General features: G+C 38.9%; 2 protein-coding genes across 2 annotated transcripts; both read right to left on the bottom strand.

The window, feature by feature from the left end:
* Window positions 1-13,337: 13,337 nt before the first annotated feature.
* LOC135463539 (uncharacterized) lies at window positions 13,338-25,822 on the bottom strand. Its single transcript, XM_064740798.1, has 6 exons — window positions 25,517-25,822; window positions 23,396-23,506; window positions 23,139-23,249; window positions 18,035-18,142; window positions 15,735-15,860; window positions 13,338-13,642 (listed from the first exon to the last, which is right to left on the bottom strand). Exons 2-6 carry the CDS (start codon window positions 23,436-23,438, stop codon window positions 13,401-13,403), a joined length of 630 nt encoding a protein of 209 aa, XP_064596868.1. The 5' UTR covers window positions 23,439-23,506; window positions 25,517-25,822; the 3' UTR covers window positions 13,338-13,400.
* On the bottom strand, window positions 23,792-60,478 carry LOC135463388 (extracellular matrix protein A-like). The gene is made up of 38 exons (XM_064740646.1): window positions 60,325-60,478; window positions 59,148-59,258; window positions 58,680-58,790; window positions 57,826-57,936; window positions 57,115-57,225; window positions 55,939-56,049; window positions 55,471-55,581; window positions 54,617-54,727; window positions 53,906-54,016; window positions 52,730-52,840; window positions 52,262-52,372; window positions 51,408-51,518; window positions 50,697-50,807; window positions 49,521-49,631; window positions 48,199-48,309; window positions 47,487-47,597; window positions 46,311-46,421; window positions 45,843-45,953; window positions 44,991-45,101; window positions 44,216-44,326; window positions 43,048-43,158; window positions 41,726-41,836; window positions 41,015-41,125; window positions 39,839-39,949; window positions 38,517-38,627; window positions 37,806-37,916; window positions 36,630-36,740; window positions 35,308-35,418; window positions 34,597-34,707; window positions 33,421-33,531; window positions 32,099-32,209; window positions 31,388-31,498; window positions 30,212-30,322; window positions 28,890-29,000; window positions 27,163-27,273; window positions 26,030-26,097; window positions 25,517-25,627; window positions 23,792-23,875 (listed from the first exon to the last, which is right to left on the bottom strand). The coding sequence occupies exons 1-38, from the start codon at window positions 60,476-60,478 to the stop codon at window positions 23,792-23,794; spliced, it is 4,191 nt and encodes a 1,396-aa protein (XP_064596716.1).
* Between the last annotated feature and the right edge of the window lie 3,662 nt (window positions 60,479-64,140).

The raw sequence follows: 64,140 nt of genomic DNA on the forward strand, positions 1-64,140 counted from the left end.
TGCACTATCCCGTTCATGCTGAACGCCAAGCGACTTCCTCTTCTTAAGTCTTAGGTGTGACTCGATCTCGATCGAGGATTGATCCTGGATCTACCGGTCCCGAAGCGGACGCTCTACCAACTGTGCTATCCGGGCCGGTGAAGGTAGAAACAGTCAAAATGTATCTTGTGGCCTCTCGGAAATGTTAGGCTAATATTTTTGGTCATATTTACTATAACATGGACGTCTGAAAAAAGTTGCATGAAAAGTAATTTAGAGTGGAGGAATGACGGCGAAAGTTGAGAATCTGAAAGAAGTGTCATTTTGGCATATGGAAAAGGGTGAGGCAGGTGAGTAGTAAATTCATGGCAACAAAGATTGTCTAACATTTTTTCACAAGTCACACCACACGACACGATAGGACTGTTTTTATCCTTCACGAAAAAAGAGTTCCGACTTGAAATTCCTCTATTGCTCAGTCAGCAAGTTCAATCTCTCCGTTGATTCAAGTTCCCCAAAACGCAGATGTCTTTTATATGTATGATGCTGGCTTTAGGTCCTCGAGACTGGAAACGATAGGACTGTGTGGCCCAGGAACCCGGATGATGCGTTTATGTTGCGCAACCATTTTGTGAGAAGCTGAACTTTGTGAAATATGGATGAATATTTACAATGAACCTTTGGGATGATCGACAGCTCGGGATTGTATCAGTCTGTTGCTCTAGAACTTTAAGCATCGTAAAGGAGTAACTGGACCGACCGAAGCATCCTGCATAGGTGAATAGTACCCAGCCGTGAGAAAAATTACGTAAAAACCGAGGAAAGCCATTCTGGGCTAATTATCATGGGAATCCGCAGGATTAACTAAGTGTTGGTTCTCAGCATCATACAGGGGAATCACCGAGATTAACACGATCCAAATGTTCTCCGGGGAATTGGTGAAAATATAAAGTATTCAGTTGGTATTACATGGCGTTCTTTGGTAGACGCCGTTGGCTTTTCACTCATATGCTACATATGTGCTGGGCTCACTCGGTAGACGAAATACGCACGAAACTTCTCAGTTCCTTTCCGAAGGCCAAGGGTAAGTTATAAGGACTCCTGCTTCCGCAAACCATAAAACTTATTTCCTTCATATACATATAACTGAAAAAACTTAAGCATAATTAAAGACGTACAGCATAGAGAATAAAAGCAGAGCACCGGCGACAATGTGACAGCTAGCAAACAGTCAAACGTAAGGGTGAAATACGGCCTCTTGTCAATTTACCTCAGTCAGGGTTTTATTCTAACTGCTGATGTAAATGGATAAAAATTCCTCATAGCTCCATAGGTTAAGCAGAATTAGGTAAAAAAGGTAGTGATGTTAATTGCAATATATTAGACGTCACTGGTCTAGAATTACTCAAAATCCTGTGTTGTCGTCACATTTAATACATAATGACATTAAAACAATGCAAACTGACCAGGCCTCAGGGATGCTTATAGTTCACCAGCAGAATCCTGGTCTATGTGGGAATGCAACATAATTACATGGAGACGTACAGCATGGGGATTAAATCCAGAGCAGCGACGACAGTGTTTAAGTACTGCGTTTAGTGCCGATCAAATGAATAGATCCATACAATTAATTCTTTATATAGTTAGATCATACAGTTACAAGGCCTATCAGCTCACTAATGTTCATGCTTAGGCACCAACTGAATATATGTTGTTCGTTGTACAAAATAGTCAGCAGATGCAAAGAGTAACCTGACGTGTGTATATAGCAAATTGTTCACCACACGGTCATACTGGTCAAAAACGAGCGATTTCCGACACAACTGATGTTAGAGCACATGCAGGTGATGGGAACATTGACGTCCGCTTGCCATCAAGGTCCCGAGAACTGGGATCGATTCCAGAAGGTCCTTTCTGGCTAAGGCCAAAATTTAAAAACTGATGATTAGGCTTTGGTACAGAAAGTTGGAATTTATTGGACATATTTGCTTTAAGACAACACTGCCGAGGGAGACAAAATTCTCTAAAGTTTTCGGGTCGCATTTAAAATTTTGACTCAAGTTAGAAATATCTTTGTGGAATCGCCCGCTGATACCTACGTAGCAATAACTGATATATTATAAGGGTAGTGCATGCTGAAGGATGGCATATCAGGAATTGTCAGCTCGAGAGAAGTCATGTATCACTTGTCGAGAACAGACTGGATGCGCACAAAGAGCGGTAACTGCAGTAGAATAAACGCACGTGATCGTTGGATATTAGCACGATATCGTTGCCTACCGCCCCGTGAACGTGGGATATTACTTTGTGAGAGTGACGTTGCTTTGATGGAGCTCGCTATCGGTATACATCGAGTTTTGTGGAGTATCATCTAACCGTATACTGACCACTGGATGGAGTTTTAATTCTCTCTTCGGGTCCTAGCAGAATAAGGAGCTGAACGGAAGTTAACTTCTCATAAACTGAGTGAATTTACGGGTTTTCTTTATATTTCATATCAAAATGTAAATGTCTTCATGGGATGTACACAAGAACACAGCCAAACTGTACTGTATTTATGTCAGTGTAACAAAGCAGTCTCAGTCACTGACAATTTTCTCTATATTCGATCTGTATCATGTTCAAAATGAAACATACCGAAGTGTTCCAATTATCATGACAAAAAGCAACAATAAACATATATCCATCAGGTGTTCACCATTCGTCAAACAGAAGGGTCTATCCAACTGCCTCTTCGTGAATTCGACTCCTCCAAAATCTTCACATAATTCTGAAATTTCGCAACAGCTGCCATGGTAGAATCCACTGAAAGAACAACAAAAAAATGTGGATTTATTTATTTATTTGGTTTGGTGTTTAACTGACGCTCCACTCAAGGATATTTCACTTATACCATGTATGGTTTACCGACGACCATTCACAGGTTTCTGAAGACCTTCAAACATATGACCGGAGACGAAGTCAGCATGAGCTTGTCTTGAACTCATAAGGTACTGCATCGGTGGAATTACGGCATAGCGACTTGAGAGAGTGGATAGTCAGCCATTTTTGATTGTCCACTCATTGTCAGATATAAGTGAATAGTAATATGGAAGTCTATCTACATGTCGTCGTCATATGACTGAAAAATTGTTGAGTACGACTTTCAACTCCAAGCCCTCACTCACTCTATCTATATGTATGCGTAGATAACGTTTAAAATAGGAGCACAAGTTTTATGCCACCTGCAATATGTCCCTTGGAATTAGAATTAAGGTGCATTGGGTTTACTTGCAATTCATTAGACTTTACTGGCTGATCGAACGATAGAGTGGTTGACTCACTGGTGAACGGATTGGTAGATTAATCAACAGACCGTGGTCTGCTTAACACATCGACACTGTGCTGGGCAGCTTGGTAGATCAATTTATTAATAGACTGGTTCGCAGGTCGTTTTACTAGTAGAATAATCGACAATATGGTACTAGTTGATAGGGTATTTAAGAGGTTGACTGGTTGACAGCCTTATTAACCGGTGAGTTAGTTGATAGGCTGATTTAGTGGTTGGCTGGTTGACTGGCTTATTAACTGGTGAGTTAGTTGATAGGCTGATTGAGAGGTTGGCTGGTTGATAGACTTATTAACCGAGATGTGTTAGTTAATAGGCTGATAAGGAGGTTGGCTGGATGACAGGCTTATTAACCGTTGAGTTAGTTGATAGGCTGATTTAGAGGTTGACTGGTTGACAGGCTTATTAACCGGTCAGTTAGTTGATAGGTTGATTTAGAGGTTGGCTGGATGACAGCCTTATTAACCGGTCAGTTAGTTGATAGGCTGATTAAGAGGATGGCCGGTTGACAGGCTTATTAACTGGTGAGCTAGTTGATAGGCTGATTAAGGGGATGGCTGGTTGACAGGCTTATTAACCGGTCAGTTAGTTGATAGGCTGATTAAGAGGATGGCTGGTTGACAGGCTTATTAACTGGTGAGTTAGTTGATAGGCTGATTAAGACGATGTCTGGTTGATAGGCTTATTAACTGGTGAGTTAGTTGATAAGCTGTTTAAGAGGATGGTCGGTTGACAGGCTTATTAACCGGTCAGTTAGTTTATAGGCTGATAAGGAGGTTGGCTGGTTGACAGCCTTATTAACCGGTCAGTTAGTTGATAGACTGTTTAAGAGGATGTCTGGTTGACACGCTTATTAACCGGTGAGTTAGTTGATAGGCTAATTAAGAGGATGGCTGGTTGACAGGCTTATTAACCGGCGAGTTAGTTGATAGGCTGATTAAAAGGATGGCTGGTTGATAGGCTTATTAACCGGTGAGTTAGTTGATAGGCTGATTAGGAGGTTGGTTAGATGACAGGCTTATTAACCGGTGAGTTAGTTGATAAGCTGTTTAAGAGGATGGCCGGTTGACAGGCTTATTAACTGGTGAGTTAGTTGATAGGGTGTTTAAGAGGATGGCTGGTTGATAGGCTTATTAACCGGTCAGTTAGTTGAGAGGCTGTTTAAGAGGATGGCCGATTGACAGGTTTATTAACCGGTGAGTTAGTTGACAGGCTGTTTAAGAGGATGGCCGGGTGACAGGCTTATTAACCAACACTCTGGTGAAGGAGCTTAATTTGATTTCTGTTTAAATCCATACTCAAGTCTTTTTCTCACTAATACAATGACGGTAAGTTTTATTGCCGAGGAAACAGTATTACCGGGGATAAAGCGCCCGCATTTATATCCCCATATATACTGTCCAAGACCGGGAGTGAACCCGCAATCTGGTACATCCCAGAGAATAAAACACATGCGTCTTATCGAGGCTAACGTGAGAAAACGTGAATGTCCGTGAGAAAAAAAACACGGACATTTGACAAGTCACTGACAGACTTCCTATGTATGACGTAGAGGCTTGCACGTCATATTTGTCAAATGTAAAAAAGACAACAGTATGGAGAGTAAAACCAGCCCAGCGACGACAGTCTCTTGTGGATCAGTTACGGCTTCATTCTAACTGCTAAAGTAGTAGCAAAATGCACATCCTCTAGCACATAGCTTAAGCAGAATTAAGTAAAAAGTGCAGTAATGGTACTGCAAAGGTAAGAGTCAATGATCTAGAGTCACCCAATGGTGTTTTGTTATCAAGTTTAATACACTAAGGTGCGCACTTCTCTAACAGCCCAGGTGAGTGTTATTGATCACAGGCATATATCAGTGATGCCAGGCATCAGTTTACGCCTTAGTGGCCCCAAGCAGATTTGTCTTACGTAGAGACGTTTACATTTATGCGAAAGTGTCAACCGTCTAAAATGGGTGGACGGAAGATTGAATTTTATTGCCCAAATTACATAAAGACATACCGCTTCACCGTAGTTTCGAAATTTATCTCTGACCTCTAGTCGGGTCTTTTTATAAGGGGAAGGGTGGTAAGAAAATACATAAAACGTGGTTGCCTAGCAGTTCCGTGTGTTTTCATCGTTTATTATGTTGCTTTGTTCTCGAGATTGATATCTGCGCTCCAAATCAGGTTTTAATGTTTCTTATTACGATGACGGAGACTAGTCACGTGGTAGTTGCACAGCTCCCTCATAGGCTAATCATGGCCACAAAAACTATTTTACATGTTAAAATGTGAACGAAAATAAGAAGAAATATTCTATTTGAGGATACTACTGTCCCTCGGCAAAAATTATTTATTGACTAAGCACCAATCAGTAACAATGACGTTTGCTCTGTGAATGAGAGAAGGGTCACCTACATACGTGTATACCTTATTTGCACGATATTGTTTGAACAGAACTAGTACGACGTTAAACCCCAAGCACTCACTCACTCATTCGCACAGAACTGGTTTCTCAGAACAAACTGGGCACATTTAACGAGTTTCCCGTCGCCGCCCTGCCTTGGAACAAATCCGACATGGCTTAGTATGCAAAGCATTTTCTTCGAGGGTGACAGATGCTCGAGAAAATGGAACGCTTCTAAAGGCAAGCGAGGAGATGGTGACCAAAAGCCACGCGTGGCGTCACAAAGGAGACGATCGGTAACCGATTGCCTAAAGTTCGATAGGCTCATTTTGATTTCCTGGTTTCTTGTTATAAAGTGTAAGCATTTATAATACACCTCGAGAATGTGAAGCCCCAATGCAGCTACTGAACTTGAAGGAAACTTTCCATTTCTAGAGCATCTGCCACCAACGAAGAACCTTTCTTAGGGCCGCGTAATATGTCAGCATATGATTAGATCTATCAACACAGGCTATCCCATCGTTGTATTTATTTATTTATTTGATTTGTGTTTTACGCCGTACTCAAGAATATTTCACTTACACGACGGCGGCCAGAATTATGGTGGGTGGAAACCGGACTGAGCCTGGGGGAAACCCTCGACCATCCGCAGGTTGCTGCCAGACCTTCCCACCTACGGCCGGAGAGGAGGCCAGCATGAGCTGGACTTGAACTCATAGCGACCGCATTGGTGAGAGACTCCTGGGCCATTGCGCTGCGCTAGCGCGCTAACCAACTGAGCCACGGAGCACCCGTCCCCCCCCCCCCCATGCCACTTATCATGCCACTTAGTCAAATGAGAATTTTTGCGAAGTAGGCGTTGTTTATTTATTTCTGCCGCTGCATAGCGGTTAGTTTCTGTCACCAACATCTCCACTTAATCTTGGGTCAGAAGTAATAAGAGGAATTCTCCAGAGGAACCATTTGGTATTGCATGCTTACGCCCGGGTGTTTCGGTGAACGAAAAACTGTGTGGATCGTGCGCACTATCAGTGCATTCGTGAATAGAAATTGTTCTATTTCTGTTGACCTCGATCGCTGCTGTGTTTGCTCCACGGCCGCCACCTTGTGTTTCTACTTCGCCACCACGTGTTAAAACCCCATTCTAACTTCACTTCCAGCAACCATAGGTCAAACAATGGTGGTCCTGCGGGGTTGATTTTCTGATGTGTTGTGGAAAAAAGTTGCATGTGGTGTTATGGCATTGTAGGGGAAAGGTTGCGAATACACATTTTTGAGGTTGAAGTTGACAAATTTACTACATAAATAGTAAGAAAAATTAATGTGCTCGTGTAGGCTCAGTACAAAGGACCAGTTTACATTACAGACAAGCAGGCGAGAGGCGCACAAAGGGAGGTAACCGCAGTAGAGAAAAAGCACTGGATCGTTGGATATTAGCACGAGATTGTTGGCTATGGCTTCGTGAACATAGGATAAAAGACTTTGTGAGACTGACGTTGTTTTGCTTGAACGTGTGATCATTGTAATCATGTTTGCAGAATACCACGTGATCCTGTATTGATCAATAGAATTGAACAGTCACTCTATGGGGTATAATAATACAACAGGTCTGTCAGCAACCTGCGGATGGTCGTGAGTTTCCCCCGGGCTCTGCCCGGTTTCCACCCACCATAATGCTGGCCGCCGTCGTATAAGTGAAACATTCTTGAGTACGGCGTAAAACAGCAATCAAATAAATAAAGGAATAAATAATAATACAATACAACTACCGACCTTTTCTCACATGGAAGCATGGTAGCAAAGGCCAAGATTTGACATCAAAGTTGTGTAAGTTTTATCCATATAAAACGACACGAAGGACATGAATGATGTAGTATGTTCACAGTTTATTCACAAACGAACCGTGGTGCAATAAAAAGACAACATGGCTCTTACTTGGCGACATGACACTGTGGCTTGGAAGGCAGGCAAAAAAAAACACACAGGCAACAGCACGTCAATGCCGACACATTGTTGCAGAACCTTCCCACCACAGTCTGGATCTCGTAGTAGTGAGGTCAGCTTACAGATGGTCGTATGTTTCACCCAAACTCTTCCAGCGTAAAACACCACCCAAATAAATGAATAGTAGTGAGGTGATATATTGTTCCTCTGATTGCCGACATCCGGTTTCTAGTCGGTGTATTTTATATGTTCTCACTGTAAAATTCACTGTGTGAACAATCATTCAAAACGCAAGTGCAACCCCTTGAAATAAATCCTGCTGAATTCAGTAATCAGTGTAATCCCGGGATCCACGACAATAGGTGTTATACAAGTTTTGGTTTACAGGATAAGACTCTCCAGATAAGATATACCATCTGGAGAGTCTGTGGTTTCCTTTAAATCAAAGGGCTGGGTAAAGATGTTTCACAGCAATTGCTATATATAGATTGTCTAAAATCAATATACCGATTGGTGAATGAGAAAGATGGGGCCTGGTGAAGAGTACTCCTTAGTACCTTCTGTATATAATCGTATTCATTTGACAGCACGTTGAGAAAGGACAACTCTGGTCGCACAAAGGCTCCTGGGTCATTGCACCGAGCTGACAGGCTTACCATCAAATCAATTATAGCAAATCTCATTGGAACATTTATGCTTTGGTCATACATGGTATCACCGAGGTTCACAGAGATATTATTTCTGAAAACAAATTTCAGCAAATAAGGGAGATTTGAGTGCAAACTCTTTTATCAACGAAGGTAGTAAAAGTCACACTGTCCCTGGTGAACTGTCAAAAAGTGGTTTTGGTTACATTTACTATTACATGTGCTTCTCAAAAATCTTTTCAAAAAGTTATTTAGAGTAAAGCGAAGGAAAGATGTGGTATTTGTGTCTCCGGCGAAACGGCTGATCGGTAAATACCATCTGTAAGTTGCCATACATTTCTGACAAGTCACATGATACAGTAGAACATTTTTAAACTCTTAAAGAAGAGTTCAATTTTAAAACTCTCCATTTCAATGCGCAATGGAACATCACAGACACAGTAAAAATAGTAACACATGTAACAAAGAAAGTCTTGGTGCTTTTGACCTTACAGTAACGGTGACGTATCTTAACGACTACCGATATACAATTAACGACAAAATTCTAACAATGATGTTATTAAGAGGAATCGTTTTCATAGCAATTCCATGTGGATACGTCTTTGTATGGTACATGTATCTGTTGTCGAGCGTCTTGCTTTTCGTGAGAAGATTTGAGTCCTAACTGATCCATAAGCAGTTGACACCTGAATTCTTTGGTAAATATAATTAAAAACGTACATAATTCTGAGTAAAACTGGAGTGGCAACGACAGTGTGACAGCTTGTGTTTGGTCACACCTGACCGGTGAAAAACGGCTTGTTGTCAATTTAGTGTTTTACAATAACTGTTTATGTAAATGGTTATACATTAACAAGTAACACGCCCCCAAGAACTATGGCTTGACCAGTTGAAGGACACTTTACGGGAATCGCTAGATTTATTCATGACAAAAGCAAGTCGAACGGGATAATATTTGTGTATATATCATGTATCTTTCATTGGTATCTTACAAAGGGTTCATGACCTATTACGTGGCCTCCCTAACCGTCGGACTATTACTGATAAATTTTTCAAAATCGATGGAGGCTCTCTATCGGAGTGTCCTTTTATGTTCCTTCACTTCAACGTAACTAAGGGGTCTCCGTTGATCATTTGATTAGCGCGCTAGCGCAGTGTAATGACCCAGGAGCCTCTCACCAATTGCGGTCGCTCTTCTTTCTCTCCGGCCTTATTAGGAAGGCTTGTCAGCAACCTGCGAATGGTCGTGGGTTACCTCCGGGTTCTGCCTGGTTTTCAATAAATAAATCAATGTGAATATAAATACTTTTACTTGAGGTGTAATCCAGCGATAGGCAAACTCAACCAGCAGTTTTCAACTGAATTTTATTACTGCCAATTGCTGTTTCTTTTAGCCAGTCGCCTATATTCAGCTGTCTATAAAATCAGCCATACCCGAGCTCGCTACCAAAATTGCTCTTGAACACGTAACACCACAAAATCTACACACTGATATATTGTACCTCTATATTATTGCAAGGAAAATGCAGTTAAAACACTTTGTTCTAAGCCATAATGTTGAGCTTCATCAGAACTCAGTGCCTGGAGTAACGCCATAATTAAGGACTGGACAAAGGACGCGAAGAGTAATTTCTTTTACAATAACTGCACCAAGATGCTCTGAGAACAAACTGCCTACACTACTGTCTCAGTGAATAGACTAAATGTCTAAATCTCTAAAACCATATTGACATGAAATCATGATGAGATTATTGAGGTTATACTATTATATATTATATTATATATAATGTCAAATATGGCAGTCAGAAACAGGGTTTAGATTAAAGTCGATAGCCTTTAAATAACTAGTGTCGCCCTTCGTTGACTTTTTCTAATATCCAGCATGCCACTGCTTTTTAAAAATAATTATGACGTCATCCGAGTTTTCGCCGTCGAAACCGAGCTTAGACAGTTTAACATAATAAATTAGAAAATCTGACGACAGGCAAAGTGTGAAAGTATATACACTTTGCTATTACCACAAACACTCAGCAGAATAACTTAGGATGTGTCAATTGTTTCTCACATATAAGATATACCGTTAACTGTTTAAGACCACGTGTCTGTGCTAATCCATTAGATATTTCGCACTCCAGTCACTAAACTCATCCTTCTCAAAAGATAAGACAATTTCCATTATGCAATTTCTATGCTAGGCACCCACCTGCTTGTCAAACAGTCAGCTGACACTCCAAGCTAAATAGCTGGTTTGAACACTCATAAGCTGGTCTGCCTGCGCACTATCACAAAGTGGACTACGTGTATCGCGATTTGAAAGTTCTTTTTTTTTGGTAGGTCACAGCTATCTAGGCTGTGGGAATCTATGCGCCGAAACAGACATTCGTATACCAGCCGTCAGCCAGCAGGGCCAATTCCCAATACGACGTTGAACATAAACTACCATAGAGGTAAGAAAGTATGTACAGCACGAAAATAGGACGGGATCATGGAAAGAGAAGATGTCAACAATTTTCAATGACGCAGGAATGAGGCACGGCATGTTCTAGGCGACTGAGGGAAATCAACATACAAATTGTGGACCATGCTAGAATATAAGTTGTATCACCGCGCCGATCTAAATCAACATGATGAATATACAGCCTCTAGCCCCGAGTTAAGCGGTATTAAACACAATTATGAAGCAGAGCACAAGATATTCCCGACGTTCTGTCCATATTTACTTACAAGAGAATTATACTCATTGTAAAAGTTAAGAAACCTGGAGTGAAGGCGATTGATGGAATAACCTTGACACACTACACTTCGCAGTAATAATTTCTGACGTTGATTGAAATCGTCATACACCAAGCAGAGTGTAACAAATGCTACAAGGCGAGATATGTACACGCCATATGCAGGACACTTTCGTATATACACTGTCCAAGTAAGGATAATTTACAATGTCAAAATTGAAAATATCCCTTTTACCGTACAGTCTGTGAGAGAGGAAACCGTTTTGGATTTTGGACAAATATAGGTCCAGGTAAAATGTACCGTCTGGGGAGTCTGTAGTTTCCCTTAAACCCAGCGAAGGTGGGTAAATATCTTTCATATTCTATATATGGATTGTTTAAAGCTATCAATATAATATCAATATACCGTTTAGTGAATGAGAAAATCGGACCTGGTGCGCATTACTCCTTAATAGTTTTTGCATATAGTCGTATTCATACGATTACAGGTATAAGTTAGCCAAAAGGGGGCACAAATGGTACCCGCTGGAATTCTTATACACTGTTGGTATATGGTTTCACCGAAATTCATATAGATGTCATTAATGAGAAACTCAAGGAACTCGATGAACAACGAAACAACATATGAATCTTAACCCTTGTATGTAGTAGAACTGAAGAAGGCTCTGTTTCCTTCGATGTTAATGTAGCGGTGACCAGTTTTATCAAATACAATTAGTGATGATATTCTATCCATAAAATCTGTGTGAGGAATTGAAGTCCAGAGAGTGGAGAAATTCCAGGTGGAGATGTCCTTATACTGTTATATATGAGCGTCTAGTTCATCGGAGAGACGTTTTGAGTTTTTAAGGATCCACATACAGTTAACGCCAGGAATTTTTCAAATGCACAACAGTACTTTTACCAAAATGTACTCCTTGTAGTGCCTTCGTTAAGAGAGTAGATACAAGTTTGGTGGCATTCTCCTTCTCGATCCCCTAATATCCCGAGCTTTGTATGGTGATTTATGCATTTTTGGAATCCAGTAAAGTTGTGTTATATCGGTAGGATGGGAAGGTACGGATACACTCGTCTGTTTGAGAAAGGACTTAGGACTTATGCACGGACTACGAATTTGAACTTTGATATGGAATTCATGCCTGGGATATTCATTGTCTGCCCGGCATCACTGAAAACTGATGACCGCTTCTCTCGTGTGCTACCGGCTTTATTTCTTATTTGTATAATTTCTTACATACCTTTGTCTTCGGGAGTTAATGTTAAACGTTGTTGTGGAAAGGGATCTTGCGATTATCGACTTTACGGACTTCGAATGGTATAGGAATGTCGGACTTGACGCTTATATTTTAAATAGTTTCTGCAGAATATTGTTCGCTCTAAAATACCTCGTTCTAGAATAATAGCACGGAATCATAGACAGAGAAACGGTCAACTGTTTTCAATGATGTAGGAATGACGCACGGTATGTTCTAGGCGATTGAATGAAACAATGTTCAAATTGTGGACCATGCTAGAATATAAGTTGTATCACCGCGGCCAGCTACATCAACGCGATGAATGTATATACAGCCCACTATCCCCGAGTTAATCGGAATTAAACACAATTATGAAGAGGTGCACAAGGGACTCTCGGCGCTGTGTCATATTTACCTACAAGGGAATTATACTCACTGTAAAACTCAAGAAACTTGGAGTGAATGCGTTTGATAGAATAACCTTGACACACTAGTTTTTGCATTAATAACTTATGACGTTGTTGTAGTTTATATTAAGCTCTCCTACAAGAGCCTGGTAGTAATAATTCTTGCAGACAAATATTATATTATTAGGAGCTTTGTTCGCACGAATATTAACGTATTTTCTCTAAAGGTCATCCATTACCAATCGGACGGTAGGATCCTTCAGACCTTGTTTGGCTGTCGTATGAGCATTAGTACTAATATAGGTAATTGCATACAAAACCTTTTTCTTCACTAGCTCAAGCTAAGTGTTAAGGACTGAATGTCGTACCCTCTCCCGTTTACACCATTTCCCCCCCAAAGATTTCAAGCGCCGAAAGAAAACTGACTCACCAGTTAAAGAATCTCTTCGCTAACTCGCCAGTTAACCCATCTGTCAAGCTAGAAGTAACCAGTAAACCAACCTGTCAAGCAGCTCACCGGTTATTCAACCACTAAACCAGCTAGCGATAAAGATAAGTTAACAGCCCTTCAATAAAAAGAGAAGTTCTAAATTTTGAGAAATAATTTTACTGTTTTCACTCTACATATAAGTATTTGAATTATTTCCATGATTATGAGGTGCTCTCATGTACCAGTCGGTTTATTAATCTTGTAAGTGTCGTCGCCCGGAATGGTGTCGATGGCTGTACACTGTCTGCTAAGGACAAACCACTGGGTCTTTAGAAGCCTCGGTAGCGGTGTTGTGGCTACACATAGCCTTGTACCTGGTCAGCGTTATTCCTCCCGCTGGGCAGTTCAGAGACGACGGATCCTTCCACTGACACATATTGTTGAAGTTCTGCGCCGTTACAAAACCCGGGTAGGAGCAAACAACTGGGAAGAGATCAGGTGCCTGGTTTTGGACAAAGCTACAGAAATCCCCACAAGCCGTGGTCCCACCTGTTAAACACGAAGAAAATTACAAAGGGTCAAACACTTGGTTACACTACATAAGTCCATTAATTTATTCCTTTGATTGTTGCTTGGCCCATACTGATGGGTTTTTTTTACATAAACGATGACGGTCAGTTTTTTTGGACGAAAACTGGAGTATCCGATATATAACAAAATGCGATCTTTGGCAAGTTATGAACTAAATTTCTAACATTTGACGGTGGTCATCAAAGGACGTTAGAGTGCACTAACGCCCATAAGAGCGTTCTCGATGATTTGTGGTGTTGGCAGTGAACCATAAACAGTGGTAACGTGGGGAATCTACCAATTCGCTAGTAAATGCCGATATTCAAACCAACACATCGAGTGTGCTGTGTGTGGAACGATTCATCTTTAACCTCTGGACGAATGCTGTACCACCCCACAGCGAAACCGCCCTGTATATCGTCATGCAACAGACTGGTCTCAATGTTGCAGTACTGGAACCTTATATCAAAAACGTGATTCCCAAGCCAGAACTACATTTGGCTGGCCATGGTCTGCCTGGGTTGGTATTGTAGTCTATTTCTTCTGGAGAGTCGCCTATTTTCAGCTGTCTGTAAAATCAGTCATATTCGCTATCAAAATTGCCTTTAGTCAGTGACCCATTACAGCATAAGCTCCGGATATTGATATGTTTGAAGTTTACATTATTGCAAGGAAAATGAAGTCCATTAGCCGTGTTTCGACGGCAAGAACCCAATGCCTCGAGTGACATCATAATTAAAAACCAGTGGCATGCTGGATATTGAGCGGAGTTCAACATGTTTTGACGGAGGGGGACAGCTGTCTCCTAAACTGCCATCGATTTTACAGTAATCCTTGATTCTGCCTCTTCCACATTTGAAATTGTTTACACTTTTTAGTACAATATAACCTTAATGAATGCGTTTAGTTTTATCTGCTGTAGTATATGATTTCATGGCAGTATGGTTTTAAATGTTGTTAGGAAATTTTGTTATAAAAACAATGAAGTCTAATTGCTAAGAGTGTAGTGTTGGCTGTGTTACTGCGTACAGTTTGTTCGAACCGCATGTTTGTGCACCTATTGTAAAACAAATAACTCCCCACGCTCATTCTCCAGCATGCCACTGGTTTTTGAATAACAATCACGTCATCCGAGGCAATGAGTTCTTGGTGTCGAACCTATGCTAATAATTAACATTATGAATTAGAAAGAGTATTCTTAATATTCTTTGCAAGAATTTGAACTTCCAACATATCCATGTGTACAGCTTGTTTTGTTACGTATCACTGACTAAAGGCAATTTTAGTAGTGAGTATGACTGATTTTACAGACTGGTGAATACAGCCGACTCTCTAAAAGAAATAAACTAAGACTTTTAGACTTTATGTCTAGAATTGCAAGGGGTTAACATGTAATACCCAAATTATGGCTGGAACATCGTTTATAGTGAACAAATCAGAGTCAAAATATTTCAGTTGTTGTTGTTCTTGAATATTTGGCATAAGTCTTAATGGGCTTCATAATTATGGGTCATGGGCTTGGTATTAAGATTTAACGTCCGGTACCGTTATATTCATCTAACAGTAACCCTACAAGGCTACAATATAGTGACTAAAACCACGATTACGAGGTAGCTCGAAAATCTTCACGTGTAACAGGTCAAATATGGCCTCTTGTCAGTTTACCTCTGCTAACGTTTCTTCCCAACAATTTATATAAATGCTTAAGACGTAGAAGCCCACAAGCCCCATAGCACCACAGTGTAACCAAAGTTACTGTACTATACTGGTGACTTGATTGGTGTACTCAATCAACTCACAGCGATCGCATTGGTTTCAAAGTTTTTAGATCGTTTTTAGATGGTTAGGCGCTTACAAAACGGACGTACGTCTAATACGGCGCCGCAGTCCCTTTATTCACTTTTGAACTGTGATCCTTGTGGCAAGATTTCAAAGAGACAGGTTAAGCCAACGTCAGTGAATCGCCACATTCACATCTTTCAGGGTTTCCACAGCACAGAACAACTGCAGCAAGGTCATTTTGAAAGAAAATGAAAACAAAGATCACAAATTAGCTGGGAGAATGACTTACCATTTTTCTTCTCGTAGCGAATGGGTGACCACTCCGACATGCTCACACTGACATCACACTGCTCACAGACGTTGTTAGGATTATTCTCCCCATCAGCGTGGCACCCGCCATCAATAGAGCACTGGACTAAAAAAAATAAAATGAGAAATATTGTTTATTAAAATACTGTTTTTATGAACACAAATATTTATGATGTGTGCTCCGAAACCAGCAATTTGTTCTCTAACAGTACATGGATTTTTAATCCTACATTGGAAGTCAATTGCATATGGGCGGATAGAAAATCGACCTTTGGCAAGTTTAATACTGACGAACCTTCCAAGATGTAACCTACTTATTTTAGTTCTGTACAAATGGTGTTCAGTGAACGTAGGATGACGCAAACACTCGTACATTTATTTTATTAAAGTTTTACGCCGTGCTCTAGAATAGTTCACTTATTGACCGGCGGCCAGCATTATAGTGGAGTGAGTGAGTGCTTGGGGTTTAACGTCGTACTCAACAATTTTTCAGTCATATGACGACGAAGGAATCATTAGGGTGCATGCACGTGTAATGTGCCTCCTTGTTGCAGGACGGATTTCCACCGCTCTTTTATTTAGTGCTGCATCACTGAGACGACTTACCGAAGGCAAGTAAGCGGTCCCGCCCGAGCCATTATACTGATATGGGTCAACCAGTCGTTGCACTATCCCCTTCATGCTGAACGCCAAGCGAGGAAGTTACAACTTCCTCTTTTAAAGTCTTAGGTGTGACTCGACCAAGGATTGATCCTGGATCTACCGGTCCCGAAGCGGACATTATAGTGGACAGAACGCGGTGGGAAAACACGACGATACGTAGTTAAGACAGTAGAGGACGCCAACTCACTGGATTTGGTGAGAGGTTCCAGAGTCTGTGTGGGATGCTAACACACGGAGTCCGTGTGGGGTGCTAACATAAAGAGTCTGTGTGGGGTGCTAACATACAGAGTCTGTGTGATGTGCTAACATACGGAGTCTGTGTGGGATGCTAACACACCACGTCCGCCACGGAGGCTTTAACACTCAATTACTGGGTTAAACTGCTTCATACCGAGCTGTAAGGAATCTTCAAATGTTGTATACATTACCAGGTGTTCATAGGCGTCCCCAAGAGCTTTCTAGAGGGCTGTTGTGCACTACACTTCGATACTTGCTACCTCATTCATAGAGAGGAGACACAGAACTACACCAGACCATGTCATTTCTTTATGTAAGTAACATCTAACTTGTTGATACAGACTCGAGTATGAACTCAAATTACAAAACTGAATACACAACTCTGGGTGGTAAATATAGACAGATCGGTCAGGACATCTAGCGATCTGCGTCATGCATGTAGGTCTATCTAACTGCTCTTAATCCGGGGTTATAGAGACTGTATAGGCATTCATCTTATAAGCAATAGCAATATATTTAATACATATATTTGTATCTGACCTGGAAATTGTTCACAGGCTATGAGTATGAAATCGGAACTCGATATGTGAGGAATATCGACAGACAGCGTTGCATAATCGAATTTTTACTAGCTCTACTAACTATTTATGTACTATGTCTTACTCTTTTAAGAACTGAGGTTTTGTGTTGTTTCGGAAACAGGTTTTACCATAATCGCCGTGAAAATCGTCTTCATGGTTCCCGAGGGGTATACATATGTAGGACTTGGCACTTAGAGTCAAACTCAAATAGGTTTTATCTTAAATGAGGTCGTTCAGGCTAATAGGTCGACAAAGTAGGAGTGTATTGGGTAAAGCACCATCCTGCATCAGGGATGTCAAATATCCTGACTTGAAGCTGATTTCCCGCACACATCAACTCACTTAAATGACTTATATGAAACCCGTACAATTGTTTCCAGGTCCCAGTCAAGAAATATAGTGGATGTCAATGTGGAATTATTTGAACAACTGCGATAAAAATGAAAATCATCACAATCAATACGTCGAAACACAATCGCATGTCAGTCGCCAAAGGAGGTTTCGGAGCAAATAATGGCAAGGCTAATTTTCCAAAAATGGTAATTATGCTAACCTGTCGCTCTCGAAAGGAAAATACTCTGCACTGTGCAAAAATAAAAGAATTCATTGGGAAAGTCATATTTGTAGAGAATTCGATAGTATCCTCAGTTTGACCGCATAAATTGAGAATTTATAAATACATTTGTGTTTCTCAAAAAGAGATCTATAACAGTCTGTATTTGTCCAAATCGCTCGGAAGTGAAAGGCACAACTCAGAAGTATCTCCTATACGAATTCTCAAAATAGTCATGAAACTTACAGAGAGAGAAACTAGTCGTACTGCTTTCACTGGCACATGTCTGGCAGGGGTCATTTGGATCTTCATCTCCTTCATTGTAGCAAATGTCATTGACAAAGCATTTGTTGGCTGAAGACAAACGGAAACGAGCAAAATAAGTAAGCAAACAATATTTGCGTTCAACCTAGCATAAGGATTGGCTACTTACACACTGAAAATCAGTTCGGTTTTCTTTATCAGTAATTATGACATATCATACACAAATGTTAAAAACAAAAACAAAACTACGGGAAATGGATTCATTGAAAGCGATTGAGCACTGTTCGCTAATAATTGGAAGTATGCCAATTTGACATTGTACAAGCTGTAGCTCCTCAGTAATGGGTTGACTTATGACAATGACAATTAATATGAACATGCCATTAAAATTTAATCTCTGCAAGGCTTGATTGAAAGCCGTCACAACAAATTACGATTTTGCTTAGCATACTGAATTACTAGCTGAAAGTGTTGAAGACTATGGGTTTGCACATTTCATCGGCAGCAAAGTATATGTGATACAAAAACTGGGAGGATTCACACTGATAAGAAATTGTTTAAGTGTTTACAAAAACTATGTATTCACATAATGTCAAAGGCAGCGTGACTGAGAACAGAAGCTATATGCATTCACATAATGTCAAAGGTAGCGTGATTAAGAACGGAAACTATATGTATTCACATAATGTAAGAAGTGGCGTGAATGAGAACAGAAACTATTTGTATTCACACGTCAGAAGTAGCTTGATTGAGAACAGAAGCTATATGCATTCACATAATATCAGAAGTAGCTTGACTGAGAACAGAAACTATATGTATTCACATGTTAGAAGTACCGTCATTGAGAACAGAAACTATTTGTATTCACATGTCAGAAGTAGCTTGATTGAGAACAGAAGCTATATGTATTCACATAATGTCAGAAATAGCGTGATTGAGAACAGAAACTATATGTATTCACATAATGTCAGAAGTAGCGTGACTGAGAACAGAAACTATATGTATTTACATAATGTCAGCAATAGCGAAATTGAGAACAGAACCATATGTATTCCCATAATGTCAGAAGTACCGTGACTGAGAAATGAAACTATATGTATTCACATAATATCAGAAGTACCGTCATTGAGAACAGAAACTATATGTATCCACATGTCAGAAGTAGCGTGAATGAGAACACGAACTATATGTATTCACATAATGTCAGAAGTAGCTTGATTGAGAACAGAAGCTATATGTATTCACATAATATCAGAAGTAGCGTGACTGAGAACAGAAACTATTTGTATTCACATGCCAGAAGTAGCTTGATTGAGAACAGAAGCTATATGCATTCACATAATGTCAGAAGTACCGTCATTGAGAACAGAAACTATTTGTATTCACATACTGTCAAAAGTAGCGTGACTGAGAACAGAAGCTATATGTATTCACATAATGGCAGAAGTAGCGTGACTGAGAACAGAAGCTATATGTATTGACATGTCAGATGTAGCGTGACTAAGCACAGAAACTATTTGTATTCACATGTCAGAAGTAACGTGAATAAGAACTGAAACCATATGTATTTACATAATGTGAGAAGTAGCTTGATTACGAACAGAAACTATTTGTATTCACATAATGTCAGAAGTACCGTCATTGAGAAGAGAAACTATACATATTCACATAATGTCAAAAGTAGCGTGACTGAGAACAGAAACTACACTGAACAAAAATATAAACGCACGAACAAATATTTTCTGTTATTTTTATGTCACAAAATATAGTACATTCCCCAAAACAATGGGACATATTTCTGAACAATTCAGCTTTAATTTGCGAGCATTGCAATCAATTCTCAAACAATAGCCCTGCAGTAATGGCAGGAAGAGGACAATGGGGGTCAATGGGCCAAGTTCACAGACGCCAGTAACGCGTGTGACCACCGTTAGCCTCGCGTAGAGCTGTACACCAGCGACGCATGGACATCACCAACTTGTCAGTTGTGGGCTGGGGGATGTTGTCCCAGTCCTCCTGGAGTGCCACTCGCATTTGGCGAATGTTCTGGGGAACTGGAACCCGGTGGCGGACACGCCTATCCAGAATATCCAAAACAGAGGTGTTCAATGGGTGACATGTCTGGTGAATACGGCGGCCAGTTGAGGACAGGAATATCCTCCTCCTCAAGGAAGTCTCTGCATATCCTGGCAATGTGTGGGCTGGCGCTGTCGTGTTGGAAAGTCAAATGATGGAGCACCACAAAGGGCGCAACAATAGGTCTAAGGATTTCATGTCGGTAACGTTGTGTATTAAGGTTGCCGTCGATGAAATGCAGACGTGTGCGCTGTCCATGACAAATGCATGCCCACACCATGACACTTCCGCCACCATAAGCCACCCGTCGCAGGACATTAGCGTCAGCATACCGCTCACCAGCAAGGCGCCAAACCCGAACTCTGGCATCAGCATGGTGCAGCTGGAAGCGAGATTCGTCACTAAAGAGCACAGTCCTCCAACGAGCAAGTGTCCAGCGCACATAAATATTGGCCCAGTCCAGTCGTGTCCGACGTCGGGCTACCGTTAGGTCGATGCCCTGGTGTGGTCGACATGACCGGAGATGAGCCTCCCGCAGCCGGTTCCTGACTATCTGGGCTGAAATCCGCCTGTTGTGAAGACCGACAGTCTCATCAGCAGTTCTGGTTGCTGGGCGGGTCCGATCACGCAGGTGTTGGACCCGCATGTGCTGGTCTTGTGCGGGCGTGGTCACACGTGGCCGGCGGGCATGTGCGCGGTTGACTGTGGTACCAGTCTCTCTGAAGCAAGTCCTCAGGCGGCTGATAGTGGAATGATGCACATTCAGTTGGGCTGCCACAGCAGTAACAGATAACCCAGCATTAAGCATGCCAATGGCACGCTCCCTCATGATTTGTGACATCTGTGGCATGTCGGCATGTGGCACAAATCCACACTTTGGGGTGGCCTTTTACTGAGCAAGCTGTAAGGAATGTCTGCGTGTTGCTCACGCACACTGACCATCGCACTGTCACGCCCCATTGGTCACATGGGTTGACTTTTTCAGCATATGAGTATACCCACTCAGAATGGTCAATTGCAATGGGACCACTTGTGTTGTGCAACACGAAGGACCCATTAAACAAATATATCACTGGTTTGACCGTGATTAAGAACAGAAACTATATGTATTCACATGTCAGAAGTAGCGTGAATGAGAACAGAAACTATATGTATTCACATAATATCAGAAGTACCGTCATTGAGAACAGAAACTATTTGTTTTCACATGCCAGAAGTAGCTTGATTGAGAACAGAAGCTATATGTATTCACATAATGTCAGAAGTACCGTCATTGAGAACAGAAACGATTTGTATTCACATAATGTCAAAAGTAGCGTGACTGAGAACAGGAGTTATATGTATTTACATAATGTCAGAAGTACCGTGACTGAGAACCGAAGCTATATGTATTCACATAATGTCAGCAATAGCGTGATTGAGAACGGAAACTATTTATATTCACATAGTGTCAGAAGTAGCGTGACTGAGAACAGAAGCTATATGCATTCACATAATGTCAGAAGTACCGTCATTGAGAACAGAAACTATTTGTATCCACATGCCAGCAGAAGCTTGATTGAGAACAGAAGCTATACGTATTCACATAATGTCAGAAGTACCGTGATTGAGAACAGAAACTATTTGTATTCACATAAAGTCAGAAGTAGCGTGACTGAGAACAGAAACTATTTGCATTCACATGTCAGAAGTAGCGTGAATGAGAACAGAAACTATATGTATTCACATAATGTCAGAAGTACCGTGATTGAGAACAGAAACTATTTGTATTCACATAAAGTCAGAAGTAACATGAATGAGAACAGAAACTATATGTATCCACATAATGTCAGAAGTACCGTGACTGAGAACAGAAACTATTTGTATTCACATGTCAGAAGTAGCGTGATTAAGAACAAAAACTATATGTATTCACATAATGTCAGAAGTATCGTGACTGAGAACAGAAACTATTTGTATTCACATGCCAGAAGTAGCTTGATTGAGAACAGAAGCTATATGTATTCACATAATGTCAGAAGTAGCGTGACTGAGAACAGAAACTATTTGTATTCACATACCAGAATTAGCTTGATTGAGAACAGAAACTATATGTATTCACAAAAAGTCAGAAGTAGCGTGACTGAGAACAGAAACTATTTGTATTCACATGTCAGAAGTAGCGTGATTAAGAACAAAAACTATATGTATTCACATAATGTCAGAAGTAGCGTGACTGAGAACAGAAACTATTTGTATTCACATGCCAGAAGTAGCTTGATTGAGAACAGAAGCTATATGTATTCACATGAAGTCAGAAGTAGCGTGACTGAGAACAGAAACTATTTGTATTAACATGTCAGATGTAGCGTGACTGAGAACAGAAACTATATGTATCCACATGTCAGAAGTAGCGTGAATGAGAACAGAAACTATATGTATTGATATAATGTGAGAAGTAGCTGGATTAAGAACAGAAATTATACGTATTCACATAATGTCAGAAGTAGCGTGATTGAGAACAGAAACTATATGTATTCACATAATGTCAGCAGTAGTGTGACTGTCAGAAAAACAGGCAGTGCGAGTGCTTACATTGGACTGACCTATACTGTTCTGCTACAATGCAGTATAGACGGTGGGGGAGGGGGATTACAACAATTTAAAATAAAATTATGTCTTCAATTTATCCTGAAATACAGTCCACCAGAAATAAACACCGACATTTCAAAATATCTGCGAAAAGTGGGAGAACAATACAGGGCTCACCGTCCCATGACATATACGTGACAAGGCAGTGTTTTGAGAAAATTGCAGTTGACATTACCGCATTTCTATATAATTCTACTTAAGCTATGGTGCTAAACGGCGTGTAATTTGCTAGTTACATTTTAATCCTAACTGAGGTAAGTTAGGCCGTATTTTACCGCTTACGTGTGACCATTGCCAGCCATCACACTGTCGTCGATTCTCTGGTTTTACTGTCTCCACTGTACGTCTTTAACTCTATAGACGTTCACTATTCACTTACCTATGAGACTAAACTCAGTTTTCTCATGCACACTGTTGCAAACTCTGCAGGAGAAATCGGGATCAATCTGCCCATCATTGTAACACGTTCCGTTGATAAAACATTTGCCATCTGAGGGATAAAAAAGTGGATTCAAACACAGACAAAAAATATCAACAAATGAAACACAAATTGTGAAACACACACGCACGCACACCAACACAGACACATATATATGGTGTGCTCCTGTATTACTTAAATTTCCACGTAAAACTTACCCAGGGGAGTAAGCTCTGTTGTCGAAATATTCTGTTGACACATTTTACAGTCAATGCCGGGTATTCCTTCTCCTTCACCGTAGCAAACACCGTTTACATTGCAGACGTTCTCTGAAAAAAATGTCCCAGCTTATTAGTCATAAGTACAAGTATACGTCATCTTTGCCAATTATAGCAAAAGTTATAGTATACGGCCAAACAGGTCCGAATTATCAGTCAAGCGAAAAGTACGATGCCACTTCTGGGAAAAGGAGATGCCAGAGTTATGTTCACTGTTATTTTAGTGGAAGTGCTCTTTTTTACTTAAATAGTGATTTATTGGTGGGATGGTACATTGATAAATATACTGTCATGCCAGTGGAAATGGAAGATATCATAGTTAGATGTTCTGTCATGCTAGTGGAAAAAGAGGATATCCTTGTTAGATGTACTGTCATTCTGGTGGAAATAGAGGATATCATAGTTAGATGTACTGTCATGCTAGTGGAAATGGAAGATATCATTGTTATATGTACTGTCATGCCAGCGAAAATAGGGGATAACGTTGCTAGCTGTACTGTCATGCCAATTGAAAGAGAGCATATCATCATTAGATGTAGTGTCATGCTAATGGCAACAGAGGATACCATTGTTAGATGTACTGTCATGCTAATGACAACAGAGGATACCATTGTTAGATGTACTGTCATGCTAATGGCAACAAAGGATACCATTGTTAGATGTACTGTCATGCTTAGGGCAACAGAGGATACCACTGTTAGATGTACTGTCATGCTAATGGCAACAAAGGATACCATTGTTAGATGTACTGTCATGCTTAGGGCAATAGAGTATATCATTGTTACATGTAGCCTACTGTCATGCAGTGTGCTGTGTTAGCACGCGAACTCGGCCACAGAGGCCACAGTTCTCGATTTATGGATTAAACAACTTAATACCAAGGTGTAAGGGAATCTACAAATGCTCTACCCATTACCAGGTGTGCACAGGCGTCTCCAGGAACTTTCTAGAGAGCTGTTGTGCACTACAGTGCTATACCTGCTACCTCATTCACATGGAGAGGGCAAACCGAACTACACCATGCCATGTAATTTCTTCATCCAAGCAGCATCTAACTTGTTGACACAGACTCGAGTATGCAATCAAACGCAGCTTACCAAACCGAATACACAACTCTGGGTGGCAAATGTGGACAGATCGTTCATGGCGTCCAGCGATCTGCGGTATGGATGTAGTTCTAGCTACCTGGGGTTATAGAGGCTGTATAAGCATTCCTCTTATAAACAATAACAATCATTAAGATACCTGTGTATGTGTCTTATCCGGAAATTGCTCACAGACTTTGAGTATGAAATTTGAATTCGATATGTGTGGAGCCTTCGTTGCATAATCGCAAGTTTATAGCTGGTTCTGTCTTACATGTTACATGTAATTTACCTATTTATATACTATAGCTGACATACTCCTTGGAGAAATGAGGTTTTAGGTTGTTTCGAAAACAGGTTTTGAGATTATTGCCTCATAACTCGTCTTACTGGTTTCCGAGAGGTGTACGAATGTTGGAATTGACGCTGAGGGTCAAACTCATTGGTAAATATTGGCTGAGAATACCAGATGATTTGGAAAACCAAATACACAACTCACCTCTTCACTGCCAAAAAAATCTTTGGCATGAGCATTTTAAGGACTTCAGGTTAATACCTTCAGCCAACAAGGTACAATGATAGCTTCACTGTTATCTTTTTAGCCATAATAAAATGGTAGGTTATCATGAGAACAATGATCATAAATACCGGTAAATGTAAAAATTCAGTTTTCCAGACTTACTGTGATAACCTAAGCCCACGGATGAAATCGGTCATCGGGACAATGACTTCTCATACATGTACGCATACCAACCTGGCGCTTTCTGCTAATACATCCCTGCACATACATCACTAATACTATATGTGACTACAAATGACGTAAATTCGTTTTAACTTTAATTCCTAACCTCTTATCATGATGTCCAAGACTTAATAAACCGCATTCTGTTCTCTCGAGCATCAATATCATAGCCCAAAAAAGGCAGGTTCTGACTTCAACACTTTTAACAGTGAAGTATATTAACCAAGAACTCACCTTTGAGGGTAAACTCTGTAGTGCTGCTCGAACTTTCACACTCTTTGCAAGTATCTTCAGGATCATCATCCCCATCATTATAGCACACGTTGTTAATAAAACAATTGGTCGCTAAGTAGTAGAAACATAGTCATAAAAGTTAACAAGCACAACAATGGCCCAAGTTAATCAAATCATCGATCTTCAGCACTTGCTGTCAGCAAAAAGTGCACAATAAACAATGCCAAGCTATGTGTGGCAGAGTTAAAATTCGGTTTCATTGCCAAATCCACTAAACTGTGTGTATTACTGCAAATTTGAATCTAAATATTGTTGTATGGAAAACACTGCCCAATTGAAATTTCAGATTTGGACAAAATTAATATTGTAAAACAAACGTGTGTGTGATTATTTAAGAATCGGGGGTCGTCTTCTAACAGATGTTGTTATAGGGATAATGCTTCATTCTCAAACGTTTATCAAACGCTCACCTTGAAGAGTAAACTCAGTCGTGCTTTGTGCACTGGTGCATACTTGGCAGGTGAAATCGGGAAGTGCAGCGCCTTCGTCATAACAAGTGTCGTTGATAAAACATTTGTTGGCTGAGGTAAAAACAACAGCAGAAATGAAAAATGCACAAACATAATTCTTTAAAGTTAAAGCTCTCGAAATTTTGCAATCATAGTAACAGCGCAAATGGCAGACATTTTTACCAATACCCAGACATGGACTGAAAATGTTGGTTATGCAAATATATATCTAAAAAGAAAATGAATAAAACTTAAGCTACATTTACCTCACATACTTCATTCAACACCTATATTGAAAGGCACCAGCCTTTAACCCTCATTCAAAGGCGTGAAGTTTAAAACACCACAAATCACTGCATGGCCACATCTCTTTTTGCAGTCATAGTTTAGTGGTTTGTTTAACTGGTTCACATGTGTACTGATACACAAACTAATCAACACTTACGTTGTAAAGTAAGTTCCGTGGTTGACGAAGTCTGTTCACACACCTTACAGTCAATACCGGCTTCCGATTCTCCTTCAGCATAGCACACGCCATTTACATTGCAGACGTTCGCTACAAAAATACTGACACTTAATCACCAGTGTTTATTACCTTCATCCTCAAAGCCAAGTTATATCACGTCGGGATACCATCAAGCACATTAAAAATATGGATTTAGCAATCTCTCGACCGGGAACAGCAGACGATTTACAAAATCAACAAAAGGGACTCTACACTAGCACAATTTTACATGAGTGCCAACTGTCATCTTTTGAAGATTTCCAAGAAAAGTTTCGGACAAACTGTGCAAGACTAATATAAAACTCGTCTTCTTCAATTCTTGTGAGTATAGAACAAAAAGAGCTACCAGAAAGCAAGAGTTGATTTAATGTGTAGCGCAGATTGTCGAAAACCTATGGGGGTAGATCTACTCTGGTCCACTTGTACATTACATCCTCCGCTGTGGGTGTATAAAACAGAGGCCCATGAATATCAGCTTTTGAATATCTTCTTTTCAAATACTGCTTCCAAATACAGCAGCTAGATACGCCGAATTTTACACATTTAAATCCCTTGTCAAAAACAGATGGCCTCTACCTCTACGTTATAACAGAAGAATTGTTAGGCTCTTAAACGAAGAAAACTCCATTTACCTCTTGACGAAAAGGCAGCTGTGTCGGTCGCACTGTTACATGCCTGACAAGAGTCATTATCATCTACCTGTCCCTCGTCATAACATGTGTCTTCGATGAAGCATTTACTGTCTGAGGATATAAGGAAGAGAAAGAATGTAATGACAAGGGGCATCGTGAAAAACACGTTACACACATTTGGTTTCCATAAAAAGTAAACAGTGCGGGCGAAAAGCTCATCATTATTCTTGTCCATCGACTTTATTCTTACCTTTGAAACACTTTCTTTTGAGATAAGAGTTATAAAACAAGGTTGTTTAAATCCGCCAAAAGATATAGGTATTAAAATACAATCCAACTCTTTCTTGTCTATGATCTTTGGCACTGGAACTTTGATGACTTCATCTTAATACCTTAACCCACACTGCATACCGATAGTTTTACTGTTTAACTTCGGTAACTGTTAAACTTCAGTTTTCCAGACTCATTGTGAGAACCTAAGCCCACAGATGAAATCGGTCATCAGGAAATTGACTTCTCATATATGTACACATACTAACCTTGCCTTACCAGCTATTACATATCTACACCTTGTTATGTATGACTATTTAACGTCTTCATGTACTGTTAGTCTGCGGACCTTTGTGTTATATGTTATAAGCATAACAGGCCCTGTTATATATGTACAGTGCGGACCTGGCCGAAAGCATCTTGTTCAATGCTCTGTTTATTTAACTGGATGTTCATTGGCTGTTAATTCTGTGTCTAAGAATAGTTGAATCCACCTGGCACGTATATAAGCCGTGTTTTCTGTGCAGAGTGGAGGTATTTTTGCTGCATCCACTGGGAGCCAGGAGAGTGTGAGACGCTCTCGTATCGAGTCCATTATGTTTATATGAGCTGGTGATGCCAGTTTCATTTGGGAGGACAGATTTTTATGCCGGCACCGTTTGTGTACCACAGTAGTACTGATGTCTGATTTATGTGAATTTCTGCGGAAGTCACGTTTATTGGTGTTCGGATCTTTATTATGATTATACAGTGTGGACTGTGTAATTTGTTTAACACGCTGACCTCACCTGACCGACAAGGTCGTCAAGGACTCTTAACTGAAGTTTTCAGTTTTGCAAAGGACGTTCGTTCTGCCACAAGGTGACATTACTCTACGTCTCTGAACGGCTCGTTTGTGAGCTTCTGCGGGAGCTGTGACTGATCTGAAGTGGATTATACCTCCATGCCTGTATTTACCCTGTGTTGTGCTCTGCGGGTGTGACGTCATTCAAAGGCTTGACTGTTCCAGTTCTGTGTAACCTGTGTACTGTGTTCGTGTTCGCTAACCTGGCGAAGTACCTGTCTAGGACAATTTGTGACTTGTGTGAATTGTGTGTTTATCCCATGGTCTTTACGTTGGATTTCCTGGAATACATTCCTTGGGATGCAAAGGTGAACTGGAAACTTGTAAAGACCGGTAATACTGATGTGTGTGTTGTTGTTGTTGAACTGTCTGTAAAACTGTACGTCTCATTTTATATATAAAGCATTGTTTACATTGTAATATTGAGTCACTGAGTCTGTTTTCTGTTGCCGTTTTCAATACCGTAACAACCTTAAATCTAAATGAAATCTAGACAAAATAACATTGTAAAACAAACGTGTGTGTAAATCGTTAAAGAATTGGGGATGTCGTCTTCTAACTGATGTTGTTATAAGGTTAATACTTCATTCTCAAACGTTTATCAAACGCTCACCTTGAAGAGTAAACTCAGTCGTGCTCTGTGCACTGGTGCACACTTGGCAGGAGAAATCGGGATGTGCAGCGGCTTCGTCATAACAAGTGTCGTTGATGAAGCATTTGTTGGCTGAGGTAAAAACAACAGCAGAAATGAAAAATACACAAACACAGTTCTTTCATTTTGTACCTTTCTAAAATTTTTCATTAAAGTAACAGCGCAAATGGCAATGGCAGTTTTGCCAATAGGTAGACATCGATTGAAAATATCGCTTATGTAAATATATATTCAAAAGGAGAACGAAAAAAGGTTATCTCACACCACAAATAAAAAGTAAAACGCGTTCTTTTAAGAGAACAGTTCTGAAGCAAAGTCCTTTGAAACTTGCAAAACACACCAGTGTTAAATTGCAATAAAACTCTTTCCTGCCGATGATCTTTGGCGCTTGCACTTTAAAGACTTCATGTTAATACCTTCAATCCACACCGCATACCAATAGTTTCACTGTTGTTTTTGTAGCGATCATAAAATGGTATGTGACAATGTGAATAATAATCACGATTTCCGGTAACTGTTAAACTTCAGTTTTCCAGACTTATTGTGAGAACCTAAGCCCACGGATGTAATCGGTCATCAGGAAAATGACTTCTCACACATGTACACATACCAACCTTGCGCTTTCTGCTAATACATCCCTGCACATACATCACTCATACTATATGTGACTACAAATGACATTTTAATTCGTAAACTCTCATCATCTTGCTCAAGACACTGGTTTAACAGCATTTTGTTCTCTCGCGCATCAATGTTATGGCCCGAAAAAGGTACGTTCTGACCTAAACAGGGTATTAAATTAATCAAGACTTCACCTATGAGAGTAAACTCCGTAGTGCTGTTCGAACTTTCACACTCTTTGCAAGTCACACCTGGCTCCTTATCCCCAGCATTATAGCACACGTTGTTAATAAAACATTTGGTAGCTGAGTAGAAGAAACATAGTCATAAAAGTTAACAAGCACAACAATGGCCCAAGTTAATCAAATCATCGATCTTCAGCAATTACTCTCAGAAAAAGTGCACAATAAACTATGCCAAGCTTTGTGTGGCAGAGTCAAAATTCCGATTTATTGCTAATCCACTAAACTGTGTGTATTACGGCATACTTGACTCTAAATATTGTTGTATGGAAAACACTGCCCAATTGAAATTTCAGAATTGGACAAAATTAATATTGTAAAACAAACGTGTGTGTGATTATTAAAGAATCGGGGGTCGTCTTCTAACAGATGTTGTTGTAGGGATAATGCTTCATTGTCAAACGTTTATCAAACGCTCACCTTGAAGAGTAAACTCAGTCGTGCTTTGTGCACTGGTGCATACTTGGCAGGAGAAATCGGGATGTGCAGCGCCTTCGTCATAACAAGTGTCGTTGATAAAGCATTTGTTGGCTGAGGTAAAAACAACAGCAGAAATGAAAAATGCACAAACATAATTCTTTGAATTTAAAGCTCTCGAAATTTTGCAATCATAGTAACAGCGCAAATGGCAGACATTTTTACCAATACCCAGACATGGACTGAAAATGTTGGTTATGCAAATATATATCTAAAAAGAAAATGAATAAAACTTAAGCTACATTTACCTCACATACTTCATTCAACACCTATATTGAAAGGCACCAGCCTTTAACCCTCAATCAAAGGCGTGAAGTTTAAAACACCACAAATCACTGCATGGCCACATTTCTTTTTGCAGTCATAGTTTAGTGGTTTGTTTAACTGGTTCACACGTGTACTGATACACAAACTAATCAACACTTACGTTGTAAAGTAAGTTCCGTGGTTGACGAAGTCTGTTCACACACCTTACAGTCAATACCGGCTTCCGATTCTCCTTCAGCATAGCACACGCCATTTACATTGCAGACGTTCGCTACAAAAATACTGACACTTAATCACCAGTGTTTATTACCTTCATCCTCAAAGCCAAGTTATATCACGTCGGGATACCATCAAGCACATTAAAAATATGGATTTAGCAATCTCTCGACCGGGAACAGCAGACGATTTACAAAATCAACAAAAGGGACTCTACACTAGCACAATTTTACATGAGTGCCAACTGTCATCTTTTGAAGATTTCCAAGAAAAGTTTCGGACAAACTGTGCAAGACTAATATAAAACTCGTCTTCTTCAATTCTTGTGAGTATAGAACAAAAAGAGCTACCAGAAAGCAAGAGTTGATTTAATGTGTAGCGCAGATTGTCGAAAACCTATGGGGGTAGATCTACTCTGGTCCACTTGTACATTACATCCTCCGCTGTGGGTGTGTAAAACAAAGGCCCATGAATATCAGCTTTTGAATATCTTCTTTTCAAATACTGCTTCCAAATACAGCAGCTAGATACGCCGAATTTTACACATTTAAATCCCTTGTCAAAAACAGATGGCCTCTACCTCTACGTTACAACAGAAGAATTGTTAGGCTTTTAAATGAAGAAAACTCCATTTACCTCTTGACGAAAAGGCAGCTGTGTCGGTCGCACTGTTACATGCCTGACAAGAGTCATTATCATCTACCTGTCCCTCGTCATAACATGTGTCTTCGATGAAGCATTTACTGTCTGAGGATATAAGGAAGAGAAAGAATGTAATGACAAGGGGCATCGTGAAAAACACGTTACACACATTTGGTTTCCATAAAAAGTAAACAGTGCGGGCGAAAACCTCATCATTGTTCTTGTCCATCCACTGTATTCTTACCTTTGAAACACTTTCTTTTCAGATAAGAGTTATAAAACAAGGTTGTTTAAATCTGCCAAAAGATACCAGTATTAAAATACAATCCAACTCTTTCCTGTCTATGATCTTTGGCACTGGAACTTTGATGACTTCATCTTAATACCTTAACCCACACTGCATACCGATAGTTTTACTGTTCAACTTGGGTAACTGTTAAACTTCAGTTTTCCAGACTCATTGTGAGAACCTAAGCCCACAGATGAAATCGGTCATCAGGAAATTGACTTCTCATATATGTACACATACTATTCTTGCCTTACCAGCTATTACATATCTACACCTTAAATCTAAATGAAATCTAGACAAAATAACATTGTAAAACAAACGTGTGTGTAAATCGTTAAAGAATTGGGGATGTCGTCTTCTAACTGATGTTGTTATAAGGTTAATACTTCATTCTCAAACGTTTATCAAACGCTCACCTTGAAGAGTAAACTCAGTCGTGCTCTGTGCACTGGTGCACACTTGGCAGGAGAAATCGGGATGTGCAGCGGCTTCGTCATAACAAGTGTCGTTGATAAAGCATTTGTTGGCTGAGGTAAAAACAACAGCAGAAATGAAAAATACACAAACACAGTTCTTTCATTTTGTACCTTTCTAAAATTTTTCATTAAAGTAACAGCGCAAATGGCAATGGCAGTTTTGCCAATAGGTAGACATCGATTGAAAATATTGCTTTTGTAAATATATATTCAAAAGGAGAACGAAAAAAGGTTATCTCACACCACAAATAAAAAGTAAAACGCTTTCTTTTAAGAGAACAGTTCTGAAGCAAAGTCCTTTGAAACTTGCAAAACACACCAGTGTTAAATTGCAATCCAACTCTTTCCTGCCGATGATCTTTGGCGCTTGCACTTTAAAGACTTCATGTTAATACCTTCAATCCACACGGCATACCAATAGTTTTACTGTTGTTTTTGTAGCGATGATAAAATGGTATGTGACAATGGGAATAATAATCACGATTTCCGGTAACTGTAAAACTTCAGTTTTCCAGACATATTGTGATAACCTAAGCCCACGGATGTAATCCGTCATCAGGAAAATGACTTCTCACACATGTACACATACCAACCTGGCGCTTTCTGCTAATACATCCCTGCACATACATCACTCATACTATATGTGACTACAAATGACATTTTAATTCGTAAACTCTCATCATCTTGCTCAAGACACTGGTTTAACAGCATTTTGTTCTCTCGCGCATCAATGTTATGGCCCGAAAAAGGTACGTTCTGACCTAAACAGGGTATTAAATTAATCAAGACTTCACCTATGAGAGTAAACTCCGTAGTGCTGTTCGAACTTTCACACTCTTTGCAAGTCACACCTGGCTCCTTATCCCCAGCATTATAGCACACGTTGTTAATAAAACATTTGGTAGCTGAGTAGAAGAAACATAGTCATAAAAGTTAACAAGCACAACAATGGCCCAAGTTAATCAAATCATCGATCTTCAGCAATTACTCTCAGAAAAAGTGCACAATAAACAATGCCAAGCTTTGTGTGGCAGAGTCAAAATTCCGATTTATTGCTAATCCACTAAACTGTGTGTATTACGGCATACTTGACTCTAAATATTGTTGTATGGAAAACACTGCCCAATTGAAATTTCACATTTGGACAAAATTAATATTGTAAAACAAACGTGTGTGTGATTATTAAAGAATCGGGGGTCGTCTTCTAACAGATGTTGTTGTAGGGATAATGCTTCATTCTCAAACGTTTATCAAACGCTCACCTTGAAGAGTAAACTCAGTCGTGCTTTGTGCACTGGTGCATACTTGGCAGGAGAAATCGGGATGTGCAGCGCCTTCGTCATAACAAGTGTCGTTGATAAAGCATTTGTTGGCTGAGGTAAAAACAACAGCAGAAATGAAAAATGCACAAACATAATTCTTTGAATTCAAAGCTCTCGAAATTTTGCAATCATAGTAACAGCGCAAATGGCAGACATTTTTACCAATACCCAGACATGGACTGAAAATGTTGGTTATGCAAATATATATCTAAAAAGAAAATGAATAAAACTTAAGCTACATTTACCTCACATACTTCATTCAACACCTATATTGAAAGGCACCAGCCTTTAACCCTCAATCAAAGGCGTGAAGTTTAAAACACCACAAATCACCGCATGGCCACATTTCTTTTTGCAGTCATAGTTTAGTGGTTTGTTTAACTGGTTCACACGTGTACTGATACACAAACTAATCAACACTTACGTTGTAAAGTAAGTTCCGTGGTTGACGAAGTCTGTTCACACACCTTACAGTCAATACCGGCTTCCGATTCTCCTTCAGCATAGCACACGCCATTTACATTGCAGACGTTCGCTACAAAAATACTGACACTTAGTCACCAGTGTTTATTACCTTCATCCTCAAAGCCAAGTTATATCACGTCGGGATACCATCAAGCACATTAAAAATATGGATTTAGCAATCTCTCGACCGGGAACAGCAGACGATTTACAAAATCAACAAAAGGGATTCTACACTAGCACAATTTTACATGAGTGCCAACTGTCATCTTTTGAAGATTTCCAAGAAAAGTTTCGGACAAACTGTGCAAGACTAATATAAAACTCGTCTTCTTCAATTCTTGTGAGTATAGAACAAAAAGAGCTACCAGAAAGCAAGAGTTGATTTAATGTGTAGCGCAGATTGTCGAAAACCTATGGGGGTAGATCTACTCTGGTCCACTTGTACATTACATCCTCCGCTGTGGGTGTATAAAACAAAGGCCCATGAATATCAGCTTTTGAATATCTTCTTTTCAAATACTGCTTCCAAATACAGCAGCTAGATACACCAAATTTTACACATTTAAATCGCTTGTCAAAAACAGATGGCCTCTACCTCTACGTTACAACAGAAGAATTGTTAGGCTCTTAAATGAAGAAAACTCCATTTACCTCTTGACGAAAAGGCAGCTGTGTCGGTCGCACTGTTACATGCCTGACAAGAGTCATTATCATCTACCTGTCCCTCGTCATAACATGTGTCTTCGATGAAGCATTTACTGTCTGAGGATATAAGGAAGAGAAAGAATGTAATGACAAATGGCATCGTGAAAAACACGTTACACACATTTGGTTTCCATAAAAAGTAAACAGTGCGGGCGAAAACCTCATCATTGTTCTTGTCCATCCACTGTATTCTTACCTTTGAAACACTTTCTTTTCAGATAAGAGTTATAAAACAAGGTTGTTTAAATCTGCCAAAAGATACCAGTATTAAAATACAATCCAACTCTTTCCTGTCTATGATCTTTGGCACTGGAACTTTGATGACTTCATCTTAATACCTTAACCCACACTGCATACCGATAGTTTTACTGTTCAACTTGGGTAACTGTTAAACTTCAGTTTTCCAGACTCATTGTGAGAACCTAAGCCCACAGATGAAATCGGTCATCAGGAAATTGACTTCTCATATATGTACACATACTATTCTTGCCTTACCAGCTATTACATATCTACACCTTAAATCTAAATGAAATCTAGACAAAATAACATTGTAAAACAAACGTGTGTGTAAATCGTTAAAGAATTGGGGATGTCGTCTTCTAACAGATGTTGTTATAAGGTTAATACTTCATTCTCAAACGTTTATCAAACGCTCACCTTGAAGAGTAAACTCAGTCGTGCTCTGTGCACTGGTGCACACTTGGCAGGAGAAATCGGGATGTGCAGCGGCTTCGTCATAACAAGTGTCGTTGATAAAGCATTTGTTGGCTGAGGTAAAAACAACAGCAGAAATGAAAAATACACAAACACAGTTCTTTCATTTTGTACCTTTCTAAAATTTTTCATTAAAGTAACAGCGCAAATGGCAATGGCAGTTTTGCCAATAGGTAGACATCGATTGAAAATATTGCTTTTGTAAATATATATTCAAAAGGAGAACGAAAAAAGGTTATCTCACACCACAAATAAAAAGTAAAACGCTTTCTTTTAAGAGAACAGTTCTGAAGCAAAGTCCTTTGAAACTTGCAAAACACACCAGTGTTAAATTGCAATCCAACTCTTTCCTGCCGATGATCTTTGGCGCTTGCACTTTAAAGACTTCATCTTAATACCTTCAATCCACACGGCATACCAATAGTTTTACTGTTGTTTTTGTAGCGATGATAAAATGGTATGTGACAATGGGAATAATAATCACGATTTCCGGTAACTGTAAAACTTCAGTTTTCCAGACATATTGTGATAACCTAAGCCCACGGATGTAATCCGTCATCAGGAAAATGACTTCTCACACATGTACACATACCAACCTGGCGCTTTCTGCTAATACATCCCTGCACATACATCACTCATACTATATGTGACTACAAATGACATTTTAATTCGTAAACTCTCATCATCTTGCTCAAGACACTGGTTTAACAGCATTTTGTTCTCTCGCGCATCAATGTTATGGCCCGAAAAAGGTACGTTCTGACCTAAACAGGGTATTAAATTAATCAAGACTTCACCTATGAGAGTAAACTCCGTAGTGCTGTTCGAACTTTCACACTCTTTGCAAGTCACACCTGGCTCCTTATCCCCAGCATTATAGCACACGTTGTTAATAAAACATTTGGTAGCTGAGTAGAAGAAACATAGTCATAAAAGTTAACAAGCACAACAATGGCCCAAGTTAATCAAATCATCGATCTTCAGCAATTACTCTCAGAAAAAGTGCACAATAAACAATGCCAAGCTTTGTGTGGCAGAGTCAAAATTCCGATTTATTGCTAATCCACTAAACTGTGTGTACTACGGCATATTTGACTCTAAATATTGTTGTATGGAAAACACTGCCCAATTGAAATTTCAGATTTGTACAAAATTAATATTGTAAAACAAACGTGTGTGTGATTATTAAAGAATCGGGGGTCGTCTTCTAACAGATGTTGTTGTAGGGATAATGCTTCATTGTCAAACGTTTATCAAACGCTCACCTTGAAGAGTAAACTCAGTCGTGCTTTGTGCACTGGTGCATACTTGGCAGGAGAAATCGGGATGTGCAGCGCCTTCGTCATAACAAGTGTTGTTGATAAAGCATTTGTTGGCTGAGGTAAAAACAACAGCAGAAATGAAAAATGCACAAACATAATTCTTTGAATTTAAAGCTCTCGAAATTTTGCAATCATAGTAACAGCGCAAATGGCAGACATTTTTACCAACACCCAGACATGGACTGAAAATGTTGGTTATGCAAATATATATCTAAAAAGAAAATGAATAAAACTTAAGCTACATTTACCTCACATACTTCATTCAACACCTATATTGAAAGGCACCAGCCTTTAACCCTCATTCAAAGGCGTGAAGTTTAAAACACCACAAATCACCGCATGGCCACATTTCTTTTTGCAGTCATCGTTTAGTGGTTTGTTTAACTGGTTCACATGTGTACTGATACACAAACTAATCAACACTTACGTTGTAAAGTAAGTTCCGTGGTTGACGAAGTCTGTTCACACACCTTACAGTCAATACCGGCTTCCGATTCTCCTTCAGCATAGCACACGCCATTTACATTGCAGACGTTCGCTACAAAAATACTGACACTTAGTCACCAGTGTTTATTACCTTCATCCTCAAAGCCAAGTTATATCACGTCGGGATACCATCAAGCACATTAAAAATATGGATTTAGCAATCTCTCGACCGGGAACAGCAGACGATTTACAAAATCAACGAAAGGGACTCTACACTAGCACAATTTTACATGAGTGCCAACTGTCATCTTTTGAAGATTTCCAAGAAAACTTTCGCACAAACTGTGCAAGACTAATATAAAACTCGTCTTCTTCAATTCTTGTGAGTATAGAACAAAAAGAGGTACCAGAAAGCAAGAGTTGATTTAATGTGTAGCGCAGATTGTCGAAAACCTATGGGGGTAGATCTACTCTGGTCCACTTGTACATTACATCCTCCGCTGTGGGTGTATAAAACAGAGGCCCATGAATATCAGCTTTTGAATATCTTCTTTTCAAATACTGCTTCCAAATACAGCAGCTAGATACGCCGAATTTTACACATTTAAATCCCTTGTCAAAAACAGATGGCCTCTACCTCTACGTTACAACAGAAGAATTGTTAGGCTCTTAAATGAAGTAAACTCCATTTACCTCTTGACGAAAAGGCAGCTGTGTCGGTCGCACTGTTACATGCCTGACAAGAGTCATTATCATCTACCTGTCCCTCGTCATAACATGTGTCTTCGATGAAGCATTTACTGTCTGAGGATATAAGGAAGAGAAAGAATGTAATGACAAATGGCATCGTGAAAAACACGTTACACACATTTGGTTTCCATAAAAAGTAAACAGTGCGGGCGAAAAGCTCATCATTATTCTTGTCCATCGACTTTATTCTTACCTTTGAAACACTTTCTTTTCAGATAAGAGTTATAAAACAAGGTTGTTTAAATCTGCCAAAAGATACCAGTATTAAAATACAATCCAACTCTTTCCTGTCTATGATCTTTGGCACTGGAACTTTGATGACTTCATCTTAATACCTTAACCCACACTGCATACCGATAGTTTTACTGTTTAACTTCGGTAACTGTTAAACTTCAGTTTTCCAGACTCATTGTGAGAACCTAAGCCCACAGATGAAATCGGTCATCAGGAAATTGAATTCTAATATATGTACACATACTAACCTTGCCTTACCAGCTATTACATATCTACAAATTAAATCTAAATGAAATCTAGACAAAATAACATTGTAAAACAAACGTGTGTGTAAATCGTTAAAGAATTGGGGATGTCGTCTTCTAACAGATGTTGTTATAAGGTTAATACTTCATTCTCAAACGTTTATCAAACGCTCACCTTGAAGAGTAAACTCAGTCGTGCTCTGTGCACTGGTGCACACTTGGCAGGAGAAATCGGGATGTGCAGCGGCTTCGTCATAACAAGTGTCGTTGATAAAGCATTTGTTGGCTGAGGTAAAAACAACAGCAGAAATGAAAAATACACAAACACAGTTCTTTCATTTTGTACCTTTCTAAAATTTTTCATTAAAGTAACAGCGCAAATGGCAATGGCAGTTTTGCCAATAGGTAGACATCGATTGAAAATATCGCTTATGTAAATATATATTCAAAAGGAGAACGAAAAAAGGTTATCTCACACCACAAATAAAAAGTAAAACGCTTTCTTTTAAGAGAACAGTTCTGAAGCAAAGTCCTTTGAAACTTGCAAAACACACCAGTGTTAAATTGCAATCCAACTCTTTCCTGCCGATGATCTTTGGCGCTTGCACTTTAAAGACTTCATCTTAATACCTTCAATCCACACGGCATATTAATAGTTTCACTGTTGTTTTTGTAGCGATGATAAAATGGTATGTGACAATGGGAATAATAATCACGATTTCCGGTAACTGTAAAACTTCAGTTTTCCAGACATATTGTGATAACCTAAGCCCACGGATGTAATCCGTCATCAGGAAAATGACTTCTCACACATGTACACATACCAACCTGGCGCTTTCTGCTAATACATCCCTGCACATACATCACTCATACTATATGTGACTACAAATGACATTTTAATTCGTAAACTCTCATCATCTTGCTCAAGACACTGGTTTAACAGCATTTTGTTCTCTCGCGCATCAATGTTATGGCCCGAAAAAGGTACGTTCTGACCTAAACAGGGTATTAAATTAATCAAGACTTCACCTATGAGAGTAAACTCCGTAGTGCTGTTCGAACTTTCACACTCTTTGCAAGTCACACCTGGCTCCTTATCCCCAGCATTATAGCACACGTTGTTAATAAAACATTTGGTAGCTGAGTAGAAGAAACATAGTCATAAAAGTTAACAAGCACAACAATGGCCCAAGTTAATCAAATCATCGATCTTCAGCAATTACTCTCAGAAAAAGTGCACAATAAACAATGCCAAGCTTTGTGTGGCAGAGTCAAAATTCCGATTTATTGCTAATCCACTAAACTGTGTGTACTACGGCATATTTGACTCTAAATATTGTTGTATGGAAAACACTGCCCAATTGAAATTTCAGATTTGTACAAAATTAATATTGTAAAACAAACGTGTGTGTGATTATTAAAGAATCGGGGGTCGTCTTCTAACAGATGTTGTTGTAGGGATAATGCTTCATTGTCAAACGTTTATCAAACGCTCACCTTGAAGAGTAAACTCAGTCGTGCTTTGTGCACTGGTGCATACTTGGCAGGAGAAATCGGGATGTGCAGCGCCTTCGTCATAACAAGTGTCGTTGATAAAGCATTTGTTGGCTGAGGTAAAAACAACAGCAGAAATGAAAAATGCACAAACATAATTCTTTGAATTTAAAGCTCTCGAAATTTTGCAATCATAGTAACAGCGCAAATGGCAGACATTTTTACCAACACCCAGACATGGACTGAAAATGTTGGTTATGCAAATATATATCTAAAAAGAAAATGAATAAAACTTAAGCTACATTTACCTCACATACTTCATTCAACACCTATATTGAAAGGCACCAGCCTTTAACCCTCATTCAAAGGCGTGAAGTTTAAAACACCACAAATCACCGCATGGCCACATTTCTTTTTGCAGTCATAGTTTAGTGGTTTGTTTAACTGGTTCACATGTGTACTGATACACAAACTAATCAACACTTACGTTGTAAAGTAAGTTCCGTGGTTGACGAAGTCTGTTCACACACCTTACAGTCAATACCGGCTTCCGATTCTCCTTCAGCATAGCACACGCCATTTACATTGCAGACGTTCGCTACAAAAATACTGACACTTAGTCACCAGTGTTTATTACCTTCATCCTCAAAGCCAAGTTATATCACGTCGGGATACCATCAAGCACATTAAAAATATGGATTTAGCAATCTCTCGACCGGGAACAGCAGACGATTTACAAAATCAACGAAAGGGACTCTACACTAGCACAATTTTACATGAGTGCCAACTGTCATCTTTTGAAGATTTCCAAGAAAACTTTCGCACAAACTGTGCAAGACTAATATAAAACTCGTCTTCTTCAATTCTTGTGAGTATAGAACAAAAAGAGGTACCAGAAAGCAAGAGTTGATTTAATGTGTAGCGCAGATTGTCGAAAACCTATGGGGGTAGATCTACTCTGGTCCACTTGTACATTACATCCTCCGCTGTGGGTGTATAAAACAGAGGCCCATGAATATCAGCTTTTGAATATCTTCTTTTCAAATACTGCTTCCAAATACAGCAGCTAGATACGCCGAATTTTACACATTTAAATCCCTTGTCAAAAACAGATGGCCTCTACCTCTACGTTACAACAGAAGAATTGTTAGGCTCTTAAATGAAGTAAACTCCATTTACCTCTTGACGAAAAGGCAGCTGTGTCGGTCGCACTGTTACATGCCTGACAAGAGTCATTATCATCTACCTGTCCCTCGTCATAACATGTGTCTTCGATGAAGCATTTACTGTCTGAGGATATAAGGAAGAGAAAGAATGTAATGACAAATGGCATCGTGAAAAACACGTTACACACATTTGGTTTCCATAAAAAGTAAACAGTGCGGGCGAAAAGCTCATCATTATTCTTGTCCATCGACTTTATTCTTACCTTTGAAACACTTTCTTTTCAGATAAGAGTTATAAAACAAGGTTGTTTAAATCTGCCAAAAGATACCAGTATTAAAATACAATCCAACTCTTTCCTGTCTATGATCTTTGGCACTGGAACTTTGATGACTTCATCTTAATACCTTAACCCACACTGCATACCGATAGTTTTACTGTTTAACTTCGGTAACTGTTAAACTTCAGTTTTCCAGACTCATTGTGAGAACCTAAGCCCACAGATGAAATCGGTCATCAGGAAATTGAATTCTAATATATGTACACATACTAACCTTGCCTTACCAGCTATTACATATCTACAAATTAAATCTAAATGAAATCTAGACAAAATAACATTGTAAAACAAACGTGTGTGTAAATCGTTAAAGAATTGGGGATGTCGTCTTCTAACAGATGTTGTTATAAGGTTAATACTTCATTCTCAAACGTTTATCAAACGCTCACCTTGAAGAGTAAACTCAGTCGTGCTCTGTGCACTGGTGCACACTTGGCAGGAGAAATCGGGATGTGCAGCGGCTTCGTCATAACAAGTGTCGTTGATAAAGCATTTGTTGGCTGAGGTAAAAACAACAGCAGAAATGAAAAATACACAAACACAGTTCTTTCATTTTGTACCTTTCTAAAATTTTTCATTAAAGTAACAGCGCAAATGGCAATGGCAGTTTTGCCAATAGGTAGACATCGATTGAAAATATCGCTTATGTAAATATATATTCAAAAGGAGAACGAAAAAAGGTTATCTCAAACCACAAATAAAAAGTAAAACGCTTTCTTTTAAGAGAACAGTTCTGAAGCAAAGTCCTTTGAAACTTGCAAAACACACCAGTGTTAAATTGCAATCCAACTCTTTCCTGCCGATGATCTTTGGCGCTTGCACTTTAAAGACTTCATCTTAATACCTTCAATCCACACGGCATATTAATAGTTTCACTGTTGTTTTTGTAGCGATGATAAAATGGTATGTGACAATGGGAATAATAATCACGATTTCCGGTAACTGTAAAACTTCAGTTTTCCAGACATATTGTTAGAACCTAAGCCCACGGATGTAATCCGTCATCAGGAAAATGACTTCTCACACATGTACACATACCAACCTGGCGCTTTCTGCTAATACATCCCTGCACATACATCACTCATACTATATGTGACTACAAATGACATTTTAATTCGTAAACTCTCATCATCTTGCTCAAGACACTGGTTTAACAGCATTTTGTTCTCTCGCGCATCAATGTTATGGCCCTAAAAAGGTACGTTCTGACCTAAACAGGGTATTAAATTAATCAAGACTTCACCTATGAGAGTAAACTCCGTAGTGCTGTTCGAACTTTCACACTCTTTGCAAGTCACACCTGGCTCCTTATCCCCAGCATTATAGCACACGTTGTTAATAAAACATTTGGTAGCTGAGTAGAAGAAACATAGTCATAAAAGTTAACAAGCACAACAATGGCCCAAGTTAATCAAATCATCGATCTTCAGCAATTACTCTCAGAAAAAGTGCACAATAAACAATGCCAAGCTTTGTGTGGCAGAGTCAAAATTCCGATTTATTGCTAATCCACTAAACTGTGTGTACTACGGCATATTTGACTCTAAATATTGTTGTATGGAAAACACTGCCCAATTGAAATTTCAGATTTGTACAAAATTAATATTGTAAAACAAACGTGTGTGTGATTATTAAAGAATCGGGGGTCGTCTTCTAACAGATGTTGTTGTAGGGATAATGCTTCATTGTCAAACGTTTATCAAACGCTCACCTTGAAGAGTAAACTCAGTCGTGCTTTGTGCACTGGTGCATACTTGGCAGGAGAAATCGGGATGTGCAGCGCCTTCGTCATAACAAGTGTCGTTGATAAAGCATTTGTTGGCTGAGGTAAAAACAACAGCAGAAATGAAAAATGCACAAACATAATTCTTTGAATTTAAAGCTCTCGAAATTTTGCAATCATAGTAACAGCGCAAATGGCAGACATTTTTACCAACACCCAGACATGGACTGAAAATGTTGGTTATGCAAATATATATCTAAAAAGAAAATGAATAAAACTTAAGCTACATTTACCTCACATACTTCATTCAACACCTATATTGAAAGGCACCAGCCTTTAACCCTCATTCAAAGGCGTGAAGTTTAAAACACCACAAATCACAAATTTCTTTTTGCAGTCATCGTTTAGTCGTTTGTTTAACTGGTTCACATGTGTACTGATACACAAACTAATCAACACTTACGTTGTAAAGTAAGTTCCGTGGTTGACGAAGTCTGTTCACACACCTTACAGTCAATACCGGCTTCCGATTCTCCTTCAGCATAGCACACGCCATTTACATTGCAGACGTTCGCTACAAAAATACTGACACTTAGTCACCAGTGTTTATTACCTTCATCCTCAAAGCCAAGTTATATCACGTCGGGATACCATCAAGCACATTAAAAATATGGATTTAGCAATCTCTCGACCGGGAACAGCAGACGATTTACAAAATCAACGAAAGGGACTCTACACTAGCACAATTTTACATGAGTGCCAACTGTCATCTTTTGAAGATTTCCAAGAAAAGTTTCGGACAAACTGTGCAAGATTAATATAAAACTCGTCTTCTTCAATTCTTGTGAGTATAGAACAAAAAGAGCTACCAGAAAGCAAGAGTTGATTTAATGTGTAGCGCAGATTGTCGAAAACCTATGGGGGTAGATCTACTCTGGTCCACTTGTACATTACATCCTCCGCTGTGGGTGTATAAAACAGAGGCCCATGAATATCAGCTTTTGAATATCTTCTTTTCAAATACTGCTTCCAAATACAGCATCTAGATACGCCGAATTTTACACATTTAAATCCCTTGTCAAAAACAGATGGCCTCTACCTCTACGTTACAACAGAAGAATTGTTACGCTCTTAAATGAAGAAAAACTCCATTTACCTCTTGACGAAAAGGCAGCTGTGTCGGTCGCACTGTTACATGCCTGACAAGAGTCATTATCATCTACCTGTCCCTCGTCATAACATGTGTCTTCGATGAAGCATTTACTGTCTGAGGATATAAGGAAGAGAAAGAATGTAATGACAAATGGCATCGTGAAAAACACGTTACACACATTTGGTTTCCATAAAAAGTAAACAGTGCGGGCGAAAAGCTCATCATTATTCTTGTCCATCGACTTTATTCTTACCTTTGAAACACTTTCTTTTCAGCACTTTCTTTTGAGATAAGAGTTATAAAACAAGGTTGTTTAAATCTGCCAAAAGATACCAGTATTAAAATACAATCCAACTCTTTCTGGTCTATGATCTTTGGCACTGGAACTTTAATGACTTCATGTTAATACCTTAACCCACACTGCATACCGATAGTTTCACTGTTGTCTTTGTAACGATGATAAAATAATATGTGGTCATGGGAATAATAATTATGGTTGCCGGTAACTGTTAAACTTCAATTTTCCAGACTCATTGTGAGAACCTAAGTCCACAGATGAAATCGGTCATCAGGAAATTGACTTCTCGTATATGTACACATACTAACCTTGCGTTACCTGCTATTACATATCTACACCTTAAATCTAAATGAAATCTAGACAAGATAACATTGTAAAACAAACGTGTGTGTAAATCGTTAAAGAATTGGGAATGTCGTCTTCTAACAGATGTTGTTATAAGGTTAATACTTCATTCTCAAACGTTTATCAAACGCTCACCTTGAAGAGTAAACTCAGTCGTGCTCTGTGCACTGGTGCACACTTGGCAGGAGAAATCGGGATGTGCAGCGGCTTCGTCATAACAAGTGTCGTTGATAAAGCATTTGTTGGCTGAGGTAAAAACAACAGCAGAAATGAAAAATACACAAACACAGTTCTTTCATTTTGTACCTTTCTAAACTTTTTCATTAAAGTAACAGCGCAAATGTTAAACAGTTTTGCCAACAGGCAGAAATCGATTAAAAATATTGGTTATATAAATATATATTCAAAAGGAGAACAAAAAAAGTTTATCTCACACCACAAATAAAAAGCAAAACGCCCCCTATAAAGAAAACAGTTCTGAAGCAAAGTCCTTTCAAACTTGCAAAACACATCAGTGTAAAAATGCAATCCAACTCTTTCCTGCCGATGATCTTTGGCGCTGGCACTTTAAAGACTTCATGTTAATACCTTCAATCCACACGGCATACCGATAGTTTCACTGTTGTTTTTGTAGCGATGATAAAATGGTATGTGAGAATGGGAATAATAATCATGATTACCGGTAACTGTAAAACTTCAGTTTTCCAGACTTATTGTGAGAACCTAAGCCCACGGATGTAATCCGCCATCAGGAAAATGACTTCTCACACATGTACACATACCAACCTGGCGCTTTCTGCTAATACATTCCTGCACATACATCACTCATACTATATGTGACTACAAATGACATTTTAATTCGTAAACTCTCATCATCTTGCTCAAGACACTGGTTTAACAGCATTCTATTCTCTCGCGCATCAATGTTATGGCCTTAAAAGGGTACGTTCTGACCTAAACAGGGTATTAAATTAATCAAGACTTCACCTGTGAGAGTAAACTCCGTAGTGCTGCTCGAACTTTCACACTCTTTGCAAGTCACACCTGGCTCCTTATCCCCAGCATTATAGCACACGTTGTTAATAAAACATTTGGTAGCTGAGTAGAAGAAACATAGTCATAAAAGTTAACAAGCACAACAATGGCCCAAGTTAATCAAATCATCGATCTTCAGCAATTACTCTCAGAAAAAGTGCACAATAAACAATGCCAAGCTTTGTGTGGCAGAGTCAAAATTCCGATTTATTGCTAATCCACTAAACTGTGTGTATTACGGCATATTTGACTCTAAATATTGTTGTATGGAAAACACTGCCCAATTGAAATTTCAGATCTTGACAAAATTAATATTGTAAAACAAACGTGTGTGTGATTATTAAAGAATCGGGGTTCGCCTTCTAACAGATGTTGTTGTAGGGATAATGCTTCATTCTCAAACGTTTATCAAACGCTCACCTTGAAGCGTAAACTCAGTCGTGCTCTGTGCACTGGTGCACACTTGGCAGGAGAAATCGGGATGTGCAGCGGCTTCGTCATAACAAGTGTCGTTGATAAAGCATTTGTTGGCTGAGGTAAAAACAACAGCAGAAATGAAAAATGCACAAACATAATTCTTTGAATTTAAAGCTCTCGAAATTTTGCAATCATAGTAACAGCGCAAATGGCAGACATTTTTACCAATACCCAGACATGGACTGAAAATGTTGGTTATGCAAATATATATCTAAAAAGAAAATGAAAAAAACTTAAGCTACATTTACCTCACATACTTTATTCAACACCTATATTGAAAGGCACCAGCCTTTAACCCTCATTCAAAGGCGTGAAGTTTAAAACACCACAAATCACTACATGGCCACATTTCTTTTTGCAGTTATAGTTTAGTGGTTTGTTTAACTGGTTCACATGTGTACTGATACACAAACTAATCAACACTTACGTTGTAAAGTAAGTTCCGTGGTTGACGAAGCCTGTTCACACACCTTACAGTCAATACCGGCTTCCGATTCTCCTTCAGCATAGCACACGCCATTTACATTGCAGACGTTCGCTACAAAAATACTGACACTTAGTCACCAGTGTTTATTACCTTCATCCTCAAAGCCAAGTTATATCACGTCGGGATACCATCAAGCACATTAAAAATATGGAGTTAACAATCTCTCGGTCGAGAACAGCAGACGATTTACAAAATCAACAAAAGGGACTCTACACTAGCACAATTTTACATGAGTGCCAACTGTCATCTTTTGAAGATTTCCAAGAAAAGTTTCGGACAAACTGTGCAAGACTAATATAAAATTCGTCTTCTTCAATTCTTGTGAGTATAGAACAAAAAGAGGTACCAGAAAGCAAGAGTTGATTTAATGTGTAGCGCAGATTGTCGAAAACCTATGGGGGTAGATCTACTCTGGTCCACTTGTACATTACATCCTCCGCTGTGGGTGTATAAAACAGAGGCCCATGAATATCAGCTTTTGAATATCTTCCTTTCAAATACTGCTTCCAAATACAGCAGCTAGATACGCCGAATTTTACACATTTAAATCCCTTGTCAAAAACAGATGGCCTCTTCCTTTGCGTAACAAAATAAGAGTTGTTAGGCTCTTAAATAAAGAAAACTCCATTTACCTCTTGACGAAAAGGCAGCTGAGTCGGTCGCACTGTTACATGCCTGACAAGAGTCATTATCATCTACCTGTCCCTCGTCATAACATGTGTCTTCGATGAAGCATTTACTGTCTGAGGATATAAGGAAGAGAAAGAAGGTAATGACAAATGGCATCGTAAAAAACACGTTACACACATTTTGCTTTCCTTAAACAGTAAACAGTGCGGGCGAAAAACTCAACATTATTCTTATCTATCGACTTTATTCTTACCTTTGAAACACTTTCTTTTGAGATAAGAGTTATAAAACAAGGTTGTTTAAATCTGCCAAAAGATACCAGTATTAATATACAATCCAACTCTTTCTTGCCTATGATCTTTGGCACTGGAACTTTAATGACTTCATCTTAATACCTTAACCCACACTGCATACCGATAGTTTTACTGTTTAACTTCGGTAACTGTTAAACTTCAGTTTTCCAGACTCATTGTGAGAACCTAAGCCCACAGATGAAATCGGTCATCAGGAAATTGACTTCTCATATATGTACCCATACTAACCTTGCGTTACCAGCTATTACATATCTACACCTTAAATCTAAATGAAATCTAGACAAAATAACATTGTAAAACAAACGCGTGTGTAAATCGTTAAAGAATTGGGGATGTCGTCTTCTAACAGATGTTGGTATAAGGTTAATACTTCATTCTCAAACGTTTATCAAACGCTCACCTTGAAGAGTAAACTCAGTCGTGCTCTGTGCACTGGTGCACACTTGGCAGGAGAAATCGGGATGTGCAGCGGCTTCGTCATAACAAGTGTCGTTGATAAAGCATTTGTTGGCTGAGGTAAAAACAACAGCAGAAATGAAAAATACACAAACACAGTTCTTTCATTTTGTACCTTTCTAAAATTTTTAATTAAAGTAACAGCGCAAATGGCAATGGCAGTTTTGCCAATAGGTAGACATCGATTGAAAATATTGCTTATGTAAATATATATTCAAAAGGAGAACGAAAAAAGGTTATCTCACACCACAAATAAAAAGTAAAACGCTTTCTTTTAAGATAACAGTTCTGAAGCAAAGTCCTTTGAAACTTGCAAAACACACCAGTGTTAAATTGCAATCCAACTCTTTCCTGCCGATGATCTTTAGCGCTTGCACTTTAAAGACTTCATGTTAATACCTTCAATCCACACGGCATACCAATAGTTTCACTGTTGTTTTTGTAGCGATGATAAAATGGTATGTGACAATGGGAATAATAATCACGATTTCCGGTAACTGTTAAACTTCAGTTTTCCAGACTTATTGTGAGAACCTAAGCCCACGGATGTAATCGGTCATCAGGAAAATGACTTCTCACACATGTACACATACCAACCTGGCGCTTTCTGCTAATACATCCCTGCACATACGTCACTCATACTATATGTGACTACAAATGACATTTTAATTCGTAAACTCTCATCATCTTGCTCAAGACACTGGTTTAACAGCATTTTGTTCTCTCGCGCATCAATGTTATGGCCCTAAAAAGGTACGTTCTGACCTAAACAGGGTATTAAATTAATCAAGACTTCACCTATGAGAGTAAACTCCGTAGTGCTGCTCGAACTTTCACACTCTTTGCAAGTCACACCTGGCTCCTTATCCCCAGCATTATAGCACACGTTGTTAATAAAACATTTGGTAGCTGAGTAGAAGAAACATAGTCATAAAAGTTAACAAGCACAACAATGGCCCAAGTTAATCAAATCATCGATCTTCAGCAATTACTCTCAGAAAAAGTGCACAATAAACAATGCCAAGCTTTGTGTGGCAGAGTCAAAATTCCGATTTATTGCTAATCCACTAAACTGTGTGTATTACGGCATATTTGACTCTAAATATTGTTGTATGGAAAACACTGCCCAATTGAAATTTCAGATTTGGACAAAATTAATATTGTAAAACAAACGTGTGTGTGATTATTAAAGAATCGGGGGTCGTCTTCTAACAGATGTTGTTGTAGGGATAATGCTTCATTCTCAAACGTTTATCAAACGCTCACCTTGAAGAGTAAACTCAGTCGTGCTTTGTGCACTGGTGCATACTTGGCAGGAGAAATCGGGATGTGCAGCGCCTTCGTCATAACAAGTGTCGTTGATAAAGCATTTGTTGGCTGAGGTAAAAACAACAGCAGAAATGAAAAATGCACAAACATAATTCTTTAAATTTAAAGCTCTCGAAATTTTGCAATCATAGTAACAGCGCAAATGGCAGACATTTTTGCCAATACCCAGACATGGACTGAAAATGTTGGTTATGCAAATATATATCTAAAAAGAAAATGAATAAAACTTAAGCTACATTTACCTCACATACTTTATTCAACACCTATATTGAAAGGCACCAGCCTTTAACCCTCATTCAAAGGCGTGAAGTTTAAAACACCACAAATCACTGCATGGCCACATTTCTTTTTGCAGTCATAGTTTAGTGGTTTGTTTAACTGGTTCACATGTGTACTGATACACAAACTAATCAACACTTACGTTGTAAAGTAAGTTCCGTGGTTGACGAAGCCTGTTCACACACCTTACAGTCAATACCGGCTTCCGATTCTCCTTCAGCATAGCACACGCCATTTACATTGCAGACGTTCGCTACAAAATTACTGACACTTAGTCACCAGTGTTTAGTACCTTCCGCCCCAAAGTAAAGTTATATCACGTCGGGATACCAGCAAGCACATTAAAAATATGGATTTAGCAATCTCTCGACCGGGAACAGCAGACGATTTACAAAATCAACAAAAGGGACTCTACACTAGCACAATTTTACATGAGTGCCAACTGTCATCTTTTGAAGATTTCCAAGAAAAGTTTCGGACAAACTGTGCAAGACTAATATAAAACTCGTCTTCTTCAATTCTTGTGAGTACAGAACAAAAAGAGGTACCAGAAAGCAAGAGTTGATTTAATGTGTAGCGCAGATTGTCGAAAACCTATGGGGGTAGATCTACTCTGGTCCACTTGTACATTACATCCTCCGCTGTGGGTGTACAAAACAGAGGCCCATGAATATCAGCTTTTGAATATCTTCTTTTCAAATACTGCTTCCAAATACAGCAGCTAGATACGCCGAATTTTACACATTTAAATCCCTTGTCAAAAACAGATGGCCTCTACCTCTACGTTACAACAGAAGAATTGTTAGGCTCTTAAATGAAGAAAACTCCATTTACCTCTTGACGAAAAGGCAGCTGTGTCGGTCGCACTGTTACATGCCTGACAAGAGTCATTATCATCTACCTGTCCCTCGTCATAACATGTGTCTTCGATGAAGCATTTACTGCCTGAGGATATAAGGAAGAGAAAGAATGTAATGACAAATGGCATCGTGAAAAACACGTTACACACATTTGGTTTCCATAAAAAGTAAACAGTGCGGGCGAAAAGCTCAACATTATTCTTGTCCATCGACTTTATTCTTACCTTTGAAACACTTTCTTTTGAGATAAGAGTTATAAAACAAGGTTGTTTAAATCTGCCAAAAGATACCAGTATTAAAATACAATCCAACTCTTTCTGGTCTATGATCTTTGGCACTGGAACTTTAATGACTTCATCTTAATACCTTAACCCACACTGCATACCGATAGTTTTACTGTTTAACTTCGGTAACTGTTAAACTTCAGTTTTCCAGACTCATTGTGAGAACCTAAGCCCACAGATGAAATCGGTCATCAGGAAATTGACTTCTCATATATGTACCCATACTAACCTTGCGTTACCAGCTATTACATATCTACACCTTAAATCTAAATGAAATCTAGACAAAATAACATTGTAAAACAAACGTGTGTGTAAATCGTTAAAGAATTGGGGATGTCGTCTTCTAACAGACGTTGTTATAAGGTTAATACTTCATTCTCAAACGTTTATCAAACGCTCACCTTGAAGAGTAAACTCAGTCGTGCTCTGTGCACTGGTGCACACTTGGCAGGAGAAATCGGGATGTGCAGCGGCTTCGTCATAACAAGTGTCGTTGATAAAGCATTTGTTGGCTGAGGTAAAAACAACAGCAGAAATGAAAAATACACAAACACAGTTCTTTCATTTTGTACCTTTCTAAAATTTTTCATTAAAGTAACAGCGCAAATGGCAATGGCAGTTTTGCCAATAGGTAGACATCGATTGAAAATATTGCTTATGTAAATATATATTCAAAAGGAGAACGAAAAAAGGTTATCTCACACCACAAATAAAAAGTAAAACGCTTTCTTTTAAGAGAACAGTTCTGAAGCAAAGTCCTTTGAAACTTGCAAAACACACCAGTGTTCAATTGCAATCCAACTCTTTCCTGCCGATGATCTTTGGCGCTTGCACTTTAAAGACTTCATGTTAATACCTTCAATCCACACGGCATACCAATAGTTTCACTGTTGTTTTTGTAGCGATGATAAAATGGTATGTGACAATGGGAATAATAATCACGATTTCCGGTAACTGTTAAACTTCAGTTTTCCAGACTTATTGTGAGAACCTAAGCCCACGGATGTAATCGGTCATCAGGAAAATGACTTCTCACACATGTACACATACCAACCTGGCGCTTTCTGCTAATACATCCCTGCACATACGTCACTCATACTATATGTGACTACAAATGACATTTTAATTCGTAAACTCTCATCATCTTGCTCAAGACACTGGTTTAACAGCATTTTGTTCTCTCGCGCATCAATGTTATGGCCTTAAAAAGGTACGTTCTGACCTAAACAGGGTATTAAATTAATCAAGACTTCACCTGTGAGAGTAAACTCCGTAGTGCTGCTCGAACTTTCACACTCTTTGCAAGTCACACCTGGCTCCTTATCCCCAGCATTATAGCACACGTTGTTAATAAAACATTTGGTAGCTGAGTAGAAGAAACATAGTCATAAAAGTTAACAAGCACAACAATGGCCCAAGTTAATCAAATCATCGATCTTCAGCAATTACTCTCAGAAAAAGTGCACAATAAACAATGCCAAGCTTTGTGTGGCAGAGTCAAAATTCCGATTTATTGCTAATCCACTAAACTGTGTGTATTACGGCATATTTGACTCTAAATATTGTTGTATGGAAAACACTGCCCAATTGAAATTTCAGATTTGGACAAAATTAATATTGTAAAACAAACGTGTGTGTGATTATTAAAGAATCGGGGGTCGTCTTCTAACAGATGTTGTTGTACGGATAATGCTTCATTCTCAAACGTTTATCAAACGCTCACCTTGAAGAGTAAACTCAGTCGTGCTTTGTGCACTGGTGCACACTTGGCAGGAGAAATCGGGATGTGCAGCGGCTTCGTCATAACAAGTGTCGTTGATAAAGCATTTGTTGGCTGAGGTAAAAACAACAGCAGAAATGAAAAATGCACAAACATAATTCTTGGAATTTAAAGCTCTCGAAATTTTGCAATCATAGTTACAGCGCAAATGGCAGACATTTTTACCAATACCCAGACATGGACTGAAAATGTTGGTTATGCAAATATATATCTAAAAAGAAAATGAATAAAACTTAAGCTACATTTACCTCACATACTTTATTCAACACCTATATTGAAAGGCACCAGCCTTTAACCCTCATTCAAAGGCGTGAAGTTTAAAACACCACAAATCACTGCATGGCCACATTTCTTTTTGCAGTCATAGTTTAGTGGTTTGTTTAACTGGTTCACATGTGTACTGATACACAAACTAATCAACACTTACGTTGTAAAGTAAGTTCCGTGGTTGACGAAGCCTGTTCACACACCTTACAGTCAATACCGGCTTCCGATTCTCCTTCAGCATAGCACACGCCATTTACATTGCAGACGTTCGCTACAAAATTACTGACACTTAGTCACCAGTGTTTAGTACCTTCCGCCCCAAAGTAAAGTTATATCACGTCGGAATACCAGCAAGCACATTAAAAATATGGATTTAGCAATCTCTCGACCGGGAACAGCAGACGATTTACAAAATCAACAAAAGGGACTCTACACTAGCACAATTTTACATGAGTGCCAACTGTCATCTTTTGAAGATTTCCAAGAAAAGTTTCGGACAAACTGTGCAAGACTAATATAAAACTCGTCTTCTTCGATTCTTGTGAGTATAGAACAAAAAGAGGTACCAGAAAGCAAGAGTTGATTTAATGTGTAGCGCAGATTGTCGAAAACCTATGGGGGTAGATCTACTCTGGTCCACTTGTACATTACATCCTCCGCTGTGGGTGTATAAAACAGAGGCCCATGAATATCAGCTTTTGAATATCTTCTTTTCAAATACTGCTTCCAAATACAGCAGCTAGATACGCCGAATTTTACACATTTAAATCCCTTGTCAAAAACAGATGGCCTCTACCTCTACGTTACAACAGAAGAATTGTTAGGCTCTTAAATGAAGAAAACTCCATTTACCTCTTGACGAAAAGGCAGCTGTGTCGGTCGCACTGTTACATGCCTGACAAGAGTCATTATCATCTACCTGTCCCTCGTCATAACATGTGTCTTCGATGAAGCATTTACTGTCTGAGGATATAAGGAAGAGAAACAATGTAATGACAAATGGCATCGTGAAAAACACGTTACACACATTTGGTTTCCATAAAAAGTAAACAGTGCGGGCGAAAAGCTCAACATTATTCTTGTCCATCGACTTTATTCTTACCTTTGAAACACTTTCTTTTGAGATAAGAGTTATAAAACAAGGTTGTTTAAATCTGCCAAAAGATACCAGTATTAAAATACAATCCAACTCTTTCTGGTCTATGATCTTTGGCACTGGAACTTTAATGACTTCATCTTAATACCTTAACCCACACTGCATACCGATAGTTTTACTGTTTAACTTCGGTAACTGTTAAACTTCAGTTTTCCAGACTCATTGTGAGAACCTAAGCCCACAGATGAAATCGGTCATCAGGAAATTGACTTCTCATATATGTACCCATACTAACCTTGCGTTACCAGCTATTACATATCTACACCTTAAATCTAAATGAAATCTAGACAAAATAACATTGTAAAACAAACGTGTGTGTAAATCGTTAAAGAATTGGGGATGTCGTCTTCTAACAGATGTTGTTATAAGGTTAATACTTCATTCTCAAACGTTTATCAAACGCTCACCTTGAAGAGTAAACTCAGTCGTGCTCTGTGCACTGGTGCACACTTGGCAGGAGAAATCGGGATGTGCAGCGGCTTCGTCATAACAAGTGTCGTTGATAAAGCATTTGTTGGCTGAGGTAAAAACAACAGCAGAAATGAAAAATACACAAACACAGTTCTTTCATTTTGTACCTTTCTAAAATTTTTCATTAAAGTAACAGCGCAAATGGCAATGGCAGTTTTGCCAATAGGTAGACATCGATTGAAAATATTGCTTATGTAAATATATATTCAAAAGGAGAACGAAAAAAGGTTATCTCACACCACAAATAAAAAGTAAAACGCTTTCTTTTAAGAGAACAGTTCTGAAGCAAAGTCCTTTGAAACTTGCAAAACACACCAGTGTTCAATTGCAATCCAACTCTTTCCTGCCGATGATCTTTGGCGCTTGCACTTTAAAGACTTCATGTTAATACCTTCAATCCACACGGCATACCAATAGTTTCACTGTTGTTTTTGTAGCGATGATAAAATGGTATGTGACAATGGGAATAATAATCACGATTTCCGGTAACTGTTAAACTTCAGTTTTCCAGACTTATTGTGAGAACCTAAGCCCACGGATGTAATCGGTCATCAGGAAAATGACTTCTCACACATGTACACATACCAACCTGGCGCTTTCTGCTAATACATCCCTGCACATACGTCACTCATACTATATGTGACTACAAATGACATTTTAATTCGTAAACTCTCATCATCTTGCTCAAGACACTGGTTTAACAGCATTTTGTTCTCTCGCGCATCAATGTTATGGCCTTAAAAAGGTACGTTCTGACCTAAACAGGGTATTAAATTAATCAAGACTTCACCTGTGAGAGTAAACTCCGTAGTGCTGCTCGAACTTTCACACTCTTTGCAAGTCACACCTGGCTCCTTATCCCCAGCATTATAGCACACGTTGTTAATAAAACATTTGGTAGCTGAGTAGAAGAAACATAGTCATAAAAGTTAACAAGCACAACAATGGCCCAAGTTAATCAAATCATCGATCTTCAGCAATTACTCTCAGAAAAAGTGCACAATAAACAATGCCAAGCTTTGTGTGGCAGAGTCAAAATTCCGATTTATTGCTAATCCACTAAACTGTGTGTATTACGGCATATTTGACTCTAAATATTGTTGTATGGAAAACACTGCCCAATTGAAATTTCAGATTTGGACAAAATTAATATTGTAAAACAAACGTGTGTGTGATTATTAAAGAATCGGGGGTCGTCTTCTAACAGATGTTGTTGTAGGGATAATGCTTCATTCTCAAACGTTTATCAAACGCTCACCTTGAAGAGTAAACTCAGTCGTGCTTTGTGCACTGGTGCACACTTGGCAGGAGAAATCGGGATGTGCAGCGGCTTCGTCATAACAAGTGTCGTTGATAAAGCATTTGTTGGCTGAGGTAAAAACAACAGCAGAAATGAAAAATGCACAAACATAATTCTTGGAATTTAAAGCTCTCGAAATTTTGCAATCATAGTTACAGCGCAAATGGCAGACATTTTTACCAATACCCAGACATGGACTGAAAATGTTGGTTATGCAAATATATATCTAAAAAGAAAATGAATAAAACTTAAGCTACATTTACCTCACATACTTTATTCAACACCTATATTGAAAGGCACCAGCCTTTAACCCTCATTCAAAGGCGTGAAGTTTAAAACACCACAAATCACTGCATGGCCACATTTCTTTTTGCAGTCATAGTTTAGTGGTTTGTTTAACTGGTTCACATGTGTACTGATACACAAACTAATCAACACTTACGTTGTAAAGTAAGTTCCGTGGTTGACGAAGCCTGTTCACACACCTTACAGTCAATACCGGCTTCCGATTCTCCTTCAGCATAGCACACGCCATTTACATTGCAGACGTTCGCTACAAAAATACTGACACTTAGTCACCAGTGTTTAGTACCTTCCGCCCCAAAGTAAAGTTATATCACGTCGGGATACCAGCAAGCACATTAAAAATATGGATTTAGCAATCTCTCGACCGGGAACAGCAGACGATTTACAAAATCAACAAAAGGGACTCTACACTAGCACAATTTTACATGAGTGCCAACTGTCATCTTTTGAAGATTTCCAAGAAAAGTTTCGGACAAACTGTGCAAGACTAATATAAAACTCGTCTTCTTCAATTCTTGTGAGTACAGAACAAAAAGAGGTACCAGAAAGCAAGAGTTGATTTAATGTGTAGCGCAGATTGTCGAAAACCTATGGGGGTAGATCTACTCTGGTCCACTTGTACATTACATCCTCCGCTGTGGGTGTATAAAACAGAGGCCCATGAATATCAGCTTTTGAATATCTTCTTTTCAAATACTGCTTCCAAATACAGCAGCTAGATACGCCGAATTTTACACATTTAAATCCCTTGTCAAAAACAGATGGCCTCTACCTCTACGTTACAACAGAAGAATTGTTAGGCTCTTAAATGAAGAAAACTCCATTTACCTCTTGACGAAAAGGCAGCTGTGTCGGTCGCACTGTTACATGCCTGACAAGAGTCATTATCATCTACCTGTCCCTCGTCATAACATGTGTCTTCGATGAAGCATTTACTGTCTGAGGATATAAGGAAGAGAAACAATGTAATGACAAATGGCATCGTGAAAAACACGTTACACACATTTGGTTTCCATAAAAAGTAAACAGTGCGGGCGAAAAGCTCAACATTATTCTTGTCCATCGACTTTATTCTTACCTTTGAAACACTTTCTTTTGAGATAAGAGTTATAAAACAAGGTTGTTTAAATCTGCCAAAAGATACCAGTATTAAAATACAATCCAACTCTTTCTGGTCTATGATCTTTGGCACTGGAACTTTAATGACTTCATCTTAATACCTTAACCCACACTGCATACCGATAGTTTTACTGTTTAACTTCGGTAACTGTTAAACTTCAGTTTTCCAGACTCATTGTGAGAACCTAAGCCCACAGATGAAATCGGTCATCAGGAAATTGACTTCTCATATATGTACCCATACTAACCTTGCGTTACCAGCTATTACATATCTACACCTTAAATCTAAATGAAATCTAGACAAAATAACATTGTAAAACAAACGTGTGTGTAAATCGTTAAAGAATTGGGGATGTCGTCTTCTAACAGACGTTGTTATAAGGTTAATACTTCATTCTCAAACGTTTATCAAAAGCTCACCTTGAAGAGTAAACTCAGTCGTGCTCTGTGCACTGGTGCACACTTGGCAGGAGAAATCGGGATGTGCAGCGGCTTCGTCATAACAAGTGTCGTTGATAAAGCATTTGTTGGCTGAGGTAAAAACAACAGCAGAAATGAAAAATACACAAACACAGTTCTTTCATTTTGTACCTTTCTAAAATTTTTCATTAAAGTAACAGCGCAAATGGCAATGGCAGTTTTGCCAATAGGTAGACATCGATTGAAAATATTGCTTATGTAAATATATATTCAAAAGGAGAACGAAAAAAGGTTATCTCACACCACAAATAAAAAGTAAAACGCTTTCTTTTAAGAGAACAGTTCTGAAGCAAAGTCCTTTGAAACTTGCAAAACACACCAGTGTTCAATTGCAATCCAACTCTTTCCTGCCGATGATCTTTGGCGCTTGCACTTTAAAGACTTCATGTTAATACCTTCAATCCACACGGCATACCAATAGTTTCACTGTTGTTTTTGTAGCGATGATAAAATGGTATGTGACAATGGGAATAATAATCACGATTTCCGGTAACTGTTAAACTTCAGTTTTCCAGACTTATTGTGAGAACCTAAGCCCACGGATGTAATCGGTCATCAGGAAAATGACTTCTCACACATGTACACATACCAACCTGGCGCTTTCTGCTAATACATCCCTGCACATACGTCACTCATACTATATGTGACTACAAATGACATTTTAATTCGTAAACTCTCATCATCTTGCTCAAGACACTGGTTTAACAGCATTTTGTTCTCTCGCGCATCAATGTTATGGCCTTAAAAAGGTACGTTCTGACCTAAACAGGGTATTAAATTAATCAAGACTTCACCTGTGAGAGTAAACTCCGTAGTGCTGCTCGAACTTTCACACTCTTTGCAAGTCACACCTGGCTCCTTATCCCCAGCATTATAGCACACGTTGTTAATAAAACATTTGGTAGCTGAGTAGAAGAAACATAGTCATAAAAGTTAACAAGCACAACAATGGCCCAAGTTAATCAAATCATCGATCTTCAGCAATTACTCTCAGAAAAAGTGCACAATAAACAATGCCAAGCTTTGTGTGGCAGAGTCAAAATTCCGATTTATTGCTAATCCACTAAACTGTGTGTATTACGGCATATTTGACTCTAAATATTGTTGTATGGAAAACACTGCCCAATTGAAATTTCAGATTTGGACAAAATTAATATTGTAAAACAAACGTGTGTGTGATTATTAAAGAATCGGGGGTCGTCTTCTAACAGATGTTGTTGTACGGATAATGCTTCATTCTCAAACGTTTATCAAACGCTCACCTTGAAGAGTAAACTCAGTCGTGCTCTGTGCACTGGTGCACACTTGGCAGGAGAAATCGGGATGTGCAGCGGCTTCGTCATAACAAGTGTCGTTGATAAAGCATTTGTTGGCTGAGGTAAAAACAACAGCAGAAATGAAAAATGCACAAACATAATTCTTGGAATTTAAAGCTCTCGAAATTTTGCAATCATAGTTACAGCGCAAATGGCAGACATTTTTACCAATACCCAGACATGGACTGAAAATGTTGGTTATGCAAATATATATCTAAAAAGAAAATGAATAAAACTTAAGCTACATTTACCTCACATACTTTATTCAACACCTATATTGAAAGGCACCAGCCTTTAACCCTCATTCAAAGGCGTGAAGTTTAAAACACCACAAATCACTGCATGGCCACATTTCTTTTTGCAGTCATAGTTTAGTGGTTTGTTTAACTGGTTCACATGTGTACTGATACACAAACTAATCAACACTTACGTTGTAAAGTAAGTTCCGTGGTTGACGAAGCCTGTTCACACACCTTACAGTCAATACCGGCTTCCGATTCTCCTTCAGCATAGCACACGCCATTTACATTGCAGACGTTCGCTACAAAAATACTGACACTTAATCACCAGTGTTTATTACGTTCCGCCCCAAAGTAAAGTTATATCACGTCGGGATACCAGCAAGCACATTAAAAATATGGAGTTAACAATCTCTAGGCCGAGAACAGCAGACGATTTACAAAATCAACAAAAGGGACTCTATACTAGCACAATTTTACATGAGTGCCAACTGTCATCTTTCTGAAGATTTCCAAGAAAAGTTTCGGACAAACTGTGCAAGACTAATATAAAACTCGTCTTCTTCAATTCTTGTGAGTATAGAACAAAAAGAGGTACCAGAAAGCAAGAGTTGATTTAATGTGTAGCGCAGATTGTCGAAAACCTATTGGGGTAGATCTACTCTGGTCCACTTGTACATTACATCCTCCACTGTGGGTGTATAAAACAGAGGCCCATGAATATCAGCTTTTGAATATCTTCTTTTCAAATACTGCTTCCAAATACAGCAGCTAGATACGCCGAATTTTACACATTTAAATCCCTTGTCAAAAACAGATGGCCTCTACCTCTACGCTACAACAGAAGAATTGTTAGGCTCTTAAATGAAGAAAACTCCATTTACCTCTTGACGAAAAGGCAGCTGTGTCGGTCGCACTGTTACATGCCTGACAAGAGTCATTATCATCTACCTGTCCCTCGTCATAACATGTGTCTTCGATGAAGCATTTACTGTCTGAGGATATAAGGAAGAGAAAGAATGTAATGACAAATGGCATCGTGAAAAACACGTTACACACATTTGGTTTCCATAAAAAGTAAACAGTGCGGGCGAAAAGCTCAACATTATTCTTGTCCATCGACTTTATTCTTACCTTTGAAACACTTTCTTTTGAGATAAGAGTTATAAAACAAGGTTGTTTAAATCTGTCAAAAGATACCAGTATTAAAATACAATCCAACTCTTTCCTGTCTATGATCTTTGGCACTGGAACTTTAATGACTTCATCTTAATACCTTAACCCACACTGCATACCGATAGTTTCACTGTTGTCTTTGTAACGATGATAAAATAATATGTGGTCATGGGAATAATAATTATGGTTGCCGGTAACTGTTAAACTTCAGTTTTTCAGACTTATTGTGAGAACCTAAGCCCACAGATGAAATCGGTCATCAGGAAATTGACTTCTCATATATTAGTACACATACTAACTTTGCGTTACCTGCTATTACATATCTACACCTTAAATCTAAATGAAATCTAGACAAAATAACATTGTAAAACAAACGTGTGTGTAAATCGTTAAAGAATTGGGGATGTCGTCTTCTAACAGATGTTGTTATAAGGTTAATACTTCATTCTCAAACGTTTATCAAACGCTCACCTTGAAGAGTAAACTCAGTCGTGCTCTGTGCACTGGTGCACACTTGGCAGGAGAAATCGGGATGTGCAGCGGCTTCGTCATAACAAGTGTCGTTGATAAAGCATTTGTTGGCTGAGGTAAAAACAACAGCAGAAATGAAAAATACACAAACACAGTTCTTTCATTTTATACCTTTCTAAAATTTTTCATTAAAGTAACATCGCAAATGGCAAACAGTTTTACCAATAGGTAGACATCGATTGAAAATATTGGTTTTGCAAAAATATATTCAAAAGGAGAACGAAAATAGGTTATCTCACACCACAAATAAAAAGTAAAACGCCCCCTTTTAATAGAACGCTGTAAAATACTGTTGTATGGAAAACACTGCCCAATTGAAATTTCACATTCGGACAAAATTAATATTGTAAAACAAACGTGTGTGTGATTTTTAAAAAATCGGGGTGTCGTCTTCTAACAGATGTTGTTTTAGGGATAATGCTTCATTCTTAAACGTTTTCCAAATGCTCACCCTGAAGACTAAACTCAGTCGTGCTCTGTGCACTGGTGCATACTTGGCAGGAGAAATCGGGATGTGCAGCGCCTTCGTCATAACAAGTGTCGTTGATAAAGCATTTGCTGGCTGAGGTAAACAAAACAGTAGAAGTGAAAAATGCACAAACATAATTTTTTAAATTTAAAGTTATCCAAAATAATTTTTTAATTTTTTTCATTGAACAGTTACACTGAAAGTCCCTAGCCTTTTACCCTTATTGACAGGAGCGAATTTTATAACACCAATACAAATACCAATACATAGCCGCATTTCTTTTCGCAGTCATGGCTTACAAGTTTATTTAACTGGTTCACTTGTGTACTGATACACAAACTAATCAACACTTACGTTGTAAAGTAAGTTCCGTGGTTGACGAAGTCTGTTCACACACCTTACAGTCAATACCGGCTTCCGATTCTCCTTCAGCATAGCACACGCCATTTACATTGCAGACGTTCGCTACAAAAATACCCAGACTTAGTCACCAGTATTTGGCGCCTTCATCCCCAACGTGAAGTTATATGAGATGGTGATACGATAAACCACATTTAACTTATCGGTTTTATAATACTGGTTGTTATATGCCGAGGACAAGAAACGATTGAGAAAACTGAAAAAGAAACCGGCGCCACACGGCCAGAATTCGAGATAACTGGCAAGATTACCTTTATTGTGTAGTGCTATAGTTCTTGTGTGGGAACAAAAACGAATACTGGTTCCGGACGCTGGTACATATGTAATTTTTTATATCAAGTTTCTATCTGATAAAAAAGATTATCACCGTGGTGAGAACAGTTCTCATCTAGGTGCAGAAGTTTTCACTTGGGTAGACGCTCATATTACAAAAAGCCTCGTTCTCGTTTCAGAGGCTGAGAACTGAAGATCACGGAGAAAGGCTTGACGGGGAAAAGACGATTATGGTCCAATAAAGCATCTCTTTGATTTTTATTTGCAATCAAAATAATGTGTAATCCATAAACACGCTGAGTTGTTTATTTTTTGTTTTGTTTTTCCATTGGCAAATATATCTGTGCCACATGAGTTTCCATCTGGATGGAAAAGTTTAAAGTTCATCTGGACAGGTTACCGTGTAAGTAAGATTCATTCACCCTAATGAAATGGAGAGAGAAAAAAAGTGACTTAACCTATGCAAAAAGGGAAAATATCGTATAAGGGTTACTAAAGTACAAAATGCGGCAGCTGGTAACACCTTGTTTTACATATTTAAGTTTGTTGTCAAAAACAAGTGGCCCTTAATTTTGCCCCAGAATGGAAAAAAGGCGATATTAATCGATCAAATATTGAAAAAATCAATTACCTCTTGCGGAAAACTCCGTTGTGTTGGTGACACTGCTACATTCCTGGCAGGAGTCATTTGGATTAACATCCGAGTCATCATAACATGTGTTTTCGATGTCGCATTTATTGGCTGAAAAATCAGGAAGAAAAACGTTTCATTTGATTTGTTCGATCGCTGTTTACTCCAAAAAAAGAAAATCAGGCACACGAAGGCGCTCTGTTTTCTGGGTGAAGAAAATGGAGGATGACAAAAATTTCGACCTGCCATAGCCTTTCTCCACATGTGATGTGAGTGAGTGCTTGGGGTTCAACGTCGTACTTAACAACTTTTCAGTCATATGACGACGACGGAATCATTAGAGTGCATTTAATGTGGCGACTTGTTACAGGACGGATTTCCATCGCTCTTTTATCTAGTGCTGCTTCACTAATACGCCTTACCGAAGGCAAGTAAGCCTCGCCGCACGGGCCATTATACTGATACAGATCAACCAGGCGTTGTACTATCCCTTCATGCTGAACGCCAAGCGAGGAAGTTACAGCTTCCTCTTTTAAGGTCTTAGGTGTGACTCGACGCAGGATTGACCCTAGATCTACCGCCCTCGACGCGTACGCTCTACCAACTGTGCTATCGGTTCCAGCTGTGATGTACAGAAATGCACACCATATTGGTGGTAGTCAGTTTTTCTTAGCCCAAGGTTAAATTGCCGAATGAGCCCATACGAGCGTCGTCGTCCATTTTTTGCCACAACGAAAAAAAAAATAATAATAATAGTTTTGGGTACTGTTGCGTTTTAAATTAAACTAACTTTGTCACGTCGTTAATGTTCACTTTACAACAGGAATGGTTTTGTGGAATCGGCCTCTACGCCCTGCTCCAAAAATTTTTAGCACTCCCAAATTTTAAAATGATTCTGCATAGAAGTTATGTTGTCGTGTCCTCAGACTAAACGCAAATGTTTGGATTCTTCGCGTTTTTTTGGCTTAAATAACTTAACCCCAACTGAGGCAAGACAAACGCTGTAAATTTAATTGAAACGTTGGTTCGTTTTCTCGCTCCGCGTGAACATAAAATAAGGATCTCGACCCCTTGTCCGCTGAATTCTAAAATACGTATATTGCACCATACATGTATACTGCGCCATATACGTATACTGCACTATTTACGTATATTGCACCGTATACGTATACTGTGCCATATACGTATACTGCGCCATAT

Source organism: Liolophura sinensis, chromosome 3, assembly GCF_032854445.1.
Source record: "Liolophura sinensis isolate JHLJ2023 chromosome 3, CUHK_Ljap_v2, whole genome shotgun sequence".
Lineage (NCBI taxonomy): Eukaryota > Metazoa > Mollusca > Polyplacophora > Chitonida > Chitonidae > Liolophura > Liolophura sinensis.

Excerpts from the sequence above, each read along its gene's own strand:
- LOC135463539 (XM_064740798.1), bottom strand. The coding sequence starts at position 23,438 with ATGTGTCAACAGAATATTTCGACAACAGAGCTTACTCCCCTGG. Across the intron at positions 15,861-18,034 it reads TACGACTAGTTTCTCTCTCT|TCCAGTGCTCTATTGATGGC; the intron begins GTAAGTTTCATG and ends TATTTTTTTTAG. Across the intron at positions 13,643-15,734 it reads TCGCTACGAGAAGAAAAATG|GTGGGACCACGGCTTGTGGG; the intron begins GTAAGTCATTCT and ends CGTGTTTAACAG.
- LOC135463388 (XM_064740646.1), bottom strand. The coding sequence starts at position 60,478 with ATGCCATTTGTCATTACATTCTTTCTCTTCCTTATATCCTCAGACAGT. Across the intron at positions 59,259-60,324 it reads AGCTGCCTTTTCGTCAAGAG|CCAACAAATGCTTTATCAAC; the intron begins GTAAATGGAGTT and ends TTTTTACCTCAG. Across the intron at positions 49,632-50,696 it reads AGCTGCCTTTTCGTCAAGAG|CCAACAAATGCTTTATCAAC; the intron begins GTAAATGGAGTT and ends TTTTTACCTCAG.